We start from the raw sequence: 72,089 nt of genomic DNA, 5'->3' as shown, positions 1-72,089 counted from the left end.
ATCAAAGTGGCGTTCTCTAGACCAGACGGGCTACTCTGGAGGGAAGCAGTCCAGAGTGAAATTGATTCAATCATGCAAAATCACACTTGGGTGTTGGTTGATTTACCTGAAGGTTGCAAACCCTTAGGATGCAAATGGATCCTAAAAAGAAAATATAAACCCTTAGTTGTTAAAGGATTTAAGCAGCGTGAGGGGTACGATTTTTTTGATACCTATTCACCCTATGACGAGGATTACATCTGATTTATGCTTAATTGTTCTAAATTTTGGGGTTTGCATGTGCATATTTTAAGATAAATCTTCTGGAAATTGGTGCGTTTTATGGTTTGTTTCATGCTTTGTAGGAGATTTAGGTTTTATAGATGGAAGAGTGCAATTTTGGAGATTTTGGGTTGACAATGGCGTTTTTAGGCATACTCTGGTGTACAGAGCTGAAAAGCCCGCGCCAGACCCGAAAAGCCCGTGCCAGAGCAGAGCGTGGAAATGCCAGAGCAGAGCGCAGAAATGCAAGAGCCAGAGCTGACTTCCAGAGTCAGAGCTGAACTTCCCTATACAGAGCTAAAATCTCCAGAGCAGAACAAATGTTTCAGAGCAGATCTGAATTCGCCAGAGATGACTTCCAGCTCTGTCATGCCGTTCCAGAGCTGACTTCTAGCTCTGACTATCTTTCCAGAGCTAACGCACCAGAGTTCGCTTAAGTTCCAGAGCAGAGTTATAATTCTCGCCAGAGCTAAATTTCCAGAGCTGACTTCCAGCTCCGTCATGACCGCCAAAGCTGACTTCCAGCTCTGCCATGATCGCCAAAGTAAATTGATAGAGCAGAGTAAAGATTGACAGAGCAGAGCTAAGGAGCTTCAGAGTCAACATGTCAAAGCTGACTTTTCAGCTCTGCACTTTTCAGAGCTAAACATATGCAGAGTCAACTTTACAGAGCTGAACTTTCAACTCTGCACTTCTCGCCAGATCTGCACTTCCCTCTCCAGAGCCGAGTTTCCAGAGTTTGCGTATGCTGCCAGAGCTGCGATTTTCGCCAGAGTTGAGGTGTTTTGCAGAGCACGCCAGCTGGACTTACCTATGTTTACACGATTCTTTTCCTTTTAGAGTCCAACTTTGCATGGCAAGTTTGATGGTAATCAAGATGGAATTGAAGTCTATAAATAGGGCCTTGTTATTCATTGTAAAATATCATCCTTCTGCCTCCAGGCGTGTAGTTAGATATCAATCCTTGCCCGAATCTTTAGTTTCCGCCTAGTTAGCCAAAGCTTAGGTTTATTGCTTTCTTAGTTCTAGTTTCGAATTCATGTTCTTAGTTACTTTAGTATAGTTCTTTTAATTCATGTTTTAGAATAGTTCTTTGTTTAGAGTTGTAATTACGTGACATATTACTTCTCGAGACGATTTACAGTTTTTCTTTAATTAAGTTTATTTATTTGCTTTTACATGTGTTTCTTTAAATTCTGCTATTTAAATTATGCAATTTAGTTTATACGTTTTTATGATGCTTTCCTTTAAATTATGCAATTTCGTTTCTGCCTAGTTAGATTAGATTAGAAGTTTTAATTTAAGTATTTAAATTCTGCCTTTACTTTTATGCGTTTAAATCTTGCCTAGGGTTTAATAATTTAATTTGCCTAGTTAATTCTTTAGTTTAAATTCTAGTTAAGTTTAAATTCACGTTAATTAACTTTCCATGTTTTAGTTAATAATCCATAGTTTACAGTTTTCGTGTGACATAATTAATTGTCCTTAAAGATCTTCCTTGAGAGATGACACTGGGTCAACTTACCATCGCTAGGATGTCCTTGTTCTATTGCAAGTCAAACTAGAGGTGAATACAAACACAAAGGACGAAGCTAGCTCTGACTCTGACCGAGCAGAGCAGAACACAAGCAAGGAAGAGAAGCCGACAGAGCTACCAGCCAGCTCTGACTCTAACCGAACAGAGCAAAATCTAGAAAATGAGAAAAAGGAGATGGCGCAAAACAACGTGGAGTACATGGGAGATTTCACCCGGTCCGTCATAGGAGACACCAATACTTCGGCCATTGTGCTTTCCACCGCCGTCAGAAATTACAATCTAAAGCCGAATGATTCAAGTCTTCTACCTTTGTTCCATGGGATGCCGAGTGAAGATGCCCTACAATTCATCCGTGATTTTTGCACACAAGTTCAAACCATTCCATTGCTGAATCTCACAGTGCTTCCCCTATGCACTTAAAGATCGGGCGAGGACATGGATGCTAACTCTGCCGCCCAACTCCATCACCACTTGGGGAGAAGCTTGTGAGAAGTTCATGCTAAAGTACTATCCCACCCACAAGACTCAGGAGCTCAGAACGCAAATCATGGAATTTACCCAAGGAATGGACGAGACTTTTCATGAGGCTTGGGAAAGATTCCAAGAACTCCTCCGTCAGTTCCCGCAACATCAATTTCCCAACGTGATGTTGATGCAATTTTTCTACGACGGGTTAGTGCAAACTGCCCAATTTATGGTGGACTGTACTGCAGGAGGGAACATAACTCGGAAGACTGTGGAAAACTTTAGCGGAGAGCTCTCAACAAAAGTTGGTTCGTGGAAAGAAAGTTGAGGCCAGCGCTGTGACGAATCAGTTTGAGATGCAGAAACAATTTGCCTCAATTATGCTAGATGTGCAGCAAATGAAGATGGGAAGAATGGAACCGTCCCCTACCCCTATGCAAAATGTACAGCCTTGTGGAATTTGTGGTGATTTCAGCCACAGAGTTGATCAATGCAATAGAATGGGCGAATTCACACCGGAAGGGCAAGCTGAAGTCCACTCTGCGCAAGGATTGCAGAGCAGACCAGATGGACAGAGCAGATTACAGTTCGGGCAGAGCTCTAACCAAGGCCAACAGAATTTCAACAGTGGCTGGAGAGGACAGCAGCCCTATGCACCGCAGCCTAACTACTCCCAACAATACCCACCTAGGTACCAGCATTAAGGGAATGTTCAGCGCAATCAATTCCAGAATGCACAGCAGATGCCATCGCAAAAACAATCTCTGGAAGAGACATTGCAAGCTTTTATGGAGGTTAGCAAACAGAGCATGGAGTCTCAGGCTGCCACTATCAAACGCCTTGAGACCACCGTGGGGCAACTGTCGGGCGCTCTGGACCAGCTACAGCAGCAGCAGATCGGGAAAGCAAAGCAGGTGTTAGCTCTGGCGAGGATGCCAGAGCAGATGAGGATGACAGCTCTGCACTGGCCAGAGCAGAGAGGGCCAGCTCTGTCGTGGCAGCCAAAGCAGAGGAGACAGTCAGAGCAGAGAAGAGGGCCAGCTCTGACTTGGCAGCCAGAGCAGAGGAGAAGGATGACAGAGCAGAGAGGGCCAGCTCTGACTTGGCAGCCAGAGCAGAGGAGAACGACAGAATTGATAAGGCCAGAGCAGAAACTTCACAAATCCACTACGCCATATCAACCACCGAAGTTCAGCCCACCTCTGCCACCATCAAGTTTTGATCCAACCCAACCATTACCGAAGCAAGAAGATCCTGGCAGTTTCATTATTGGTATTGGTTTGGGTCGAGCTGGAGAGTTCACGGGCATGCTAGACTTGGGTGCGGCAGTCAACTTGATGCCGTTTGATATTTTTCAGAAATTGGGCAGGAAGGAATAGGAGTTTAAAAGCACGAATACAAGACTTCAACTAGCTGATGGAGCAATTAGTAGCACTCGTGGTCTTTTAGAAGATGTTGAAGTCATGGTAAGAGGAATCACGGTGCTAGCTGATTTTGTGGTGCTTGAAGCAGGGCAAAGTATTATAGGAGAGAATGGGCAACTTGTTCTACTTGGTCGGCCTTTTATGGCTACTACCCAGACGCGCATTGATGTGGGTTCTAGAACTTTGAGTATGGCCGGGTCAGGTAGATCGGTAATGTTCTCCGTTTTTCATAAAAAGCCTGTTATTTTTAATTCTTCTATGCATATTTGTTCTCTTGTAGAGATTTCTGACCATGTGGAAGAAGTAGAAATTTTCAGAGCTAACAGTAGTTTGCCAGCTCTGCATAGCACTACAGCTCTGACGTTGGAGACTAGAGTAGAAATTCCTCCGCCAGCTTTGCCTAGTCTAGCTCTGACGCTGGATGACAGAGTAGACCATCCGTCAGCTCTACCCGTTCAGCCAGCTCTGACTACTCCAGCTCTGCCACTGGAGGACAAAGCAGAAAGTCTTCCGCCAGCTTTGACTACTCCAGCTCTGCCGTTGGAGAACAGAGCAGAAAGTCTTCCGCCAGCCTTGACGAGCCCAACTCTGAACAGTGCGCCAGCTCTGAACAGCATATGCCAAGATTTTGCTGAGGCCGATTTGATGAGTACCAGCCCGAAAGAGGATGAAATTATACAGGATTTTCTTGACAATCTGCAGGATGAGGAGGCCATTGAAGACGTGTTCTTGGCCAAGCTTCCACTCGACGTAAATGCAGTGAAAGAACTTCTAACCACTTTGAAAGAAGAAGCTGAAGTTGAAGAAGAACGGGCTAATGTGCGGAAAAGCAAAGAGGAAATTGTGCAAGGAGTGCAGAGTGCACCGGCCATGGAGGAGAAAAAAGATGAGAGATCTCGACCTAGCTCTTGGTTCGAGAAAATGATGAATGTGATGAGCACTGCTTGCTCATTAAGAGAACCCGCAGCTGAAATGGAGGAGGATGTGCTTTCAAAAGGATTAATTCAGCTGACTTTTCATAGTAATTTTGGTTCAGGGATCCTCTACGTCGGGCTGGCGACTTTAAAACTAGCGCTTGGTGGGAGGCAACCCACCGTTGGTTTAGTTTTTATGTTTTTTTTTCTTTATTTTTTGTTTTTTTTTGTGTTTTCCTAAGTTTTGGTTGCTTGTGCGGACGCTGTGATTCTTGGGTGTTCATGTTTTGTTTTCAGCGCTGAAAAAAGGCCAGCTCTGCACTGAGCAGAGCTGAATTTTTACTCTGAAGGTTGCCAGCGCTGCACGTCTACGGCAGAGTCAGAGCTGAATTTCCACTCTACACTTGCCAGCGCTGACATTCTACTCTGCATAGACCGCAAATTCCCACTTTTCGCCACCTCTCACGATGCTTCAGCTTTTCAATGCCGATAATCAGGGATGTTTTCTAAACTCTTTGTATTTTGTGCCCTGAGGACATGGCATGCTTTAAGTGTGGGGGGGGTGTCGCTGCCCGTTTCCCGACGCTAGTAATAGCGGGGTACGAGTATCGATACGACTATTTTTTTTAAAGAATAGAAGATAAGATGCATAGGTCAAACATCAAGCGGAAGCTCGCATCAAAGGTGTTAAGAAAATCATCATAAATGAACCCAAGGGTAAAATCGTCAACATCGTTATAACTTTTTAATTATCAGGAATTTCATGAACAAAAACAAAATGGGTACAGCTCATTTTTCATAAGGAAGCCTAAAATCAAGAGTCTCACAGCAAAAGGTGTAACAATTATATGTATGAAGACATATAACCGCGAGTATATTGCTTGATTAGAAAGGAATAAAGTATCCTCTCACTAAGGTTTATCAAAATCCGAAGGAAAGTAAAGTACATCATCCTTAAGACTCTAACATCGAAGGAAAACAGCAAGGAAAACTTCATCAGTGAAACTATCCCCACCAGCACCAATCCAATCTCGCTCCAATGCTTAGCCTGCACATTTAGAAATATATGCAGGGCGTGAGTAATAATACTCAGTGGGCAAACGCCGGAAAAACATCAAAGGCGCTCTTAGAGCTATATGTTTGGAACTTGCCATATCATCAGCAATACACAGAAATAAGTTAGCATCAAAGAATCTGTGCATGCAGTTTTCATAATCATAACATCATAAAGAAACGATAGCGCTATCAAAATTACTCAACATGTATGTACCACGTCTACAACTCATCATTGTTATCGGTACTGAGAAGAAGGCCTCCCTCTCAAGTACCGTGACTGGCCGACCCGAAGACGGCTCACAGTCACCTCTGTGCACAAAATCCCGCTTGTGGCAGGACCGAATTCGTCTCATCAGTAGAGGGTAACATACAAGCTCAACATCAAAATTGGCAAGTCAAACAGTTCTTAAACATCATTTATCTCAAATCATTTGATAAACTCATAAATATCATCATCAATCATTTTAGAAAGCTCATACGATAAATGTATACTCAAAATATTGCCCACCTGTAGTCCTTCGCTTAAGATCGGATAGGAATAGGTGACTTACTTCTTCGTCTCGCTCGGGTCTTCATAAATCCTCAACATCATCACGAAGGTTCATGTGATAAAACAAACCTTAGTTAGTACTCAATACTGAAATCCAACCTTGTCTCAATAATAACTTCTCACTCAACGTCTATTTACCCAGTAAAACTAAATCCCTAGGCATAATCGACTTCTAAGGATTCCCACGTCTTACTCTCGATTTAACTCTCAACTCGGATCATACTCATAGCAGTCAAGCACATAGGTATGTAAAACACATAAGCATACAACTCACTCATAAACATAACACAATCAAGCAAACATAAGCTGACTCGGAGACCAGAGCAGAGAAATGCTCGGTGGTCGGAGTGGAAAAACTCAGCAGAGCGGAGCAGAGCGGAGCAGAGCAGCTCGGCATGACAACGGAGAAAAACTCGCCAGGGCAGAGGAATCATGAACTCTCTGGTATAGCAGCAGAGAAATGCCAGAGGAATGGCGAACTCTCTGTCTCCAGAGGAATCAGACATCAGAGGAATCGATCGTCAGAGGAATCGATCGTCAGAGGAATTGATCGTCAGAGGAATGAACTCGCTGGCAGAGCAGCGGGGAAACGATTTCTCTGGCGTGCCAGTAGGGAAATGATTTCTCTGGCATGCCAGCGGGGAAACGAATTCTCGGCTGAGTAGAGCAAGACTCAAGACAGAACGGTGCAGTCAAGAGCAAACTCAAAAATTCATCAACTTTTTCATTCTCAAAAATCATCAGACACTCTCAAACATCGAAAATACTTATCATGCATCATCACAACTCACTCACGAACTCTTCAACTCTAAAATCATCAAAAACACGTAACTCTTTTCATACGTTCTTACTCAACATCGAAACATCATTCAAGACATAACTTATAGATTTTTTCCAAAATTATAAATCAAACTAAGTTTTTCAAAAACTCATATCTCAAGACTCAGTTTTGTAAGGCGCATCTTAATCACTTCAAATCATTACGTATAACATTTTTCTCACCCCAATTTTAGAAAAGAACCAGAAAGATTTTTAAAGGGCATGAACCCAAATTTTCGAAAATGACGAAAAAGGTGGAGGGGGAGTTTCTCATGCTTCAATCATCCTTCTATACACATATATCACATAATAAAGTCTAGATCCAAAAGATCAGGACACTTACTCAAATAATTTCGAGAAAAAAGGAAATCTTCTCTCTATTCTTCAAGCATCAAACTCCACTAATCTTCTTGAATCAAGAGTAGAAAGTGTTTAAGGACTAGATTTAGTGGAGGATTTCATCATAGTTATGTCTTTGGAAGCTCGAGCTTGGTCTCCAATGGAGGAGAGAAAGAATGGCGTGAGGGGGAGAGAAGAAGGTGAAGGGCCGAAAAAGATGAGAATGACTGAAAGAGAGAGAAACCCTTCAGTTTTAACAAGATTCTTATTCCTTAAGATAAGAAGCATTAAATGCTCAAATAGTACCTTGTCTCCCCCTTAGCAACAAGTCTCATCCGCCAATTATCCACATGGGGGAAAAGAGAATAAAATAAATTGGTGGTGAGTGTAGGAATGTGTGCGGTGGTAATTTAAAATCATGTATGCCAATTTTCGAAAATCACAAGACTCAAATATAAGTGCACATGTATCAAGTAAATCACATAACGTCAAACAAATAACTCACAAAGTTATCACATTAAACGGATCATCACTCGTCATTAATCTAATCGTCACCCTAACTTAATCCTCTTTATAGTGATCCTCAATCACTTCCTCGACTCTATCTCTCATCTTTCATCTCACCTCAAAATTGAATCAACGTCTCCATCTTAACTCTAACATCATTCTCAATTCTATCAACATCTCTATTTAATAGAAAATCTGTCTTCTCTGGTCATCAAAGAAAATAATCTCGCATCTCGATATCGTGTTAAAGCACTATCTCCCAACACAAGGAAAAGTACGGGGTGTTACATCCTACCCCCCTTAAAAGAAATTTTGTCCCGAAATTTTGAGTTGTTCACCTTCGGGAAAAAGCTCTGGGTACTTCTCTTTCATATTCTCTTGAAGCTCTAGGGGAATACACTCCCGCTGATTCCAAGTAGTCCATCAAATGTGACTATCAATTTCTTCTACGCTTCCCAACTTTGCTTTTTAGCCATCTCGAATTTTGTGTCATGCAGCTGTTAGAGTTTATTGGAGATTGGCTACTTTGTAACTGCTGCTTTAAACATCTGTTTACAACCATCCCCTCCTCAAGTTCATGTGTTGACTCTCTTTTCGACCATGATGTCTCCATTGGATTTTCACCAAAGGAAACGATTTGTTCCTCAATTGTTGGATCTTCCGGTCCAGTATAGCCTCAGGTCTCTCTTTTCGTAGGCCAAAACTGGTACTCGGGATACTTCTCCTTGATGGATGACGTGTTTTGAATCAAACACGTACTTTCTCAGTTGAAAAACATAGAAAACGTCTTAGACGTTCGCGAAGTTCGGAGGCAACGATAGTTTATAGGCTACTTGGCCTCTTGTTCTAATACATCATAAGGTTCTATATATCTCGGTTTAAGTCTTTCTTTAACTCGAAATATGAACTATCACTTCTAATCAACTGACTTGGCAAAACCGAGTAATGACTTCTCTATCAGAGCAGAGGAATCAACTCCCTGACAGAGGAATGAATTCTCTGCCATCACCTTGTTACGGACGATGCTTGCATCTTTTCCATCCTCGTTGGGGCCTTCCCAACCTTAGGGTCATCAAAGGCAATATCTGGTTTCGCCGTGTCACGGCTCATCAGGGGAACGACATCAGCTCCCCGAGATAGGGAAAACTTTCATAAACATCGTTTCTATCGTCAAAAGAATCTATCAGTGATTACTCAACTATCGGATTTCTTCTCTCGATTTTGCTAATCGATGACATAACTCTTTGTACTTACGTCATCTTCATTCATAATACTTCAGCAGTCTTCTCTCGAGTTCTGTCCGCAGTGTCAGCGGAGGAATGGTGATTTCCCTGCCAGAGCAGAGGAATCACTAGTCAGAGCAGCGAATTCAAGAAGTCAGAGGAATCGAATGCCAGCACAGTGAAGTGAATCGCCAGAGAAATGGCTTCCGTTCTGGCGCAATTATCTCATCTCGTCATAACTTATGTTCATATCTCAGCGCTCTCGTCTCATCAAAAGTATAACTCTAACGCTCAATATCTCTATTTATCATCATAACTTCATCTCATCTTAACTACAATCTCCTATCTCCGTACCGTAGTACTCTCTGTAGTGTCTCGACACCCGAAATGGCTCCTTCTCATTTTAGCACGTCAAACATCTTTCTACGAAAGATGCCATCTCTCGCTTCTAAATCTCTGATCAAACATCGTTTCAGTCTTGGCACGTATCCATACTTTCCGTATTTGCGATGCTAGGGTATCATAAGCTTCGCTCGTGATTTCATTCTTCGGCTCTTCTTATTAGGCACACTCAATCTCTTTTCTTAAACAAAACGGCATTATCTGCCGCCTCTTGATAATTCTCCACTCTCTCGGCTCAAATATTTATTCGCAATCTTTCCGTCTTTTTTCCCTTCTCTGCCAGAGCAGAGAAATCGTGATTTCTCTGTCAGAGCAGCGGAATCGGCGCTAGTGCAGAGGAATCAGCTCCAGTGCAGAAGAATGCTTTCAGCTCTGTCGTCAGAGCAGAGCAGAGCTCGACTTCAGCTTTGCTTCCAGAGCAGAGCTCGGTTGCAAATCATCGGAAGATAAGATATCTTTTCCCTCTTGCTTCAGCACACAACCTAGACCATTCCCCGATGCATCAATGTAAATTGCGTACTAAGTCTCTTCTTTAATTCTTGAAAACTTCGTTCATAAATGTTCGACCAAACGAACTTGACTTCTTCAAGCCAAAACTCGCATAATGCTTCTCAACTCGCAAACTCTCTTACGCGATCTTGTCTAGGTATTTGCGAAAAATGCGGTTCATGAGATCCATGAACACGGTCGGGGCATCCATCCATCTAAAAGGCATTATTATAAACTCGTAGTGTCTATATCTCGTTCGAAATGCCGTCTTCGGAATTATCTTCCGATCATATCTTCAGCTGGTGGTATCTCGTTCTCAATTCGAATTTTGAAAAAGTGCTCACTCTTTGTAGTTGATCGAATAGGTTATCGATCCAGGTAACGGATACTTATTCTTTATCATCACTTTATTCAACTCTCGATTATCGATACACAACCTCAAGCTTCCATCCTTCTCTTTAACAAAAGAGCTGGTGCTTCCCACAGGGAAACACTGGGTCAAAAGAAACTCATATAAAGAAGTTCTTGGAGCTGCAGCTTTAACTCTTGCAACTCTGTGGGGCCATTCTGTATGGCGCTTTTGACGTCGGTGACGCGCCAGGCTCTACATCAATCGTAACCCAAACTGTCGGTTTGGGGAAAATCCTGGTAAAGTCTTAGGGAAAACATCTTTATACTCTTGCACGACTGGCATCATCAACATTTGCAATGGATTTATCTCTCTGGCTCGGATATACAACGTACGCGGTTGTATCATTTCTCCGCAAGAACTTTCTTGCTTGCAGTGCCGAGATGATCGGTATCTTCTTCCATTTTCTCTCAATACCAATGAAGGAAGTGGGTTCTTGGCCAGGTAGCCGAAAAGATATTCTTCTCTCCTTGCATTGTATCTTCACATGGTTTTCCTTTAACCAGTCCATTCCAAGAATTATATGCAAGTGCCATATAGGCATCAATCTCAGATTTCTCGCCTCGAGCTTAATCGATCTCAACTCAAATTCTAAGTTAGGGCACACGGATGAAATCGTAGTGGCTCAGCCTATGGGTGTGATTACTCTTTAGAGGTTGTGGAACAGGCCCTTCGTTCGGCGACGAACAAAATACTATGGGCACACCCTTTAACTCGTCCATATCTAACAATTTTCCTCGGTTCTTGTCCGGTGCTTTCTGCTCAAGCGCGAACAGTCTCTGTTGATGTGGTTGATTCGCCTACGGGGATGGCGATTGCCTTCTTGACTGACGTGGTCGAAAAGCTGGCTATTGTCGCGGTGGTGGAGGTAGCGGTAGAATTCCCTTTTTTGCCTTGAGTGGCAGCCGAAACTGGCTCGGTCGTTCTCCGCTTCCACTTTGTTGCCGATTCAGACGCTGGTTCGAGTAGTGCCCAACTCTTCCGTAAGTGTAACAGCTATTCTGTCTCATCTTACATTATCTCAAATGTAATTCATTGCTCTTCGACAAGGCGACATCCCTCGCGGTTCTTGAAGGTTTACTGCTGCTGGGGCAATTGGGCCAACATAAGGCCGTTTGTCTCAGTTCTGATAATGCGGTGGCGCATTCTGACTCTGCCACGGCTTCTTAAGGCCTTGACTTCGGTCAGTCTCATTTTCTCTATCTTTCATGCCCTCGCCCATAAAAGATGGATTGCACGTTCAAGTGCTCTTAACCATTTTGGGGTGCTGAAGCTTAATTCGCTTTCTCTGGCTACATTGCCTAGTTCTATCAAATGCTCTATTTAGTGCTTCAGTGCACATAACCGCACTCTGACTCATTAAATCGTCTTGTACTTCTTATCTCAAACTTGATCGAAACAATTCTGACATCTTCTCGTTCATCTCTTCTCGATATGTGGCATACCGAACCAAGTCGTGAAACTGACGTTCGTATACAACTATGGTTTTATTGCCTTGTCACATATCATCAACTTTATTTCTTTCTTCCATCGGTTTCTCTTTCTCGATAAAAGTCTAAGGGGACATGTATCAACCTTAGGACTAATTTCTCATAACTCACAAATCATCAGACTCTTACTCAATCATCATACTATTTCTTAATTCTCATAACTCAACGTCAAAGACATCTTTCATGTCTATCATCATAACATCAGCTCAAAACTCTATTCAAGCATAGAGACTCTCTGGTCATCATCGTATAGACATATAAGAAAAATTTTCTCTTTCGAGAACTCTTACCAAAAGCAGGGCATAACGGAAATAAAATATCCCGTTATATTACTACGTTGCTACTTCTATACTAATCGTCATCTCAGTCTGCTATCGTGGAAAAACGTCATCTGTTCTAATCTGTCATCTCGATCTCCTTGAGTCTGCTATTGCCTATTCTGGCTTAGCATCACTTCTTCTCATACTCGAAATGGTTAGCTTTCTACGTACTTGGCTGATATAAGAAAATCCATAATCGAATTGTTGTGCTCGTCCCGTAATAATATATTCTACGTCTGCTCCCGTAACTCGTGTTTTCTTCCAAATTCTCTTCTTACTATGCCATCCTAGTTACCTAGACATTCCTAACTCTCGTCGGATGTGGTAGGGACTAGGAGGTAATGAATAAAAATGTCTGATCTTAAACAAGACGAGCTCAAGTAATGGAATAATTCCATAATAGCCAGTGCTATCTCAAGGATAATGAAGAAGTTACAATCAAAGGAAGATCAAAAGTTAGAACAGAAACTAAGATAAAAACTGAGATATGATATGATGGGAGTAAATCAATACTGGAAGTAGAAGCAATCCATTAAGTGGAAAATGAATAAATTGTCCACTGTTAAACAAGGGGCAAGGATTTCCAATCCAAACAATTTAGGCTCAAATACAGTGGATCTAGAAAAATTTCTCCATAGCATATAGTTCATCTCATATAGGAGTTCAAATAGATGCAGAAAAATTTAAAAACGACCAAACGGAATAGGGACTCCATGAGTCTACTCTCATGATTACTCTAGCGTTGATAAACGCGGTCCTAGTGAAAGTACCTCTATTACAAAGTACCGTTGGTCAAAAGTATCTATGCATCTCATGAGATCTCCATACTACGTTCGCCCTATTAGGGTCGTGTCTCTAAATCGCGATAAACTCTCTATCTCTTATCGTATTATCTCAACTATTGGTCTCTCCGCTTCTCTTCTTCATCTTCTTCTCGGTTTATGTTCCTTCCGTTCCCTCTTCTTCTCGGAGGTATACTACAAAGGAAACGAATTATATAACTATCGATTTCGAAACTAGCCATTCGTCAAACAAAAATACTAATTCTCTTTTTCTCACTTCGCTTCTATATCTCATAAGTGATCTCAAGATTCTTGTCCACTCTATTTCTCGCTAATCATCGTTCGAAATTCTTGTCAATCTCTATTCCTCATTTATCATCAAACATCTACATCATCATCATTCTCAAAGCTCTGATAAAGGAAAGTGAAACTCACTAATCATCAATACCTCTGCATATATATATATATATATATATATATATATATATATATATATATATATAAGGAAAACTGCCTCTCTCTCGAGGTCTTCTACAAAAGCGAAGGTTCTCTGTACAAAACGCCCTATACTATAATGATGCTCTCGCTATGCAAGCACCATAGGGACTAAGCGTCATATAGGTTCTATACTATGCTTCCAGCTATGTACATCGGCTATGCAATACTTATATATACATATACATCTCTAGATAGTTTTGGTCGTCATCTATCAATCTCCCCTCTCGTCATCGTCATCATCAACCTCCATATCCTCACTCGGCTCTGTCTCCTTGCTCGGCTCTGTCTCCTGACTATTGTACTAGTCGGTCAGTCGGTAGTTGCTATCGTCGTTCGGCTCATCCTCGACGTTAGTGTCCACCATCAGACCATAAACCGGCACCTCAGGAACAGGTACCCATATCTCGACTCCGTCAGCAGTAGTATGATACTGCAATGGCTGGGTCCGACCGTCATCTCTAGAGTCTCCTCATCAGGATCCTCCTCATCGCTGTCAAGGTGTGCGGGCCGAGAACTTCCCTCTTGGGCGTCTCGGGACGGTGGGCATAAAATCGAGTGCATATATGTCTGAAAAGCTAAAGTGCTAGGCTTAGGCAACGGGGCGACCCTCGGATAAGGATCGAAGGGAACATACTGTATCTCAGGCTCCGTAGAAACAATCGGTTGCGCCGACTCAACAGGAGGCAGTGGCGAAGGTGTCGTCGCCGGTGCCCAATCCCAAAGCGGTAACTCAGCACTGGGAGAAAGATTTAGTGGTAGATACCCAAACGAGTCATGCTCTATCACAGGAGAGTGCGCCTCGAAGACCATCGACTCTGAAACATCAGGCTCAAGAGAGGCCGGAATCGGATCAGCTGGGGGTAGAGGTGCCATCGGAAACGGCTCCTCAGGAAGTGGAGGCACAACAACCAGCTCCCCTCCTTGGGCTGGTCCCTCATACTCTCCATCAAGCGGTGCAGAAGGCTCACGATCCGCGAAATAGTGGTAACTCAACATTACTAAAAATCCTCGAAAATCGGTGCCCATATAACGACCAGACTCGGTCCTAAAAATGTACCGCGACACCAGTGAAGCTGCCCACTCCTGCCACTTGGGTGGCAGCTGCGGGACCAAGTGTGTAATGGCCTCAGCCTCGTCAATCCCGTGGATACTAGCCTCCCACCAACAACGATGGTAAAGCGCTAGAAACTTTCTTAATGTATCGCCTTCTCTCGGTTCAGTAGTCCTGAACCAATGGCGCATCGCCTCGCTATATCGTCTCTGTATCGCTGCCTCTTCTCGACTCTGCATCCTATAATATAAAATACCATGTCCATTAGAAAATGGATACGAAACTCGCTTGGTACATCTCAATCCACAACATACTCGTCCTCGTTTGGTACGGCGGGGCATCGGCTAAACTAGCCTCAACATCTCTCCTCATATTAGAATTCATCCTCTCAAACAATTCCATCATCAAAACAATACATATCTCATTAGTGCATCAAACTCAGCTCTCATCAGAAAAGCAATATGAAACAACATCAGTCTCTTACCTCGTTAAGCCGGAGGAGATGGGGTGCTGGGGTTTCGTTTCACAAAGACTCTCTCTCAAACTAGTCTAAGAACTTAAATTAGACTAGTACTTACTCTTAAAAGAGTAGAAGCAATCAAAGGTTCAACTCAATCAAGCAATTAACTCAGAGCAGACGACCTGCTCTGATACCACTCTGTCGCAGCCCGTTTCCCGACGCTAGTAATAGCGGGGTACGAGTATCGATACGACTATTTTTTTTAAAGAATAGAAGATAAGATGCATAGGTCAAACATCAAGCGGAAGCTCGCATCAAAGGTGTTAAGAAAATCATCATAAATGAACCCAAGGGTAAAATCGTCAACATCGTTATAACTTTTTAATTATTAGGAATTTCATGAACAAAAACAAAATGGGTACAGCTCATTTTTCATAAGGAAGCCTAAAATCAAGAGTCTCACAGCAAAAGGCGTAACAATTATATGTATGAAGACATATAACCGCGAGTATATTGCTTGATTAGAAAGGAATAAAGTATCATCTCACTAAGGTTTATCAACATCCGAAGGAAAGTAAAGTACATCATCCTTAAGACTCTAACATCGAAGGAAAACAGCAAGGAAAACTTCATCAGTGAAACCATCCCCACCAGCACCAGTCCAATCTCGCTCCAATGCTTAGCCTGCACATTTAGAAATATATGCAAGGCGTGAGTAATAATACTCAGTGGGCAAACGCCGGAAAAACATCAAAGGCGCTCTTAGAGCTATATGTTTGGAACTTGCCATATCATCAGCAATACACAGAAATAAGTTAGCATCAAAGAATCAGTGCATGCAGTTTTCATAATCATAATATCATAAAGAAACGATAGCGCTATCAAAATTACTCAATATGTATGTACCACGTCTACAACTCATCATTGTTATCGGTACTGAGAAGTAGGCCTCCCTCTCAAGTACCGTGACTGGCCGACCCGAAGACGGCTCACAGTCACCTCTGTGCACAAAATCCCGCTTGTGGCAGGACCGAATTCATCTTATCAGTAGAGGGTAACATACAAGCTCAACATCAAAATTGGCAAGTCAAACAGTTCTTAAACATCATTTATCTCAAATCATTTGATAAACTCATAAATATCATCATCAATCATTTTAGAAAGCTCATACGATAAATGTATACTCAAAATATTGCCCACCTGTAGTCCTTCGCTTAAGCTCGGATAGGAATAGGTGACTTACTTCTTCATCTCGCTCGGGTCTTCATAAATCGTCAACATCATCACGAAGGTTCATGTGATAAAACAAACCTTAGTTAGTACTCAATACTGAAATCCAACCTCGTCTCAATAATAACTTCTCACTCAACGTCTATTTACCCAGTAAAACTAAATCCCTAGGCATACTCGACTTCTAAGGATTCCCACGTCTTACTCTTGATTTAACTCTCAACTCGGATCATACTCATAGCAGTCAAGCACATAGGTATGTAAAACACATAAGCATACAACTCACTCATAAACATAACACAATCAAGCAAACATAAGCTGACTCGGAGACCAGAGCAGAGAAATGCTCGGTGGTCAGAGTGGAAAAACTCAGCAGAGCGGAGCAGAGCAGCTCGGCATGACAGCGGAGAAATACTCGCCAGGGCAGAGGAATCATGAACTCTCTGGTATAAGCAGCAGAGAAATGCCAGAGGAATGGCGAACTCTCTGTCTCCAGAGGAATCAGACATCAGAGAAATCAAACATCAGAGGAATAGATCGTCAGAGGAATGAACTCGTTGGCAGAGCAGCGGGGAAATGATTTCTCTGGCGTGCCAGTAGGGAAACGATTTCTCTGGCATGCCAGCGGGGAAACGAATTCTCGGCTGAGTAGAGCAAGACTCAAGACAGAACGGTGCAGTCAAGAGCAAACTCGAAAATTCATCAACTTTTTCATTCTAAAAAATCATCAGACACTCTCAAACATCGAAAATACTTATCATGCATCATCACAACTCACTCACGAACTCTTCAACTCTAAAATCATCAAAAACACGTAACTCTTTTCATACGTTCTTACTCAACATCGAAACATCATTCAAGACATAACTTACAGATTTTTCCCAAAATCATAAATCAAACTAAGTTTTTCAAAAACTCATATCTCAAGACTCAGTTTTGTAAGGCGCATCTTAATCACTTCGAATCATTACGTATAACATTTTTCTCACCCCAATTTTAGAAAAGAACCACAAAGATTTTTAAAGGGCATGAACCCAAATTTTCGAAAATGACGAAAAAGGTGGAGGGGGAGTTTCTCATGCTTCAATCATCCTTCTATACACATATATCACATAATAAAGTCTAGATCCAAAAGATCAGGACACTTACTCAAATAATTTCGAGAAAAAGGAAATCTTCTCTCTATTCTTCAAGCATCAAACTCCACTAATCTTCTTGAATCAAGAGTAGAAAGTGTTTAAGGACTAGATTTAGTGGAGGATTTCATCATAGTTATGTCTTTAGAAGCTCGAGCTTGGTCTCCAATGGAGGAGAGAAAGAATAGCGTGAGGGGGAGAGAAGAAGGTGAAGGGCCAAAAAAGATGAGAATGACTGAAAGAGAGAGAAACCCTTCGGTTTTAACAAGATTCTTATTCCTTAAGATAAGAAGCATTAAATGCTCAAATAGTACCTTGTCTTCCCCTTAGCAACAAGTCTCATCCGCCAATTATCCACATGGGGGAAAAGAGAATAAAATAAATTGGTGGTGAGTGTAGGAATGTGTGCGGTGGTAATTTAAAATCATGTATGCCAATTTTCGAAAATCACACGACTCAAATATAAGTGCACATGTATCAAGTAAATCACATAACGTCAAACAAATAACTCACAAAGTTATCACATTAAATGGATCATCACTCGTCATTAATCTAATCGTCACCCTAGCTTAATCCTCTTTATAGTGATCCTCAATCACATTCCTCGACTCTATCTCTCGTCTTTCATCTCACCTCAAAATTTAATCAACGTCTCCATCTTAACTCTAACATCATTCTCAATTCTATCAACATCTCTATTTAATAGAAAATATGTCTTCTCTGGTCATCAAAGAAAATAATCTCGCATCTCGACATCGTGTTAAAGCACTATCTCCCAACATAAGCAAAAGTATGGGGTGTTACAGGGGGGAGGTGTTTTGTTGCTTATGCTTTAAATTGGGCAAGATTGGTCTTTCTATGCTTAGTTTTTTCTTTGATACTTGCTAATTTTTATGAATTTGTGGAAGAGAACATGGTTTTCGATGTGAATTTTGGGTTTGTGATTGAATGGTGGTTATTCTTGTTTTATTTTTGATATATGTTTCTTGTTTATGCAAAGAATTATGAGTTTTGTTGCAACACGATTGTAAGTAAGTAAAACGTGATTTGTCCGGTAGATGCTAGAAGGAGTGTTGTCATTGACTCAACCTAAACACTACTCTAGATTGACTCGCAAAAGTACGAGATCTATTGTAACGTGTAAGCTAACCCAAGTCGATCTCACAAGGAAAGTCTTTAAGGGCTTTTAGTAGTATCGTAGGAAAAAGCAATAAAAGAAAGCAGTAAAGAGTTTGATTATTAAACTAAAACTTGGAATTAAAAACTTAAGTAAAAACCGAACTTAAAATTAAACTAGGCGAATTAAACTATTAAACCCTAGGCAAGATTTTAAAGAACTTAAATTAAACCTACTTAAGAAATTAAATACTTGTAAATTTAAAGACTTCTAATCTAGGCATAAACTAAAGTGCATAATTTAAATTGCACAATTAAAAAGAAAGTATAAATATGAACGAAAAACATGAACATGATTAAACGAAAGAAATTGAATTTAAATACGAAATACCGTAATTATCTTGAACGTGTAATTGTGTCACGCAATCACAATCCAAGAATAAACTAAAAACTGAATTGAAATCTAACTTAAAGCAATGAATTTGAAAACTATGAAAAACTATGAAAGCAAGTAAATTCCTAAGCTTCGGAGCAGTGCAGCGCTGGATGCTTCTTCACGGCAGAACTCCAAAATTAGGGCAAGGGATTGATGATTTTACAATGAAAAGTATGGCCCTATTTATAGACTTCAAATCCTTCTGGATCACCAAGAAAGTTGCCATGCAAAGTAGAACTCTAAAGGCAATAGAATCGTGCAAAATAAGGCAACTCTCCAGCTATGACGCACGCCCCGGAAATAATCTCCTCCCTGGCCGAATTCGGGGTTCTCGCCAGCGGAATGGCTTCCGCTCTGGCTATCGCCAGCGGAATGGGTCGCCAGCGGGATGGTTTTCGCTCCGGCTTTCGCCAGCGGAATGGTTTCCGCTCCGGCTTTCGCCAGAGGGATGGTGATTTCTCTGGCTTCTCGATTCCGCTGTAATGGACTTCTATCTCCTCTGCTCTGACTCTTGACTCCTCTGGTGATGACTTGGCTACACTGGCTTCTTGATTTCGCTGACTCCAGAGAAATGGTGATTTCTCTGGCTCTAGATAAATGGTGATTTCTCTGGCGTTTGATTCCTCTAGCATAGCGATTCCTCTGACACTTATGTTTCCAGTAGCGAAGTGATTTCTCTGGCGATTCCTCGCTCGCTTCGATTCCTCTGGCATTTCCTCGCTCTCTTCGATTCCTCTGGCATTTCCGCGCTCGCCTCGATTCCTCTGGCGATTCCTCACTCGCCTCGATTCCTCTGACAATTCCGCGCTCGCCTCGATTCCTCTGGCATTTCCGCGCTCGCCTCGATTCCTCTAGCATTTCTCATTTCTCTGGCTTGAGCGGATTTCGCTGGCGACTTCTGGAGCGCACTCCTCTGCTCTGAAGCGGGCTTCTCTACTCTGGCACGGGCCTTCATAGAGAAGTTCAGCTCTGCATAACAAAGTGTGCCTAAAAACACCATTCTTACCCCCAAAATCTCCAAAATCGCACTCTTCCATCTATAAGACCTAAATCTCCTGAAAAGCATAAAACAAACCATAAAACGCACCGATTTCCAGAAGATTTAACTTAAAATATGCGCATGTAAACCCCCAAAATTAGAACAATTAGGCATAAATCAACCCCCCCACACTTAGCCTTTTGCTTGTCCTCAAGCAAAATCCATATGAATCCTAGGAAGAGATTGATTTCAACAATGCTAATTTCCATCCAACATTCTCAAAGTCAATTCAAAATTTTACAATCAATACACATCTCTCGATCATGCAAGTAACTCAAAGTTTAAGAAGCAACAAAACAGTAATGTAGGCAATTCGATCAGACCCAATTCTCCGCTAGAAGTTAATTCCCTAATGTGATCACCTTTATAATCAATATCACCATTTTTTCACACTTTGTGTGATTGAGATTTTCGACAGTTGAGCCATAATTCGTGAAATAAAAACCATTTGGATGTAATCCAAAGTCTTTTCACGTGGTTTCCCATGCTCATAGTTAGACTAGAGGAGCAGAGACTCAGAGCTATCACATTTTTCAGAACAGGCCAGATGTTTCAGAGCTGGCAATTTTGAAGTTGGCAATTCGTCCAATATTTTCACAAATAAGATACGATCGTAGGTAATCACAATGACAACACTCCTTTCTAGCATCTACCGGACAAATCACATTTTACTAACTTACAATCATGTTGCAACAAAACTCAAATTCTCTGCACAAACAAGAAACACTTATCAAGAGTAAAACAATAATAACCACCATTCATTCACAAACCCGAAATTCGCATCGAAAACCATCTACTCTTCCACAAATTCATAAAAATTAGCAAGATTTGAGACCAAAAACTAAGCATAGACAGACTAATCTCGCCCAATTGAAAGCATAAATACAATAAAACACCCCCCCACACCTTAAAGCATGCCATGTCCTCAGGGCACAAAAAGAAATAAGAAGAGTTAAGAAAAATGTCCCTGATTATCGGCATTGAGAAACTGAAGCATCGTGCGAGGTGGTGAAGAGGGGAATTCACGGTCTATGGCAGAGTGGAGAGTGCCACGCTGAATCGGTCAGTGCTGACAGAGCAGCGCGGAGAAGGGCAGCGCAGAGAAGTGCAGCACGGAGAAGTGCAGCGGGGAAAAATGCAGCGAGGAAAAGTGCAGCGGGGAAAAGTGCAGCACGGAGAAGTGCGGCGGGGAAAAATGCAGCGCGGAGAAGTGCAGCGGGGAAAAGTGCAGCGCGGACGGCTGAATGAGAATTCCAGCGCTGAAAACAAGACATGCTCACCAAGCATCAAAGTATCCGCAAAGCAACCGAAACTTAGGAAAGACACAAAACAACAACAGAAAACAAAGAAAACACACGAAAAACAAAAACTAAAAACAAACCAACGGTGGGTTGCCTCCCACCAAGCGCTAGAGTTAGAGTCTCCAGCCCGACTTCAGATCTGACCCTTAGTGAGGATCGTGCAGAGTGTGAGACTCCGCCACCATGGACGAGCTCTGGTGCTCGTAATATGGCTTCACTCGGTGGCCGTTCACTCTGAAGCTCTCATTCGTGTTTTCATTGAATAGTTCAACGGCACCATGCTCGAACACCTCCTTGAGTAAAAATGGACCGCTCCACCTAGATTTCAGCTTACCCGGGAATAACTTCAGTCGAGAATTGAACAAAAGCACCTTCATTCCAGGGCAAAGCTTCTTGTGACAAATGCGGCGGTCATGTAGTCGCTTCATTTTATCCTTGTAGATCCTTGCATTCTCGTACGCCTCGTTGCGTAGCTCATCTAACTCCTCCATTTGCAGCGTGCGCTGCTTCACTGCAAAGTCCAAATCATAGCTGGCAGCCTTGATCGCCCAATAAGCCTTGTGCTCAATCTCCACCGGCAGATGGCAGGCCTTGCCATAGACGAGACGGTATGGAATCATCCCAAGCACGCCTTTGAAGGCAGTTCTGTACGCCCAGAGAGCATCATTCAACTTTGCGGACCAATCCTTGCGCGAGGGCTGGACCGTTTTCTCCTAAATTCCCTTGATCTGCCGATTGCTCGTCTCGGCTTGTCCAGAGGTCTGTGGGTGGTATGGTGTTGCAACCTTGTGCGTGATCCCATTCTTCTTCATGAGCTTTGCAAACAACTTGTTGCAGAAGTGCTTGCCTCCATCGCTAATAATAGCTCTAGGAAATCCGAATCTAGAAAGAATGTTCTCTTGCACAAACTTAAGCACCACATTAGCATCACATGTCCGCGTGGGGATAGCCTCAACCCATTTGGACACGTAATCTACAGCAAGTAAAATATATTGAAACCCATGCGAAGTAGGAAATGGCCCCATGAAATCAATGCCCCATACATCAAAAATTTCGACAATTAAAATGCTTTGGAGAGGCATCTCATTCCTGCGGCCGATATTCCCTACTCTCTGGCACCGATCACATGCAAGAGTGAAAGTGTGTGCATCTTTGAAAATGGAAGGCCAAAACAAACCTGATTGAAGAATTTTATGAGCTGTTTTCTGCCCCCCAAAGTGTCCACCACAATGATCTTCATGGCACATTTTTAACACTTGTTGTTGATCCTCTGCCGGCACACACCGTCGGATGACATCATCATTTCCAAGCTTGAAGAGGTAAGGAATCTCCCAATAATAATGCCTGCACTGAGCTAAAAATCTCTTTCTCTCCTACGACGTCAGCTCCGGCCGTAGAATACCACAAGCTAAGTAATTGATAATATCTGCATACCAGGGCTCGGCGCTCGCAAGGCTGCACTGGGCAGCGCTGAGTTCGGCAAGGCTGGCAGAGGTGATCTCGATGGAACTGGCCAGAGGGAAGCTGGCTGCTCTGGAGTCGGCAAAGCAGAGCTCGGCAGAGCTGGCCAGAGGGAAGCTGGCTGCTCTAGAGTCGGCAGAGCAGAGCACGACAGAGCTGCACTTGTCAAGGGTGAATGCATATGCATGCTCAAAAGGAAAAGATTCAGGGATGCAATTAAGACTCGAGTCTATCAAATTATTATCCAAACGGGAAAGGTGGTCAGCTACGTGATTCTCACTCCCTTTCCTATCCCTGATCTCTACATCAAACTCTTGTAACAGTAAGACCCAACGGATTAGACGAGCTTTAGCTTGAGGTTTGGTCATCAAATATCGAAGCGCGGCATGGTCACTATGGACAATGACCTTAGACCCAATGATGTATGCTCGAAATTTATCTAAGGCAATGACCACAACAAGCATCTCTTTTTCAGTAGTGGTGTAATTTACTTGTGCACTATTCAGAGTTAAACTAGCATAGTAAATCACACGTAACATCTTATCCACACGCTGACCTAGCACCGCTCCTACAGCAGAGTTAGACGCATCACACATGATCTCAAAGGGCAATGACCAATCAGGCGCAATCACAACCGGGGCAGAGCTCAACTTAAGTTTCAATGTTTCAAAGGCATGCATGCAAGAGTCATCGAAATTAAAAGGAACATCCTGAGCTAGCAGTTTGCATAGAGGTTGGCTGATTTTAGAGAAATCTTTAATGAAACGCCGGTAAAAACCGGCGTGACCTAAGAAACTCCTAATCCCTTTGACATCAATAGGGGGTGGCAACTTTTGGATTACCTCCACCTTGGCTCTGTCGACCTCTAGTCCATGCTTAGACACCACATGACCCAAGACAATCCCGCTAGTAACCATGAAATGACTCTTTTCCCAACTCAAGGTTAGGCCACTTTCAATACACCTTTGCAATACTACATCAATCTTAGTCAAACAATCATGAAAAGACTGCCCAAAAACCGAAAAATCATCCATAAAAACCTCCACGAATTTACCAATCATATTGGAGAATATGGACATCATGCATCGTTGAAACGTCCTGGGTGGTGCATTGCACAATCCGAACGGCATCCTCTTCCATGCAAATATCCCAAAAGGCGTGGTGAAGGCAGTCTTGACTTGATCTTTCGGTGTGATTGCGATTTGGTAGTATCCTGACAAACCATCTAGAAAACAATAAAAATCATGCCCTGCCAAACGATCTAACATTTGATCAACAAAAGGAAGAGGAAAATGATCCTTTTTGGTGACGGCATTCAGTTTCCTGTAGTCAACGCACATCCTTCATCCCGTGGTAGGACGTGTCGGCACCAACTCCATCTTGTCATTGCGCACAACCGTCATTCCTCCTTTCTTTGGCACGACATGCACGGGGCTCACCCACTCACTATCGGCGACAGAATAGATAATCCCTTCGGTAAGTAGCTTAAGGATTTCCTTGCGCACAACCTTCCATCAGCGTAGGGTTCAAGCGTCGCTGGGCATCTCGCTTGGGTGCAGCTCCTTCCTTTAGGTTGATCCTGTGCATGCATGTAGCTGGGCTAATGCCACGTATGTCACCTAGGCTCCATCCCAGCGCTGCTTTGTTTCTCTTCAACACATCGAGCAGCGCCGCTTCTTGCTCTAGAGTCAGAGTAGACGAGATGATGACTGGCTTCTCCTCGCCTTCTTCCAGAAAAACATACTTGAGATTGGCGGGAAGTTCCTTCAGTTCCAGCGCTGAGCTCGGCAGAGCTGGTTGGGCATCACTGAAGGGCAGAGCTGGCTGGGCATTGCTGGAGGGCAGAGCTGGCTGGGCAGCGCTGAACTCTTCAACTTCCCTAGCCAATTCCTCCATGTCGGCTGATCCAGCGTAAACTTCCACGCATTCCTGCTCCTGTAAAAATACCTTCTCAACCAAGCCATTAATAGCATCTATATATGAGCATTCATTCATAAAGTTGGCAGAAGGCATAGCCCGATTTTCATGCACCGAGAAAGACACTGATTCCCCTAACACTGTCATTTTAATAGTTCCATTTTTGACATCAATCAAAGTGTTAGTGGTCGCCATAAAGGGTCTTCCTAATAGCAGAGTGTGATCTCTACCATTCTCATGCACATCCCCAATCTCAAGCACTACGAAATCAACGGGCACAATCAAATCCCCGACTCTAACCAGAATATCTTCTACTATCCCACGGGGGTACCTAACGGACCTATCAGCAAGTTGTAGACACATGCGAGTGGATTTCAGATTACCTAACTCTAATTGTTGAAAAATATAGTAAGGCATCAAATTAATTCCCGCTCCCAGATCTAACATACCCGTGGCTTCCTTACCATTTCCCAAAGCAATATTAATTACAAAGCTACCTGGATCGCGCTGCTTTGGTGGTAGGGATTGTTGCATGATTGAGGTTGCTACTTCTGAGACTACAATCTTCTCATTGTCTCCGAACTTCCGCTTGTTGGAGACCAATTCCTTGAAAAACTTCACATATGCCGGGACCTTTCTGATCACATCAAGGAGAGCAAGATTCACGTTCACCTTGGCAAGCATGTTGTAGAAGTCGGGGAACTGTTGGTCCTGCTTCTCGTTGCTCAATCTGCCCGGGAAGAGAATCGGTGGTCGATAAGGTGTAGAAGCTTTGTGGAGCTTGACCTCCTTCTCCTTCTCTCCTTCCTTTTGCTGGTCTGCCTTTTCTCCATCAGTCGAGCTGGGTAGAGCTGAGCTCGGCAGCTCTGGTCTGGATTGAGTAGAGTTCGGCAGCTCTATTCTGGTAAAGCCAGAGGAATCGGCTTTACTCTGGCGGGACGGTTCCTCTGCTCTGGTTTGTGTTGGAACATCCACTTTGTTATCCAACATCTTACCACTGCGGAGAACAGTTACAGCTAGAGCTTGATGTGGGTGAGCAGGTTGGCCATGAAACTTACCGGGCTGCTGTCGTTGTTGAATTTGATTCAAGGCACCGGAAAGTTGTCCAACCGTTGTTTCAAGCCTTTTGATTGTAGATGCTTGGGACTCCATACTTTGTTTGCTGATCTCCATAAAGGCTTGCAGCGTTTCTTCGAGCGTGGATTTTTGTGGTGGAATGGGCTGTGCACTCTGCTGCGGAGCTGGTTGTTGGTGTTGGTATAGCGGTCTATATGGTTGAGAGGAGCCTTGCTGCGGTGGGAAGTAAGGTGGTTGTTGTTGGTAGCCCACTTGGGGTGGTCGACGGTATTGATTCCCCCCAAAGTTTTGATTTCCCCATCCAGCATTCGGCTGATTTCTCCATCCTCCAATGACATTTTGTTAACCTTGATTCATGTTCTGCCCATAAGGTCTGCTTGGCCCTTGATTATAGCCTTGAAATCCTTGTGTCGCATAGACTTCAGCTTGTCCTTCCGGAGTAAATTCTCCCATTCGATGACACTCATTGGCTCCATGGCTGAAATCTCCACAAATACCACAAGGCTCAACGTACTGCAGGGCTGGATTTGGCTGAGCTGGCATCGGCGGCGTTGTCATCGGCAAAGCTGAATTCTGCACCGGAGCTGAATTTTCCATCTTGACCATCTTCAGCTGTTGTACTTCTCGCATGATCGAGGCCAACTGCTGTTGCATCTCGAATTTATTTGTCACCACGCTGGCTTCAACTCTTCTTCCACAGACGGACTTCTGTTGGGAGCTCTCGGCCAAGGTCTTGAAAATCTCTTTCAGATCTGCAGCGGTCTTCCGAGCTATGTTACCTCCTGCCGTGCTATCCACCATAAATTGGGCAGTTTGCACTAACCCATCGTAGAAGAGCTGCATCAACATAACATTAGTGAATTGATGTTGAGGGCATTGTCGGATGAGTTCTTCATATCTCTCCCAAGCTTCGTGCAAAGGCTCGTCCGCTCCTTGGGTGAAATCCATTATTTTCGTTCTCAGCTCCTGTGTCTTGTGACTTGGGTAGTATTTCAGCATGAATTTTTCACAAGCATCCCCCCACGTAGTGATAGAGTTTGGCGGCAGAGAAAGCATCCACGTCCTTGCCCGGTCTTTAAGTGCATAGGGGAAGCACTTGAGCTTGAGTTGGTCCTCCGTGAGGCTAAGCAGAGGAATCGTTTGCACTTGTGTGCAAAAGTCTCGGATGAATTGCAGAGCATCCTCGCTTGGCATCCTGAGGAACACCGGCAGCAAATTCGAGTCGTTGGGTTTGAGATTGTAGTTTCTCACAGCAGTGGGGAGCACGATTGCCGACGTGTTGGTATCTCCGATTACCGGCCTGGTGAAGTCTCCCATATATTCCGTGTTCTGGGCCATCTCCTTCTTTTCCTCGTTTAAATTCTGCTTAGGGTTGAAATTGGCGGAGCTGACCTCTTCCTCCTTAGCTTGGTTTGCCGTTTCTATCGTGTGCTCTGTATCGGCAGAGCTGGCGTCCTCTTTCGTTGGCTGCTCTGAAGGCTCAGAGTCAGAGCTGGCTGGCGAATCTAGTTCCTCCTCTCCTGCGCTCTGCTCTGGTAGTTCAGAATCAGAGTAGGACTTGGCAGAGCTGGCTTCCTCCTCTTCTACGGTCTGCTCTGGAGCTTCAGGTTCAGAGTCAGAGCTAGAATTGGCGGAGCTGGCTCCCTCCTCTTCTTTGCAGCTATACTTCCTGAAAATCCCTTCGCTCGTACTATGCAACGGGGACACAAGTTTGCCTTTAAGACTACGGCGTCCCTGCATGCACAACACTAAACAAACGGATTAAACGCACCGAGTGGAAGAAACGTAAAAACAAAAATTAAATAAAGCAAGTAAAAACGACACAACTAAAATGCCTAAAACTTTTCCCGGCAACGGCGCCAAAATTTGACTCAACCTAAACACTACTCTAGATTGACTCGCAAAAGTACGAGATCTATTGTAACGTGTAAGCTAACCCAAGTCGATCTCACAAGGAAAGTCTTTAAGGGCTTTTAGTAGTATCGTAGGAAAAAGCAATAAAAGAAAGCAGTAAAGAGTTTGATTATTAAACTAAAACTTGGAATTAAAAACTTAAGTAAAAACCGAACTTAAAATTAAACTAGGCGAATTAAACTATTAAACCCTAGGCAAGATTTTAAAGAACTTAAATTAAACCTACTTAAGAAATTAAATACTTGTAAATTTAAAGACTTCTAATCTAGGCATAAACTAAAGTGCATAATTTAAATTGCATAATTAAAAAGAAAGTATAAATATGAACGAAAAACATGAACATGATTAAACGAAAGAAATTGAATTTAAATACGAAATACCGTAATTGTCTTGAACGTGTAATTGTGTCACGCAATCACAATCCAAGAATAAACTAAAAACTGAATTGAAATCTAACTTAAAGCAATGAATTTGAAAACTATGAAAAACTATGAAAGCAAGTAAATTCCTAAGCTTCGGAGCAGTGCAGCGTTGGATGCTTCTTCACGGCAGAACTCCAAAATTAGGGCAAGGGATTGATGATTTTACAATGAAAAGTATGGCCCTATTTATAGACTTCAAATCCTTCTGGATCACCAAGAAAGTTGCCACGCAAAGTAGAACTCTAAAGGCAATAGAATCGTGCAAAATAAGGCAACTCTCCAGCTATGACGCGCGCCCCGGAAATAATATCCTCCCTGGCCGAATTCGGGGTTCTCGCCAGTGGAATGGCTTCCGCTCTGGCTATCGCCAGCGGAATGGGTCGCCAGCAGGATGGTTTCCGCTCCGGCTTTCGCCAGCGGAATGATTTCCGCTCCGGCTTTCGCCAGAGGGATGGTGATTTCTCTGGCTTCTCGATTCCGCTGTAATGGACTTCTATCTCTTCTGCTCTGACTCTTGACTCCTCTGGTGATGACTTGGCTACACTGGCTTCTTGATTTCGCTGACTCCAGAGAAATGGTGATTTCTCTGACTCCAGAGAAATGGTGATTTCTCTGGCGTTTGATTCCTCTAGCATAGCGATTCCTCTGACACTTATGTTTCCAGTAGCGAAGTGATTTCTCTGGCGATTCCTCGCTCGCTTCGATTCCTCTGGCATTTCCTCGCTCTCTTCGATTCCTCTGGCATTTCCGCGCTCGCCTCGATTCCTCTGGCGATTCCTCACTCGCCTCGATTCCTCTGACAATTCCGCGCTCGCCTCGATTCCTCTGGCATTTCCGCGCTCGCCTCGATTCCTCTGGCATTTCTCATTTCTCTGGCTTGAGCGGATTTCGCTGGCGACTTCTGGAGCGCACTCCTCTGCTCTGAAGCGGGCTTCTCTACTCTAGCACGGGCCTTCATAGAGAAGTTCAGCTCTGCATAACAAAGTGTGCCTAAAAACACCATTCTTACCCCCAAAATCTCCAAAATCGCACTCTTCCATCTATAAGACCTAAATCTCCTGAAAAGCATAAAACAAACCATAAAACGCACCAATTTCCAGAAGATTTAACTTAAAATATGCGCATGTAAACCCCCAAAATTAGAACAATTAGGCATAAATCAGTCATTGTGATTGCCTACGATCGTATCCTTATCTGTGTAAAATCACGTTACCAGTTCTGAAAATGCCAGCTCTGAAACATCTGGCCTGTTCTGAAAACGTGACAGCTCTGAGTCTCTGCTCCTCTAGTCTAACTATGAGCATGGGAAACCACGTGAAAAGACTTTGGATTACATCCAAATAGTTTTTATTTCATGAATTATGGCTCAATTGTCGAAAACTTTAAGCACACAAAGTGTGAAAAATGGTGATATTGATTATAAAGGCGATCACATTAGGGAATTCACTTCTAGCGGAGAATTGGGTCTGATCGAATTACTTACATTACTATTTTGTTGCTTCATAAACTTTGAGTTACTTGCATGATCGAGAGATGTGTGTTGATTGTAAAATTTTGAATTGACTTTGTGAATGTTTGGATGGAAATTAGCATTGTTGAAACCAATCTCTTCCTAGGATTCATACGGATTTTGCTTGAGGACAAGCAAAAGGCTAAGTGTGGGGGGGTTGATTTATGCTTAATTGTTCTAAATTTTGGGGTCTGCATGTGCATATTTTAAGATAAATCTTCTAGAAATTGGTGCGTTTTATGGTTTGTTTCATGCTTTGCAGGAGATTTAGGTTTTATAGATGGAAGAGTGCAATTTTGGAGATTTTGGGTTGAGAATGGCGTTTTTAGGCATACTCTGATGTACAGAGCTGAAAAGCCCGCACCAGAGCTGAAAAGCCCGCGCCAGAGCCGAAAAGCCCGTGCCAGAGCAGAGCGTGGAAATGCCAGTGCAGAGCGCGGAAATACCAGAGCCAGAGCTGACTTCCAGAGTCAGAGCTGACCATCTCTAGAGCTGAACTTCCCTATACAAAGCTAAAATCTCCAGAGCAGAACAAACGTTTCAGAGCATAACTGAATTCGCCAGAGCTGACTTCCAGCTCTGTCATGCCGTTCCAGAGCTGACTTCCAGCTCTGACTATCTTTCCAGAGCTGACGCACCAAAGTTCGCTTAAGTTCCAGAGAGTTATAATTCTCGCCAGAGCTAAATTTCCAGAGCTGACTTCCAGCTCTATCATGACCGCCAGAGCTGACTTCCAGCTCTGCCATGATCGCCAAAGTAAATTGACAGAGCAGAGTAAAGATTAACAGAGCAGAGCTAAGGAGCTTCAGAGTCAACATGTCAGAGCTGACTTTTCAGCTCTGCACTTTTCAGAGCTAAACATATGCAGAGTCAACTTTACATAGCTGACTTTTCAGCTCGGCACTTCTCGCCAGATCTGCACTTCCCTCTCCAGAGCTGAATTTCCAGAGTTTGCGTATGCTGCAAGAGCTGCGATTTTCGCCAGAGTTGAGGTGTTTTGCAGAGCACGCCAGCTGGACTTACCTATGTTTACACGATTCTTTTCCTTTTAGAGTCCAACTTTGTATGGCAAGTTTGATGGTAATCAAGATGGAATTGAAGTCTATAAATAGGGCCTTGTTATTCATTGTAAAATATCATCCTTCTGCCTCCAGGCGTGTAGTTAGATATCAATCCTTGCCCTAATCTTTAGTTTCCGCCTAATTAACCAAAGCTTAGGTTTATTGCTTTCTTAGTTCTAGTTTCGAATTCATGTTCTTAGTTAGTTTAGTATAGTTCTTTTAATTCATGTTTTAGATTAGTTCTTCGTTTAGAGTTTTAATTACGTGACATATTACTTCTCAAGACGCATTACAGTATTTCTTTAATTAAGTTTATTTATTTGCTTTTACATGCGTTTCTTTAAATTCTGCTATTTCAATTCTGCTATTTAAATTATGCAATTTAGTTTATACGTTTTTATGATGCTTTCCTTTAAATTATGCAATTTCGTTTCTGCCTAGTTAGATTAGATTAGAAGTTTTAATTTAAGTATTTAAATTCTGCCTTTACTTTTATGCATTTAAATCTTTCCAAGGGTTTAATAATTTAATTTTCCTAGTTAATTCTTTAGTTTAAATTCTAGTTAAGTTTAAATTCACGTTAATTTACTTTCCATGTTTTAGTTAATAATCCATAGTTTACAGTTTTCGTGTGACATAATTAATTGCCCTTAAAGATCTTCCTTGACAGATGACACTGGGTCAACTTACCATCGCTAGGATGTCCTTGTTCTATTGCAAGTCAAACTAGAGGTGTTTCTAGCTGAGTCAACATCCATTCGAGTGCTTCTCGCGATTGCTTCTTAGCACAATATTGAGATTCACCAAATGGGTGTTAAAACTGCGTTCTTAAACGGTGATCTGGAAGAAAAAGTCTATATGGAGCAACCTGAAGGGTTTGTAGTACCTGGACAAGAGAAAAAGGTATGCAAATTAGTAAAGTCTCTTTATGGATTAAAACAAGCGCCACTGCAATGGCACTTGAAATTTGACAATGTCATGTTGTCAAATGGCTTCAAAATCAACGAATGTGACAAATGTGTCAACATCAAAAGTACCAATAACGGGTACGTTATGGTCTACCTCTATGTAGACGACATGTTGATTATGGGAAGTAACAGTCGTATTATTAATGATACGAAGAACATGTTAAAAATGAATTTTGACATGAAAGACATGGGGTTAGCTGACGTGATCCTTGGAATGAAAATTCTCAGGACCGCTGATGGAATAATTTTGACACAATCTTATTACATTGAGAAAGTGCTCAAAAGGTTTAATGCGTTTGATAAACCGCCTGTTAAAACTCCATTGGAACTCAATGTTCACATGAAGAAGAACATGGGTGAACCTGTTGCACAGGAAGAATATGCAAGGATCATTGGGTGCCTTATGTATATTACAAATTGCACTCGACCAGATCTTGCATGCTCGGTGAACAAATTGAGTCGCTATACAAGTAATCCAAGTAGAGAACATTGGAAAGCACTTGAGAGAGTTTTGAGATACTTAAAGTATACTCTAAACTTTGGAATATACTACACGAGATACCCCCTGGTACTTGAAGGGTACTGTGATGCTAACTGGATATTCGACGCTAAAGACTCGTTATCAACGAGTGGTTACATGTTCACTATAGGGGGAGGAGCAATCTCGTGGAGATCTACAAAACAGACATGTATTGCTAGATCCACCATGGAATCAGAATTCATCGCTTTAGACAAAGCAGGGCTACGAAACTTTCTGGAAGATATTCCATGTTGGTCAAAACTTGTGCTGCTTGTTATGATAAACTACGATAACCAAGCAGCTATTGGGAGGGTGAAAAGTGGGTTGTACAACAGTAAGTCTCGACACATACGTCGACGACATAATACTGTAAGACATTTGATCGAAAGTGGAGTTATCTCAATTGACTATATAAAGTCAATGGATAATCTGGCCGATCCGCTCACTAAAGCTTTGAATCGAGATCAAATGTATAAATTGTTTGAGGGAATGAGTGTAAAATCCACAAAATAAGGACTATTATAGTGGTAACCCAACCATGATGATTGGAGATCCCAAGAACTTGGTTCAATGGGAAAACTAAGCTATAAGATTCCAAGTAGAACACTCATCTACTTGCATTCCCTAGAGAGCAACTGAGTGTTGAAACCTGCTTAGTGGTAAGGTTAAGTCTTTGACTTTTAATGATTCCTAAACACCTCAAGGAGGTTGAGTATAGCAGGATACTCGGGAAAGAATCACCTATATAAGTGAGATGTGTGTTAATACTGTTGTCTGGGTATACACGAAGGAGAAATGGTTCAAAGACATCAAGTTCTACCAATTCACCAATATATCCGATAGTAATAACTAAGGATGGTTCAAGGCCGCAAACCACCTATTATAATGCACTAAGGTCTCTTGAGAACAGAGCTTGTGTCTGCATATGCATTTGGCTATTTCCACTCATGTGGGGGATTGCTGAAAATTGGTTGTGAGTAACCAATATTTGATAATTTTTCGAGTACCGAAAACATTTAATTTAGCAAAATTAAATGGCATAGGATCAATCTACGTTCCGAGTAGATGATCGTAGTATATTTATTTACTCAAAACCGATTTTCGGTGAGTGAGAAATAATTATTTAAAGTTGGGTACTTGAGACATGGAGTTGTGGGAAAAGATAAGCATTAAAGAAGAATTAATGCTTATCCCACATTGATTTGTGGATAACATTTATTACAATATAAATGCTACTACATCAGAGCATGTAATAAAACTGTGTGCACAAGTGACGGGTTGCAAAGCCCACACGTGCGCGCCGCCGCTGCCGCCCGTCAGGCCCTGACCCCCGGCTCCCAGCACCTGGTCCCGGTTTCGACGCCCGTCACCCGTCGCGTGGCCGTGGCCGTGGACTTGGATCTTGGCAATTGATCCTTGGGTGGTCTTTGGGCTGGCCTTTGGGCCTACCCTACCTCTCAAGAGTCCTTATCTTTTTGGACCAACAAAAGTCCAAAGGAAAGAGGCCCACCCAACGCGGTTGGGCCTATGCGCACGCACATGAAGCTCAGTCTAGGCTCGACTGGCTTGGCCCAACGGGAGGACCCTTGGTCTCCCAGGAAGCTTCCCCAACGTAACTGCTATCGGAGGAGTCGTGGCAGATTCAAACAGCCATCAATGGAATTAATCTCTGCAGGCTCCCCCTATTGATGTGGTCTGTGCCTATAAATAGGACAGCCTCCATGCATCCTGTACACACAACAAGCAAACATATCACTGAAACTCTGCTGCACTCTGCATCCGTAGTTGAAGTTCTGTTCTCGCCTCATTCCAGTTCGCCGGAGCTCGTTGGTTTGCAGTGCTGCTACCCACGAGACAAAGCCGTTTCATCTTTGGAGACGACACGCCAAACCGAGAGCACTACCGGGGCATATCTCGTCTTGCGGAAAGAGGATCCTCCTCGACTCGGCTGTCTTTTCTTGGTTTCATTTTCTCCTTTAATTTCAATACAGTTTTCCTTTGTAATCTAATCTCCTACTTTTCTATTTCATTGTAACCATGCCCGCAAGCTTGTAATCCAACAGAAACTTCTCACCACAATCAGAGAAACCTCTCCCAAATGGAACCACCGCATGGATTTCATCGTCGATGAGACTAAGCCCGACCTTTCCCACCTTTTTCAGGTTCTGACTCAAGACACCTTCACCCCGACAAAGACATCGGCGGAGTCACCATCCCCGTCCACGACCTCTTCACCCCGATTCCTAGATTATCAGGTCGTCACCCTCTCCGACAAGCCCAAGGGCACCTTAAAGTTATATTACAAATGTGGAGAAAATTTCACACACCAACCAGAGATATAACGCGCCGTAGGAAATTGCAGATACACCACGCTCGCCATTGTCCCCACCGCGGCGACGAAGGCACACCAGGTCCATCGCCCACAAAGCTTGAAGCTAACTTGCCTCCACCACCTCTGATATATCACCCACAGAGACGACAACAGTCGCGTCCAGCTTCAGGCTAGCGGCACTAGAGACTAAGAGGGTGTTTGGATGAGCTTATAAGCTCCTCAAAACAGCTTATAAGCTGTTTAGGAGCTTATAAGCTCCTTCAAAGTGTTTGGCAAAATAAGCTCCAAAAATAAGCTCCAAGAGCTTATAAGCTCCCCAGAAAATAAGTTCCTCTACCCCAACTTATTTTTTTATAATCTCATATGCCACAATCTTTTTACAAATATTTTTCAACTATAATTTATTATTTTCATCATATATCATTCAAGTTTATTTTTCTTCGATTTTCTCTCTCTAGCAAAAAAATTCTCTCTCTAGCTTATAAGCTTAATTATCCAAACATTTTGACAACTTATAAGCTCTTAAAAATTACATCTTATAAGCTCTTGAAACATCTTATAAGCTCCAAGAACTTATAAGCTCTTTAAAATAAGCTTAGCCAAACACCCTCTAACTCTGCCGTTGCGCGGAGGTGCATAGATTTAAATTAGGGGGAGGGGACGAGAGAGAGAGGTGCATGGTGAAATGTATTTTTTACAGTGAAATAGGTTAGGGTTAAATCAGATTTAACTCTAATAACCAAAATGATGTAGTTTATCATGTTTGGCACCCAAAACAACGTATTTTCATTTAAGGGTCAAAACGACGTAGTTTTGTTTAGTGCCACGTAGGCGACAGGTTAGCTCGAAGCTTCACCGGAGCAAAAAATTATAGAAAAATTGTTCAATCCCTTAAATTCAGAAATTACTGATAAAAAAAAATCATGAAAATTTAAAAATTAGTCCAAAGTTCATGAGTTTTGCCGTTAATTAACTTTTATATTAAAAGATAAATTATGCTTCCACTTTATTGTGTTTCTTTTACACATCACAAATATTTCCGAATACTCCCTCATTTTCTTAACCATTTAGTCAAGTTTATTTGGTCCTATTACGTATACAACTATGTTGCTAATTCGTCAATTTTATAATAAATCGAATTAATTAAAGTGTATAGAGAAATATAGAATAAGACAAATGCCAAGACAAATTTTTATATATATATAAAAAGCAAAGTAAATGTAATTTAATTCAATTTGAAGGACATAATTGGAATTAGAGTGAAAAATTATAAACAACCGTTTTTTTTAGGAAATTATAAAGCAAACGTGTCTTGATTCCATTCTCCAAAAAATTCGCTGATTCCGTTTTCCAAAAATTTCGTATCAATATTTTATTTTTTCTTTCTTAATGGTATAACTTATTGTTTTTCTTTCTTATTGTTCTTAATGATATAACTTAATTAAAATATATAAGTTTTTTTAATTAAATTTTGTCTTCAAGGCCGCCATTTTTTTTATGTTTTAATTACAAAATTGATTATTATATCTCTAAACATACTCAACAAATTTAATATTAACAATATTAATATAACTGACTCTTTTAAAAAATAATGTTAAATAATTGAACTTTTATTTATGTATAAAAATTTAATTGACTCTTTTATTTCTGCAAAAAAATAAATATTGATAGAATAAAATAATATTACTATCACAATACATCAAATTATTATAATTTATTCTATGAAAGAAAAAATATTACATTCTAAAGGATGATGATGATGTAGCTATCTTTTTGAATTCATTGATCATTTATTTTAGTTAAATAATATTAACATAATTATAAATTAAAAATCTAGCTACAAATAAATTATGAGGAGTTAATTAAATAACTAAAATAGAGAAAAACAATGATTAGTTATTATGTCGTAAAATGTTCTAAATATGGTGTAGTTTAATGAAATTAATAGTCGAATAGAGAATATTAAGCATAAGTTACAAAATAAAGTATAAAAAATTCAAATTAGAATCATTTTTTTTCCGAAAAAGACATGGAGTGTGTAATTTTTTAAATTTTATTTTTATTTTAATTTTTATTTAGCGTGGTTTCATCTTGAATTACATATGCATCTTAAATGAAAAATTGTGGATAATCATTTAATTTAATATGTACTGACTCTGAAATAATTAAATAAATAAATTTTATTATGATATTTTGATTATTATATTATGCATTTAGATTTATTTAATGTATGAAATTTACTAATAGAACAAATTACAAAATATAGTTTAATTTTTTATAATTTTGTATCTATATATGGTTCTTATTTTAAATATATAATCTGCGTGCATCACACAAGTGGTATACTAATATATATAAAAAAGAAAGATTGCGTAAATAAATTCAATTAAAAGAATATGATTGAAAGTTTATAATTAAATTATCAACGATTTTATATCATCAAACATGTAATATAAATGCTCCAATTATCCAATGCTCAAACTAAATTCATGTTTATTTCAAAATTGAAAAAGAACAAATGAATTCACTTGTCAAATCAAATGTTATATCATTAGCAACTTATAATATAAGTGATACTATATCTATATATAAACAAATGTTATATATTTGCATAAGTTACATTGGTTATATTAAAATATTAAATCAATTTGCAAATAATAAATTTGATATTAAAATTAATTTTTTTAGGTTATACTAATAATTACTCTCTACGCCCACAAAACAGTCTATTTTTGCCATTTAAGGACGTTCACAAATATTAGTCTAGTTTTGGAAAGTTTGCATCACATGATGGATCTGACGGATCTTTTTTTTCACTCACAATATAATTAATTATCATTATTACACTATTTTCTAAGTGTGATCCTTTATTCATTCACAATACACTAACTATTTTCATTAAAATTTATATCATCTTATTTTAGGATCACAATCACCGCGCATAGCGCGGGAGATACACTAGTTATAATTAATGCATTAGATACGGTTAACACAAAATAACTTCGTCAAGAATTTTCGAGTGAAATACAATTATGTTACTAATTCGTCAATTTATAATAAATCAAATCAAAGTGTATAGAGCAATATAGAATAAGACAAATGCCAAGACTCATAATTACTGCATTTGACGCGGTTTAACACAAAATATTGAGTGAACGGTTGGATTATGTGGTTTGGCACTTTTTAGTGGTTTGTAAAATTAACATTCCAAATTCTTTTGGTTCATTATTCTGTACATATCACTATAAGAAAAATACTAATACAAATCGATTTTAAACCGATTTCTACTTGCATAATTACTGATTTCGTAGCTAGTGGTTTCATAAGGATCCAATAAAAAAATGCTAATAGAAACCGATTAAAAACTGATGTCATAAATATGTAAGACACCGGTTATTAACCGGTTTCTATCAGCGCCATTTTTAGCTGTTTGTTTTGCGCTAATAGACACCACTAAAAAGGCACTAATAGAAACCGGTTTAGTAAATTATTTGGGGAAGAAAAAAAAAATTATGATCTACATTTTTAATCTTGTGCTTGTGCATAAAAACAAAAATTAAATTACAAAAAAAGTTAAAACTATAAAATCGTTCTTTAACCTGTGTTGTAGGGTCTCAACTAAAACCGATGTAATAATATAGCTACAACACCACTGAAAAGAAATCGGTTTCTATCAGCGCAATTTTTATTGAAAGAAACCGGTTATATTTATGAAATCGGTTAAAAAAACTACGAAACCGGTTTTAAGCAAAAATCGGTTTCTTTTCAGTGATTTCTATTGAAGTTTTTGTTGTAGTGTGTCGTTGAAGCATAATAGCCGCTATTACAACCCCTGAAAGAAAATTTCCTAAAATATATCTATATACTATTTTACCCCTATTATTTTAAAGTTATTTTGCGTATTATATATTTATATGAATATATTAATTCATTAGATATTAATTACACTAAAGCTATGTGAAATATATCTATAGCTATTGATAGTGTTAATATATATTAGTAGCCTAAAATATAAAAATAATTTTAAAAAAAGCCACAACTATAAAACTATAGTAAAAGTAGTCATTTTGTAGTGAAAAGACAAGTATATCCTCTCAGTGGGGCCCACAAATCCCTCTCTCTCTCCTCTCCTCTCTCTCTCTCGATTTTTACTTGCTTTCAACTTTATTTTGTTCCTCAACTGACATCACAATTAATATGCTTATTTTGCAGAAAATAAGAAAATAGAAGACGTTTCTCTTCTCTCTCCGCTCCTCTCTCTCTCCGGCGCCACTCTGGCGCTTCTCTCTCCGGCGCGGCCAGGACCCTTCTCTCGCTCATGGGTTGGGAGACGACGGCCGCCTGAAGCCCCGCAGACAGTCTGCATGAATCGGTGGAGACCCTCGGCTTACCCACTCCATCTCGCACTCACCCCATGCAGCACACCCCCCTCCCTCACGGCTCCATCCCCCTCAAGTTTCACTCCCACACTCCTCATATACATATATATATATAGGTATATAAGCTCTCTCTCTCATCTACTCTATCTCTCACTCTCGCTCAGCTCTCTCTCGCCCAAACTCTCTCAATCGCCAAGCTCCAGCCGCCGCCGCCAACTTCCACCGCTGCTGTCGAACTCGCCGATCACCATCAGCCGCCTCTTGCCGGCACAACAGCAGCTCCTTCAAGACAGCAGCAGCCGAGCAGCAGCAGGAGCTGGGAGTCGTAGCAGCTGCTGTCAGCAGAACACGAGAGCAGTAGCCGCGCGCAGCTTGGCCGCGCCGCCCCCGTCGCGCCGCCGCCTCGCCTATTCGCGCCATCACCGTGGAACACCACCACCCCTCCCTCCTTTTCCAGCTCCAAGCTCCCTCTCCGATCATATCTTAACAGCAACCGTTAAAGCAGGATAGCAGATGTTCTGCTTAATCACGTCGCCACTCCAAACTCGCCAATAGAGCTCCGCCGGCCACCGTCGTCGCCGCCATCCTCGCACAATCAGCCGAGAAATCCGTGGAACAGAAAGGGAAACGCTGAGAAAAGCCCTCTGTTCTCTCGCTGAAATTAGAACAGAAGCACGAGTGGGCCCTCTTTGCCGGTTTATTTCGTCGCCGACCGGCCACGAGGCTGCAAACCGAGAACGCGTAGCCCTTCACCTATCTACAGGCTACCACCACCAACAATCGAAATGCTCAAACACTCTCTACATCTCCCAAACCAATAGCCGCAAATCCTCCGGCGAAACGACGTTAGTGAACGATCTCAAGAACGTTTCATCTCGTTCTTGCTCTCTTTCACGATCGCCTCGTCTCCTGCAACGGCTAGAGAGCAGGCCTTTTGCCGCTGGACACCGTTCACCCTTTCTCTTCGGCCCTCACAATCGAGAATTCAAGGAAACAACCCTCTTTTCCTTCGTTTATTCACTTTAAAGTGAATAAAGGCTCTTGCGAACTCTCGTCGTTCGCTAAGTTAAACGCCGGGTAGCCTTCTATTCTTTCTAAAATTTTCTTTTCCCAACTCTTCTCTTAAACACACACACACACACACACACACACACACATATATATATATATATATATATATAAGTATAGGCTATAAGAATTGAAGTGTTATGAAGACAAACGTGACGGGATATTTGATGATTTATAATTATAGATATTCGGCGATTAAGCGAAACTCGTGGAATCATACGAGTTGGAGACGATCGGAATTCGTCGTTTGCTTAAGAGGCTAGGTAAGCATGGAAATGAAATATATTTTTTATTTTATTTTATTTTGCAAAGTTATTTGAATGGTAAACTTTGCATGGGAGTAAAGAAATGATTATTATATATTTATATGCTATTTATATGCATATAATTATTATTGAAGTTTGTAAAATGGTGGTGAGACGATTTTCAAATTATAATTGTTAAGTCATTTAAGAATTATTGATTTCTAAGTTTCCAATAACGATTTCTTAAACAAAATTTGGTTAAAACGGTTTAATTGAGTAAACATTTAATTCATTGATTTTATTACGTGGATTGATGGATTGTTGGAGCTTTTGTTGGTTCTAGGATGATGTCAGGTTTCGTGTACGTCTTTGTGTTCTAATTTATAGATTTCGTGTAGTATTCGTGTACTGAAGAAATAGGTTTTGTGTATGACTTCGTGTACTTGATATTAATAAATAATACTCCCTCCGTCCACCAATTCAAGGCCTAGGGCAAGTGTAATTTACACTTTCCCTAGGCCTTGAATTGGTGGACGGAGGGAGTAACAGCTTTCGTGTACTGTTTCGTGTTATGTTTATAGGTTTCGTGTAGTGTTTCGTGTATATATTTACAGGTATTGTGTACTATTTTGTGCACTTGGGATAACCAGGTTTCGTGTACTATGTCGTGTATTGAAGAACATGTTCAAGTGTGCACGAGATATTGTACACGGCTATGATCTTTTAGACACGACACTAGACACGAAATCAAATAACATACTTTTAAATGATTTGGCATCGATATGGATGTTAACATTTTCATTTTCATTGAGAATTATGCTTCAAATCTCAAAATAAACTTACTTAACACGATTTTATTGAATTCTCTATTGAATTAGTGAAACTTAAAACTTATTATTTTGTAAGAGAATGCACATAAATATTAATGAAGTAACTTAAGATTTATACGAATAATAAGTCATATTGTTGTTTTAAAGACATTCTTAGTAAAGATTATAAAAACTACTCAATTGGCTCAATGCACCAATTTATAATGATCGATCAATTCAAAATTCGATCTAAAATCAGTCATCCTATACGGTGCACGAGATTAGGGTACACGATTCATTCGTGCAGTGCAGTGGTCTCGTGCACACTTGAACATGTTCTTCGATACACGACACAGTACACGAAACAGTACACGAAAGCTGTTATTATTTATTGATATCAAGTGCACGAAGTCATACACGAAACCTATTTCTTCAGTACACGAAATCTATAAATTAGAACACAAAGTCGTACACGAAACCTAGCATCATCCATAGTTATCAAGTACACAAAACCTGGTTCTTCAATACACAAATAGTACACGATTACATAATTTAATCACAATTTCATCCAACATCCAACAATTATGTGACATTATTCTCAGAATTATAATGAATCCTTACAATTTTTCTAATTTGTTCAAATTTCAATTTTACTAATGTCTGATACTCACTACATCTTGATAAAAGTGACCTGTTTTTTATTCTGATCCGTCCTGCAGCTCCTGCTAAAAGTGACCCTTTTCTATTTTGATATGTCCTGCTAAAACTTTTCTATTTTGGACAACGTTAACATTATTCAAACAATCACAATCATTCCTTAAAAGTTTTAATTAATTTTACTAATATCTTATAACTTTTTTTGTACTATCTAATATTTTTTGTGAAATAATCAACAATGTTGTCTATGTGTGCCACTATTATCACAATTATATTAATTTCTTTTGATTTTTTATTTTTTAATTTCAATTTTTTACTAATAAGTTATTATAGTTTTTATTATACAATAGTAATATAATATAATTTCATTTTATTATGAGTGATTTATGATTTTTAGCAAATGATATTATTAAGTACTATTACCTTTTATCATCATCGATCAAGGCTATTAGATCTACTTAGAACAAAATTCGTGTAAATTAATTGTAACTAATCATTTATGAATGTATGCCAAATTCTATTTATTTAATTCATAAAAAACACTATTTTCACTATTTAATAAGTAACTAATTTTTACCTTAGAGCATCCACAATGGTGAGCCAAGATGGGTGCACAATTGTGGCCCCCACTACTATTGCACCCACTCTCCACAATGGGAGAGCCCACTCTTAGCTCTCTAAATTTACTTTTCATTTTCTATTTACTTTTATTCTTGTTTTTAATTAAATTTCACATTAAATTGGAAAACTAAAATTTCATTAAATTTAAAAATTAATTCTACATTGATTGAAAATTAAAATTGTAATACAATTAAATAAAATCCTAAATTACTTAAAATTTTTAAAAAAACATAAAAAAAAAAACACCCTAAAATCTATGGAATATTGTTGCGTTGCTTGATTTCCGCCACCTTGGCCAAGTGAAACGCCAACTCGTCGGGATTCATTTGAGAGGTGTCCCTACTCATCAACATGCTATCGGCGAGGTCGCGTTGAGTTTGGGAGAATACTCCCATAGCCTTCACCATCTTTGTCAGTTTTTGTTCGATTTTTGATTTATTTATTTTTTTAATGTAAAACACCGAAAATAGGGTGGTGGCGACACGCGCTCCCCTTTGCACCCGGCGCACTGGAGTGCATCGGTGCTCTGCACCGTAGGGTGCAACAACGGGAGACGATGCAAAGTAAGGGGACTCGAGCCGAGTATTGAGCCCCATTGTTGATACTCTTACTACACATACAGTAAAAAAAATTAAGAAAAAGTTGAATAAAATTTCAAAAAAATATTTAATTGGTTATTTAATTTCCCTATTTTGTACTCATATTGGTTAATCGATGAAATTACAAATATTATGGACGACAAGAATGTATAATGCTGAATGTTTAATGCACCATTTCTATCTTATCTCCAAAAAAAATATGCACGGTCAGATCTGCTGCAATTTTGATGAATATCATGTTATGATGGTAGCTATTTTAAAAGAATCAAATAATTGTTTTGCTTTCTAAAATATTTGAGTAGAAAAAGGAAAACACAACAAATAAGCATATCTAACTACACAGCCGTCAAATTAGTCTAGGGTTAAATTAGTCAAGCTCTTAAATATTAATTATCGGACTAAATATAAAAAATTAACTTTAAAATTTAAGGGTATTATGTATATACATAATATGTATACATAGATTAATTGAAAAAAAAAAACGAGAGAGGGACAGGAGAGATGAGAGAGAGAGTGATTTGCTGAATTTAGAGATACTAAGGGGGTGTATTCGTTGTGGATTTCCACAGACTTTAAAAAGTCCATGGAATTTAAATTCCATGGAATTCACATAGATTCCAGACGACTTTCAAAGAATTCGTGGTTGAATTTCACCCCGATTTTCACTGATTTTCGAAGAATTTATGGGATAATTCTGGAATTGAAATCCATGATGCCAACGCCCGCTGAGTCCCAGCACCGCTGGAAACCCAGCGACCGCTGGGAATCCAGCGAGCGCTGGAAACCCAGCAAGATTAGTATTTTGTCAACAAACATGCTTCGAATCTTGGAAGGACGAATGAGTAGATAAAACATTATGAATCAGAATCACAAAACCAGATGAGCTACAAACAATAAAGGAAAATATATAATAAAATAAAACAATGAACTACCAGCAACAAAAATCGGTTTCACTGAAGTGTTGAGCAATGCATTGGGCACAAAAAAGGCAAAAACCATTCATTTAAATGAATTGCAGAATGTCAGCACGGGAAACTCAAAATTGATAATAGATTTCAATCTCAGCATTGGGCAATGCGGCAATAGATAAGTCAAAATCAGAAAAAATAAAAATTCGACGACGAATACAGAAAAATTCGAACCTAGAAGGTTGAAGGAGCGGCGCGCCGGGGGCGACGGGACGGCACAGCAGCTGAGAGGTGAGGGGTGCGCCGGGGCGGTCCCGGAGGAGTCGGGGAGAGGAGAGATGGTGCGGCGCTCGCACTGCGCTGGGGGACTGTGGGCCTGCGGCGGCGGCGGCGGCAACGGCGTGGCGAGAGACACGGAGCGCGTCGAGAGAGAGAGAGAGGCAGAGAATTCAGACTCGCTCGAATCCAGTGTATGTTGGACTCTCTCAACGGTGGCTGAGTTCCAGCGCTCGCTGGCTTCTTGGCCGCGGGCGCTGGAACTCAGCTCTCGCTTAAAATTTCATGGATTTCAATTCTCGTGGTTCTTGGCCGGATTTCGTGGTGTGTATTTTTTGGATGAAATCCATGAAAGTCATTCCGGATTTTAAGTCAATGGAATAACGAATACACCTAGATTTGTATGGATTTTAAAAAGTCTGAAACGAATACACCCAGATTTATATGGACTTTTAAAAGTCTTAAACGAATACACCCAGATTTCTGCAGACTTTTAAAAGTCTGGAACGAATACACCCAGACTTTTAAAATCCATAGAAATCTATTAAAATCCACAACGAATACACCCCCATAAATTGAGAGAGAGTAAGCTTTAAACAAAAAAATCGAGAGACAGGAGAGAGAGAAGAGAGAGAGAGAGGGATTTTTGTTGATTTTATTTAATATATTATAGTTATACTCCCTCCGTCCACAAATTAATGCCCTACTTGGGTCCTGGCACGGAGACTAAGAAAGCTGAAAAAGGTGATGTGGATGAAATATAAGGGTAGTTGACTAAAGTGATAAAGTAGTTGACTAAAGTGATAAAGTGATAAAGTGTAGTAAATATAGAATATAAAAGTGAAAAAGGTGTTTGAAGGTGGGTCCATTAGTGGCAAAGGGTAGTAAATATAGAAAAAGTAGGAGAGTAAAAGGGTACAAAAAGCAAAACAGGGCATTAATTTGTGGACAGTTTTTTAAAGCCAAACAGGGCATTAAATTGTGGACGGAGGGAGTATTATTTGTGGTCCCATTGAGGGTATGTTTGTCTTTTTACTACAAAATGGCTACTTTTACTATAGTTTTATACTTGTGGCTCTATTGAATATATTATTTATTTTATAGGTTAAATATAAATTTCCCCCCTATTGATAAGGCTTATAAATAAATATATCTATCCAATAAATTATACTCACTTCGTCCTTGAAATAACTTCCTCTTTTTTCTTTTTGGGACGTCCCCAAAATAACTTTATATTTCTTTCTTTATATTTTTGGACAACTACCCCACCACTAATGATATTTTATTTATTCTTACTTTTCACTTTTCACCACTCTCAATACTAATTATAACACATTTTCACATCTTCCAATAATAATCATAACATTTTTTCTCCATTATCAATACACTTTACAACTTTTTTTTAAAACCCGTGCCGTCCCTAAAGAGGAAGTCATTTCAGGGACGGAGGGTGCTGTACTTTAGTAGAAGCAATGAACTCACAAATTTTCTAAAAAAATGTTGTATGAGATAATAGAATTAAAGAGACCAAATTATTCATTGAAAAGTTAAATATAAATAAATATTATTTTTTATTTTATCAAATAAAATAATATTAATTATGCGTACAACATACGCTCTTTCTGCTAGTGTATTTATAAACATGTAAAGAGTGGTAGTCATGAATGAGCAGCAAACTCTAGAGTAATTATTTGAAGTCCTATACTGCCATGTTACATAGTTATTAACCAATTCAAATAAATAACATATCACACATTGCATGCATCTCTTTCCACAGCCCTAAACTCATCTTCATTCCCAGCAGCAGTGGTAGTGGTGGTCTTGTCGACGAGCTCTTTAAACAAGGAGGAGCGGAGGAGTAGACTGAGCGCTGACGGGGCCGTGGCCGTGGCCTTGTTCCAAGGGCTGAGAGGCATTTTCCTTTCAATGATCTCACGCTTCTCAGATATTGCTGGATTCTTGATACTGAAGGAATTTCCACTCAAGCACTTAGGCTCAGCCTCGCCTTGTAGCCATCTAATGCAAGTGACTGCATTGTATTCGACAGCTGCAACGTCTTCTTCTTGAGTGCCTAAATGCAGAAAAGGTTTGAGTTGAGTTGAGTTGAGAGCGATAGAGAATGGGATTACGCAACTCGATCACCATACGTTACGTACCAAGGTAGAGATATTTGTTCCCTATTCTTGCTTCCCATCTCCCATTCTGGTGGTGCCTTCAAATCATTCATCACCACAAACAAAATTAAAATTCATCAACTAAATGTGTGTGTTAGCTCAAAATGCAATGACTAAATGTTTTTCAGCAGCACCTTGCAACACCTCTGTACTTGGACACGCCTCTGGTGAACCCACTGCTTCTCCTGTACAAAGATTAAATTAATGTATAATCTAAACTTCTATTATCAATAAAATTAATTTACCTTCTTAGAGAGGCCAAGTATTCCTCCTTGCTCATGTTTTGCATTATTTCTATATCTTTTCTGTAATCACTTATCTGCAAGGAAAAAAGTTCATGTGCAGGATTTTTATCATTATGGAATACAAAAGCAGAGCTTCTAATATTGAATGAATCATGAACGGGATACTTGTGATACAAATCACCAACTTTGAATTAATTTGTAGGGAAATTGTCAGATTTTAAATCCTGAGAATATTATAAACTTTCAATAATATCTATAGAAGACCTACACTATTGATATTGTTTAAAAAAAATGTCCTCATACATAGATATTCTTGCATAACTTAGTTGCTACTACTCCCTCCGCCCCACTGTATGTGAGACCTTTTTTTTGGACACGTAAATTAAGAAAAATATATTTTGTTTGTAGGTAAAAAAGTGAAAATGTGTTTAAAGGGTAAAATCTTTACCAAAAAAGGAAAGAGTCTCACTTACAGTGGGATGCCTTAAATAGAAAGAGTCTCAGATACAGTGGGACGGAGGGAGTATAAGTTAGCATTCCGGCAACCAAAAATGTTACAACGGCAATAGTTCGAACATTTTATTGACAGTATTGAAAGTTTAGAATATCTTTGGAACTAGGCAATTAAAATTCAGATTTTTTTTAACGGCCTAAAATTTTCAGTTTTCTATTGTTATACTTAAAGAAATGTGAATATTTCAATATTGAGATTGATACCGGGAAATTAGTGTAAGTTGAGGCTCCCCAATACTTGATTGCAGCCAAATCATATACTCTTGCTGCAGCTTCTTCTTCATCATATGCTCCTGCAACCAAACATCGATGATCGTGAGCTCGTGTTTTGGAGGAAAAGTTGAAATACTTGTAATTTGAGCAACTCACCAAGATACACTGCTCCACATCAACAAAAATCCAGCCAGCACATGATCGAACGACATTAATTGTTAGAAGTAATAGCATATCAATGAATAGGAAACAAAACAAATGAATGAACCTTGTTTTCCTTTCTTCTTTTGAGTTTCATTCCAAGACCCTTTATCCCATAGATGAGCTTCAAATCGCCCTGTCCACCGATGTCTGAAAATAAAGACATAGGATTATATCTGTAGCCATAATTAGTTTCATAAAGCAAACAAGAAAAGTACGTGAATATATATTTACCTGCTAACTCCGCGAAATCTTGAACTCCTTTTCGTAATGGTAGTGGTTGTTGGTTGATCGAGGTGGAACGTCTGTGGAGGCCGTTGTTCACTGCAGAGTGCTACTAGTGACGGAGACCTGCGCCGCCTCTTCACACACTTGGTTTCTTGAGCATCAGCTTCAGCCATGGAGAAATACGAGTTTTTGATGTGCACAATGCTTGCAGCTTCTTATAAGATGTCGTTTGCTTAATTGTTTTCTTCTTGTTACTAGAGCTTGTCTTGATGGGAAGAAGACAGGAAAATCGATTATCACAGTAGCATCTTTGCTGTCTTTTGGATCCAGTTAGTGATGATGTAAATGAATTTTTCCATTACTCACCAATCGATATTGCAAAGAGATTGTGGATATGGTCAAGGACCTTAACATCATAACCAATGGGCTGGATTTAACTTATGCAAAACCATACAAAATTTGTATTGCATGACATGAGAAGCCTAGCTCTTTACGCGACAAATTGGTGAATCAAACTCCTTGGATTCTTCGTCTACCTCAAATTGGCTTAACTTCCTGTTTTTTCTAATTTTGGACTTATTTACTTCACTTATCACTATATTAATATTTTGAGTTCAAATTTCACCAACATTTTTATAAATCATAAATCTCAGCCAATTAAATTTATTTTTTCAAATGTGATTTATATATCGTGCTATTCAAAATTTTAATGTGAATTGCTAGCTATTATACAAAACGTATTGATTTTCCATGAACAACAAAAAAAAGTCAATGTAATTGGACTTTCAAGTTCATCGCTCTTCACAACCTCTCATCACTACTTTTAAGCAGCAAAGAACTTGGTTCTAGCTTCTAACGTTGCAAATGAAACAAACAATAGGTGGTGATAATACGCGATAAGAGCATTAAATAATGTGGAAACACAGAATGAAACAAGGAATTTCTCAGATTTTATTGATATAGTCTAATATCAATAGCTACAAGAAAGAATAACAGAACCCTACAAGAGATGCAGCAGAAATAAGCCAACATCAATGGAATTGCCTACAAGAACAAATAAATGTATAAGGTAAAAAGAACTTACCTAAAAACCTACATGTTGTATGTGCCTAAGAGAGAGAGAGAGAGAGAGAGAGAGAGAGAGAGGTGAGTTCTCCTGCCAAAGACTTTTTATAACCCCAGCCGAGAACTGCAAAAGAATCACTGTGCAATATGGCCCCATTTTGGAGCTTGGGCAAAGAATGACTTTACTTCTAATATTTGGTTATCTTCATGCCCCACTATTTCTAACTTTTCCCTGTTGTTAGATTCCCCGAAAAAGAATGTCATTAGCCAAGTTAGCTAGGTTGAAGATTCTTCAGCTGCAGACCAGTCAAATTCAGCCACTATCACCTAATTCTGTTTGATTTTCTATCACCACCTAAAACTGTCACTACTCTTGGCTTTGTGTCGCCTGTGCTTTAAGTTTTCTCTCGACTCGTGGCGATGCCTCTGATCTCTTTTCACTTCTCCGTGTTTACCCGTAATTTCATTAGGCATTTTCTTGAACTTAATCTTAGGAAAAATGCTTCCTGTGGCTAATTTGGAACTAACCGTAGCTTCTTTAGATTCAGTAGAGCTCATAACAGAATGATGACTTTGATCATCAGGGATAGGACAGTCTGATGATGTTAAGCTCCCACCGCGCACTTCTAGTTGCTGCCTTTTTAGTCGCTTGAAACCCTAACAAAAATAAAATTCCAATTTTTAGTTTTAAGGACAATTTTACTCTAGCATTTTGACAAGAAAACGCAATATCAAAGGAAAAGTATCACACTACTGCAATAAATAAACCATAGAGTGAAAATCAACCAAGAGGCTGCAGAAAAGAAAAGTATTCAATGATAGAGACTACCTACACACCATTCATTTTAAAGCAAAGCAGACATGTGGCAAACAAGTGCACTACTTCTTAGCAGAAAGTCAGAGATGAAATAGACATTAGAATTAGTAAATCATTTCGCTAAGGAATCACCAACTACCCATTTTCAAAGTGGGACTTGAGCAATCAAAAGTACCCACAATTCTTTTTCTGTTAAAGAACCTATTTATCACAAGTAGGACATTACTAGCTTTGTTTAATGCAAAAGTTATAAAGGAAATTAGATCAGCCAAACCATGGTTCCATTAGATCAAAGCTCAATTTGAACAGTACATGAGAAACCAGTGCGGATGGACAGAAAAACAGAACTAGGTCAGAACTCAGAAGACAAGTTGAAACGACTTACTAATGTTATTTCATTATCTTAGCTTATTTCTAGAGTTACAGGGTAATATTAGCTCCAAAACAAGTGCTATTAATAAGAATAAAAAATGTCAATGACTCTATTCTACAAAATCTTTAGCTCAACACTGTTTAGTATAGAGAAATTTTTCTCATGAAAATTGTCATTGTCTTCTTCTCCTGTTTGTTTCCCCTTTCTTTCGTGCTTAGGTGGGCACCGGGAGGGGGGGGGGGGGGGGGTGAAGCATGAGCTTGAGTGTAGGGGTGGGGATGAATTTAATGTTGCTAAAGTTGGATAAGTCTTCCATACTATAGTGAATTCCCCATTTGAGGTTTATATATATACAGCCGAACAACTCAGATATGAAATGCTAACAACACACCTAACAGCTCAGACATGAAATATAGTACCTGCTGGTCAGTATTTACAGATGTAAAATCACGTGCAGTTTTCCTTTCCAATTTGTTAGAAGATCTTCGCTTAACCCTGAATATTTCTGAATCCGACTCATCTTCATAGATTGTGTTTCTAATGTTCACCTCCTGAACAACTTTCCTTTCTGATCTAGGTTTTCTGTTCAAGGGTTGGGAACATTCGAAAGGCATTGCATATATATTATTCTCCAACTTGGAGTTGCCATAATCCAGCCCAGCCTGAAAAAGTAAACATGTAATTTCAATGATTCTTCAGTAAAAGAAAAACATTAAAGGAAAACTCAAAAGGATATTGAATCTTTACTTTGGCAATCATGTTAAGCCTTTCAGTTGATTTCAACGATAACATATGAGAAACAGATGCATCTGTAAATTCAGTCCTAGTAGTTTCGCTGCAACTGGTTAAAACAGATCGGCATCCAGATGTTTCTTCGTTTGATCCAAGAGAAATCTTTCCATAAGGAATGTAGCTATCATTTTCAGCTCCGGAGAACATGCGACATAGTAAACCAAAGTCATCGCTGTTCCCATACTTCTGTTTGAACTCCTGCCATACATCCTTCTCCTCCTCGAACTGTCTGGCAGCTGCTTCCATTTCTGAGATGTTGTCCCTGACAGCAAGTGTCGGAGTCCCTCCACAAGGCCAATCTAGTGATTTGAAATCTGTTATGGAACAGAAAGATTCATTAATATTCTAGAAAAAGATATTATGAGAAAATCAAAGCTATAGGAACTCTGTAATACCATGGTGGAGGCATACAGGATGCAAGTAACACTGGCAGTTTAGATATGCTACATAACAATCACGTTTGCACTGGCTGCAGAGAATTGTTCCATGGGAAAAAGAAGAAACGATTGTGCATGCTCTTGATTTCATCAGACACCATCTGGCATGATGCTGAAACCGGATCAAATTAACAAAAGAAACCTTTATGCTTCTCTGTGATATCAAATCTCCAAGTGTGTACTCTGGCTCATCAAGTTCAGGTCTTGCATAAAGGAGTAGAATTGCTTCTTTGCACAGAAGCTCCTCGTGCGGAAGGAGAGGCATCCTGTTGAGCAAAGCATAGCGCTGACTCGCAAATGATCCCAAGTGAAACCAATCAGCCATTGCAAAGTTAACGGCTTCACCACAATTAAAACCTGAAAGATACAACAAATTATAAAGACAGCTTGAGAAATACATATCTCAACCTGCAGCAGCATATTTATCACGTACCGTGACTAAATCCTGAGTGATAAGCTCTAGGGAAAGTTATTACAAATTCCCCAGGGTTCTGTACAGCTCTGTAAACAGGAACATCATGTTCTAACAATATATTTGGCGGGAAAAGGGTTGTCTTCCCTAGAAGGACATCAAAAGCTCCATCCTCCCGATCACCGGGTAAGATATCATTTGCATAGACATGGTCCTTCACCACATTTTCAAAATCAATAGCTGCATGACCAGGAATGCCGTACCAAGTTTTTGCAGCCCCACAATGATGATAATTGATGCTGTACATACATAAAACTATGATCAGCCAAAGTAAAGAATCATACCAGACATCATAACCCTTAAGTTGAAACATACATACCTATACAGGTAATGATCTTCCACATGCCAAGCAAAAATGCTAAACAGCATCCCTATGTAAAGCATAGGTTCAGTGACACCCTAATATGAACCACATATTAGTCTGGAAAGTGACAAAACAAGGTTAAAGTAATTTTGAACAAATAATTAGCACATACTGGAATTTCTGTCTCCAGAAGACGCAAAGTAGATATTGGCAGCCGAGGGATTTTCTGAAAACAAGTACAATATGTTAGATATAATTGTTCAAGTCCCCATAAAAAATCAAGTCTATATGTACAAAAAAGACATAATGAAAGAGGAAATAGTGTTTACAAATAAGCAAGGCATAAAATTGAAATGTCTAGATGAATGAGGGAGGAGAGAACAGAAATTATAGCTAAACGCACTCCAAGGATTTTCTTAAAAACAGAAATGGAACAATGAGAGGTTTCTGATTCGATAAGGGGGGAAAATATGGAAAAGATTGCATATTGTTCAACTACCAAATAACTTCAGAATCTATTTTCTTATAAACATCTAGTTCCCCCTGTCAGACAAATTCCATTTGAGCAGAAAAAAAAAAAGACTAAAACCTTTATTATGAGAAGAACACCTTCAAATTCCATCTGCTTTTTCCAAGTGGATCATTTGGAGAAGATGAAAATGCACTACCATCAACGTCACATGCATATTCGACACTTTCAGTCTTTCCACAAGCTATCTCATTCCAAAATTCTTTTTCCATGAAAGCGGCAGGAAGGCCTCCAACACTACCATATCTACGAGCAAAAATCTTGTTTGCCATCCTCTCAAAATCACGAAAAGAATAGTTTCTGAAAAACAACATTAAAGGTTAAAGCCTGAAAGGACAATAAAATTAGAGTACAGCAATGCGGACAATAGAGGAAAAACTCACATCCCACTCATGAAAAAGGTGACCTTGTCATCACTATCCCATTCAGCGAAACGAAGTGGTTGTACCCTAGTTGTAAAACTGAAACCAGCCTTTTCTTTTGTAAGAACTACACCAGCAGGAACTGAAGCATGTACAGGGGATATGATCTTGCAAATACCTGAAGATTGAAGCATAACTTTAGCTGTGTTCTCTTTCCAAATGAAGGATAGGCATGTTAAGGAGGACAAAAGTACGGATTTTAAAAAAAGAAGTCATTGTAAAGCAAACAGTCAAAAGTTTACCATTTTTTATGTAGCCAACTACTGAAATACAAAATTAAGTCACTGAACAAGAACTTTATCAGCAAAAAAGCCACATCATCACTGAGTAATGCCACAAACCAAGTATAGAATCAAAGGAATGTTCAAATATTCAAGCCAATTTAATAACTCATAAAAATTCACATGCCATAAGTAGGAATTGAGCATACCATATTTAGAGGCTTCTGGAGCTATTTTTTGGATATAAACTAAGGGATTCTGGAATTCCTCTTTGGTTGGACAATAAACCGGGCACTCTGGAACTTTCTCTGTCCATTCAAGGTTTGAAGTGTCAAACTTAGCCACTTTTCTCTTTGAGAAAACATCTTTCTCAGTGGAACTGTTGCCAAATCTTGAATATAGGCCAGCATGATTGTGCAAACTAACACCACAAGGAGCAGAAGTTCGTAAAGCATCACCACCACTCCTATTCAGGGTCTTGCTAACAACATAAGATTCATTCTCTGTTTCTGTTTTCCTCCTTTTTAGCATTTTATGCTTTAAAAATTCCAGTTTAGCTTCTCTAGAAGAACAAACTCTTCCCTCCACCTGCAAAATATAAGCATAAGCATTAATGTTCAAACATGCATAAAGCAAATTTGAATTAAAGCATTTGATCAATAGAATAAAGCATGAAATAAAGTAAACTGCTTCAGGAATAGGAAACGAGGACTTAAAAATCCATTACAATTAATACCACCATGTTTCAGATTATGAAATATAAAAAAATAAAAATAAAGGTCTACAACATGACAACATCTATAATTCAATTCAAAATTTCAAAATAGAACATGCTATACCAAGACCCATGACAGGTAAAACATTCAATTGGTAAAATGTATAAGAAATAACATTTCCTTTTCGTCATTTTTTTATGTCAGATTCACTTTTCTCTAAACATTTCTAACTAAACATCCATACGCTATCATCAATTGGGTAAGTGTTGTTTCATTGTTGCAAGCATCTATCTGTAATCATTGTAGATACAAAATATTCATGTGAAACATAAAAGAGTTTCATGGGATGATCAACTAAAACATATGCTGATGACTCCACTAAAATTGTAGCAAACGTCTATTAATCCTGATCTTCCCTCCTGTTTTTATCTAATAATAAGTACATTAAATGTGTCCACACCAATTAGCATCGCCACCATTTGTTATAGAATAGGAAAAAAGTCAAACATGAGAACATGGAATAGAAAAATAAAATTTCCAGTAATCATTTTCCATAAATGCAACATCCTAAAAGTTAATCAATTAAGTCAAAAAGGTAGGCTGGTAAGATCTCTATTTGGCGCAGAAACCAGACAAATTCAAATGCAAAAAATCCTTCGTATGTACTTCGAGTTTCAAATAGAAAAAGAGAGAAAAGAAAAAGATAAAAAAAAGGGACAGAAAAATGAAAATCCCCCCAACAAAATATACTAGAAGAAAGATTAAATATTTTACAAATAAAAAGAACGCTCATCCCAAAATCGATACAATAACAAATTAACAATATAAGCAATCTATATATCTATATATATAAACATTACAGTGAGAAAAAATTACTGATCCAAATGAGAAAATCAAAAGAAGATATAACTTCTTAATATCACTCTATAAAAGAAAAAGTTGCATAGGTCATAGTAGAGGCGCGAAACAGAGAACAATTGTGACATAACTTATTAAATATAAAAGCAGAAATCAAATGATTGGTTTTTTCGGCCACAACAGCCACTCCAGCCAACGTGAAATTGCAGAAAACACAATAGTTTATAAGCTCTAAACAAGAGGTCGGAAATTTCAAAAGAAGCTGCTTTCATTCTTTGGCACATAAGAAATTGTTCTTCAATGAGTCCAGAAATCAACCAGAAACGCACATTAACCACAGAAATTCGAAATACAAAGCACAAACAATTAAACAGAAAAATCACCATCTCATCCGCAAATGTTTTTCTCACGCCTCGGTCTTCTCCGAAGAATAAAAAACAACCAACCAAACAAATAAACTCAATTATACTATCCGCATTCTCACAATAACTCCAGGACCGAGTCAAACTCCTGGATCGAAGCGATGTGATGCGAGTCACGTTCAAAAAAACAGAAAATAAGGAGTTTGTTACAATACAGAAAATGCAATTGAAGGCGAATCGACTCGCCGGCAGTCTGCGAACACGACGAGAAATTCGCTACGTGGAGAGATGTAAAGAGAGAGACGCGGAGAGAGAGAGCTGTAGAGAGAGAAACTTGAAGTTGCAAGGGGTTAGGAAAACTGAAAATTGTAAAAGGAGGGATGATTTATCGATTATAGTTTCAATAAGTACTGTCCCAACAAATTCGTTAATAATTACCAATTTTCATTAAATAAAGCAATTACAGCGAAGAGTGCCAATTTGGAAACGAATAAAAGAGTTTAATAATTACGTAAAATACAATATTTTAGCGAAAAGGATAAAAGGGGGGGAAAGAAGTGTGAACTACGAAGGAAAGTGGTAGTTGTTAGGTTGGTTCAACCAAACGCCTGCCGGCATTTAACGCGCCGTTTCTGACCACCCAACTGAAATACCGAATCTACCCCGGAACGGGACGGGGAAACTGCAGAATTCGCACAGGGAAAGCGGTGGTTCCGAGGGTTAAAAGTAGATACTGATGTGACGGCGTTAAAGACGAATTGTTCCTTGTTTGGGGGAGGAGCGAGAGATGATCACGTGCAGCAGGTGTCTGTGGGCCGGCGTTGACTGGGGTTATTTTCATTTCTATGGACGGTCAAGAAACGAGCCCACAGCTTCCAATTTGGGGGAATAACGGCTCACATGTGCTCTAATTAAGTTTGCGCATTTGACACGTATCCACACCTCTTTGACCTAATCTTTTTGTTGATTAAGTCCGCCGCTCCACAGACCTTTCTGCCCCCACACTTTCCTTTTAAATTCCCGCATTTATGTGAATGCCGCTGCTGCGATCAAATCATCCCCGTACTATAGAGCATCCACAATGGAGCAGAGTCGATCACCTATTTATCGTGGACAATAATAATTTGTATATCACTGATGTGACAATGTTAATTAAGAGCTCTTAAATATGGTCTTCATCATTTAAGAGCCCACTCTCTATAATGGGAGAGTCCATCCATTGGCTCTCTAATTTGTATTTTTATTTTCCATTTAATTTTATTGATGTTTATAATTAAAATTAACTTTACTTTAACAATTCAAATTTCATTAAATTAAAAATCAAACGTTACATTAAATAATAATAAAAACCAACAATAATGAAAAATTACATTAATTTCGATAAAATTAAATTCACGAGCTATGGCTCTACGGGATTAAAGCGTGCCCATATATGCTCGATTAAATCATCGCGGAGGCGAGCGTGCATTTGACTGTCCTTCAAGTTTGCGTTTCAGGCCAGAAAGGCGGCGAATTCCGGTGGTGCTCCGGTATTGAACTGTGTTTGAGGAACGCTGCTTGATCCCTCACCAGTGTCTCCTTCATCCTGAATTATCATGTTGTGCAATATGATGCACGTAAACATAATGCTGCTCATATGCTCCTGCTTCCATAGACGAGACGAGCCTTTAATTATACCCCAACGAGCTTGAAGAGCACCAAAAGCTCGTTCAACATCCTTCCTTGCAGCTTCTTGCATCACTTTAAACCTTCACTTCTTCTGGTCGCTCGAAAATGCGAAGCTTTTGATGAATGCCGACCAGTCCGGATAAATGCCGTCAGTTAAGTAGTAGCCTTTGGTATGGTGGGAATTGTTGGCGAGGAAATGCACCGCTGCTTTATTGCCCGACAGGACATCATTGGATAACGTGGACTGGTTGAGAACGTTGATGTCATTATTTGACCCAGCGATTCTGAAGAAGGTGTGTCACATCCACAAATCTTGTGAAGCAACAGCCTCTAATATAATCGTGGGCTCGCCCTGATCCCCTCGAGTGTAAACGCCATGCCAAGCCACTGGACAATTCTTCCAAGACCAATGCATGCAGTCTAGGCTCCCCAACATTCCTGGGAAATCATGTTTGGCCTCATGCATTGCAATGAGTCGTTGAACGTCGGCAGTGGTTGGCCTCCTCAAATATACGCCGCTAAAAATCCGAACAACGGTTTTACAGAATTTCTTCAAGCATGCCAACGTCGTCGTTTCGCCTATACGAAAATATTTGTCACAACAATCAACTGCAGTACTGTACGCCAATTGTCGAATCGCCGTTGTGCACTTCTAGATTGGTAAGAAGCCAAAACGCCTATAAGCATCGGGACGTTGTTGGAAGTAAGGATCGACTTCTAGCACATTCACAATGCGTAGAAATAATGCCCAGCTCATGCGAAAACGACGGCGAAATAATTGTGGCCCATAAACTGCATCGTCAGCAGAATAATCCCGATGAAGGCACTCGCCACCACCTTCACGATCACGGAGAACAACTTTACGCTTCTTCTTCGGTAGACGAGGAGGATCGAATCGATATGAACTCGCCACTTGCATGAAATTTGCAGCAAGACTCATAAAAAATCCTTCTGGATTTTGCATAGGATCGAGAATAGGAGGAAATTGGGGGTTTGGAACTTCTTCGTCAGATGAAGAATTGGTGGAAGAATGATTTGAAGAATCGTTGGTTAATGACATTTTTTTTTTAGATTTGAGAGAAGTGAATGGGAAATATGAATGAAGAAATGAGTGTGGGATATATATAGAGGAAAATTGAAGTAATTAAAAAAAATAGCCGTTAAGCAACGGATGCTTCTCCAACGATACAATTCTCAACGGAAAAAATTTGAATTTTTTTAAGGAAAAAGGTGCAGATTGGCCCCCGAAGTGGTAGCCCCTATAGCGTATAACCCCCCTCACTCACTGTGTGTGCAACTAAACCCCCGAACTCAAAAAAACGGCTCAATTAAGCCCCTCTGACCAAACGGTGTTATCCCACCATTAGTCAAACTTTTTTTTTAATTGAAAAGTGGGGCCCACCATCACTATTCTTTCACCCCATTCTTCCCATCTGATCCCTCTTCCCCACCGCCCCCCTCCCGCGCCTCCTTCCCCGCCAACATCACTTCCCTCAACCTCCCCCACTCCAAATCCAAATCCAAATCTGCATTCTCCAAGCTCATCACTGCTGCTGTTGCCGCCGCCATCGTCATCCTCGCTCTCGCCGTTTTCATCCACTTTCGCAACCGCAGGATAACCGAGAGATCGTCCGCTCACGACCTCGCTAAATCACAGAGATCCGACAGCACCACCACCCAGTGGCGGAGCCAGGATTTTTTTGGGCGGGGGGGGCTGAACTATTACGGGGGTTCGGGGGCGGTAGCCCCCGGGAATTTTTTTTTGGGGGCATTCAATACATTTTAGACATTTTTTACTAAAATACAAATATAATAATAATAATAATAACAACATTTTCATAGATAATATAGTTCAAAACATTTACTAAAATTTTTTTTGGGGGCATTCAATACATTTTAGACATTTTTTTACTAAAATACAAATATAATAATAATAATAACAACATTTTCATAGATAATATTCAAAACATTTACTAAAAATTTTTTTGGGGGCATTCAATACATTTTAGACATTTTTTACTAAAATACAAATATAATAATAATAATAATAATAATAATAATAATAATAATAATAATAATAATAATAATAATAATAATAATAATAATAATAATAATAATAATAATAATAATAATAATAATAATAATAATAATAATGATAATAATAATAATAACAACATTTTCATAGATAATATAGTTCAAAACATTTACTAAAATTTTTTTTGGGGGCATTCAATACATTTAGGCATTTTTTACTAAAATACAAATAGAATAATAAGAATAACATTTTCATAGATAATATAGTTCAACATTTACTAAATTTTTTTTTGGGGGCATTCAATACATTTTAGACATTTTTTACTAAAATACAAATATAATAACAATAATAACAACATTCTAGCCCCCCCTGGCTACGCCCCTGCCACCACCACATTCTGTGCCCCTCCTAATAACCACCACATTCCCAAGCTTCAGAGACCTTCGCAGACCAGCTCAGAGTTCATGTACCTCTGCACTTTGGTCAATTCACACACTGCCGCTACGAGCGGCAACATTATCTACAATGGTAGCAGTAGCGCCCCTGGCGACAACCGCACTTCAAATCCGAGGTAAATGGACTCCCCGGAGCTCTACTCGTTACCGTCGTTGAACACGTAGCAAAGTTCCAGGCGGAGTTATCGGAACAATGCTGACGTGGCGTCTAGCAGAGATGATGAAGACGAAGAGTTCTCCTCAACTTACTCTTCTTCTGCTTCCGGATCGGCTACGGGCTCTCCGGCGAGGTCCATTTCACTGAGTCTTTCGCCAACAAACTGTTTGAGCCCTAGAAATTCGATTCCTAAATCTCCCGACCCATTTCCTGCCGTCCTTGCAGCATCTGAACGACGCAACCGCAATAGCTCCTCCACGACGCAACTGCAGCAACTGTGCGTGATAAAAAGCTCTCGTGGCGGCAGCTAATCGTGATGGTGATGGAAGGTGGCGGCGGCGGTGGAGTGGCCGAGAGGGAGAGCTGAGCGGGAGAGATGAGATAAAATGTGGGCCCCATAATTTAATTACAAAAAATATAAAAAATATGGTTGACTAACAGTGGGATAAAACCGTTTGGTCAGAGGGGCTTAATTGAGAAATCCTTGATCTTGTCAAGAACTTGCCAAACATCTGGTACCACATTCTTCTCATCACTATTTATAAGGATAACAATAGTCAGAGACATGCCACCAAAAGATACTAAATGGTTTCTGTGCATGCATGCTTTTTGCATAAATATAAAACAAGGTAACTTCTTTTTGATTGAGTAATGTCATCTGGTAATGGCATATTATCATCATCAATAAAGAACTGAACTTTTTCCACATTAAGTACCTCAATATATTGTAGAGATTTCCTACAAGACTCTTCATCCTTAATTAGATACAAACCATCTTTGAAATTTTTGTCAGGGTCATTAACATATATAGCTTTAAGATTTGGATACCCCAAGTCAGAAAAATGTTTCTTGATACGATCGAAAGTCATTTTGCTCACTTTATCACTCACAATATCTGCATCTTAACATTCATAAACCCAACTTCTAATTTTTTTTCCCAATAGCAATCAAAATTAAACCAAAAATCTATATTCTCGGACAAGCTGTAACAAGTATACAACCATATTTTCTTTTAAAGTTCATGCAACATAATGCTTGGTCAGCGCTAAAATAAAAATCATGTGTAAGGAACAATCACATTACTAACCTTTTGTTGACGGAACAATCTTGAGTCATTGAATTAGGGATAGAAATGAAAGATACACTGCAACAAAAAATACTAGAAGAAAGGTCTGATAAGACATGAGATACCAGAAGAAATAAAAGAACTCTAACCTGCCCGCTAGGATGTTGAGATTTTGGGTTGTACCCGACATGAGTTTTGGAATTGGGTTTTAGTAGATAACCAATTTTGAGAACATTAAGGAAACTGATATTTTGTTCTCCATAATTAATGGCACACAAGTTTGGCTATTTTCTCACATATTTTATGTTTAAAATTTAATAGGATCAGTAAGAATAAATCCTAATTAAACACGAAAACATAGGTAAACAAGGATATAGAGAGCTAGATAACCAATTTTGAGATATTGCTAGTTTTGGTGAATAGCACTGTGACGTTCTTGGAGTGTAGGATTATGGTGGCTTAGAGAGAGAGAGAGAGAGAGATGTTTTGGAGGGAGAACAGATAAGAAAACGGTGGTCCTCATAGCGAGCAAGTTAGAGTTCTCTAACCTGGCCTTGCGATTCAAGGCATTCTCAAGCCTACTTTTATTGAATAAGAAAGGTATCTGAAACTATAATGAAAAATCAGATGAGAAAGATAAAATTTGTGACTTACCTCGGATAGGCCAGAGAACGCTGGTGATCGGCGGAGGATGAGAAGACATCGGAGTTGGCAGGAGATTGACGGCGCAGAGAAGGCGGAGGTTGTTATACTCAGTTGTGGGCTGAAGATGGAGTAGATGAGAGAACAATGGTGGAGAGTGATTGAGAATTTTGGAGAAAAAACCCTTTGTTTGATAAGTTTGTTAGAAGAACTTTTAAGTCTCTCTAACTTCTTCTAAGCCCGCGTAGAATGATATGGCTCTCCAAAAAATTATAAAAATTAAATTCAGTAACAGTAGCTTAACAGAAGTTAGACTGAGAGATCTATTTGCTCAAATTTATGAACAATAGGGATTTAGTTGCACAAAACATAACGTTAAGGACCTATTTTCTTTTTGGGATAAACGTTAAGGGTGTATTTGCTACTTAACCCTAAATATTAATTAATTCATAACAAAAAAAAATTATATGAATATTGCATCTGAATTTTATAAATTCTGAAAGACTTCTTTGTATACAACATTGGTAGTAGTCGATCGTACTGTCGCCACTATCCTTATCAGAAATGAAGATTTTCAAACCACTACGACTACGAATTCTCGAAATACCAACGTACAACTGACCATGTGTAAAAACAAGTTTTGGTAAAAATAAACCACTAGGACATTTTAAAGTGTTTGTACGATGACGTACCAACTACTACAAGCGACTCAAGTGGAAATGACGAATAAAGAATTTCCTTTAACCTCATGTATTTACATTTTTTATTTTTTTAGTGCAATTTTAAGTATGATATTTAGATGTATCATATACCAATACTCATTTTCCTTTGTTATGGTACTTGATTTTAAATAGGGAAAAGGTGCAGATTGGCCCCCGAAGCAGTAGCCCCTATAGCGTATAACCCCTCTTACTCACTGACTCACTGTGTGTGTAACTAAACCCCTGAACTCCGAGAAAATGGTGCAAACCCTCTGACCTAACGCCGTTAAGTGTCCATTAACGTTTGGGTTTAATTGCACCCTCTACTTCAGGGGTGGATCTGCACCTTAATTTTTTTTTTTTTTAATTTCTGCAACCCACCTCCGGCATCAACTTAACCGCCCCCGTACTCATCGATTCTGACTTGCACCTTGTCAGCTCGCACGCGTCCAATCTCTTGGTTGTCGACTGCCCACCACTTACATGCAGCAACGCCACCAGCTTCTTCACCGGCCTGCACAACAGCATCTCCTCCAACACCTTAACCTTTTAGGCTTATCTTATGATATTAATTGTGTATATATTTATCTATATAATATATATTTAAATTTTATTTATTTATTTTTGAATAATTATTAAAATTCTAGATAATAATTATGATTTTATTTTTGGTTAATTTAATATTTGTAAATTTATTTTAGAAGAGAAAAAAGAATGGATCCGGTCAGGACTCGAGACCTTGTGAATTTAATGGATTTGGACATGAATCTCGTTTTTTTGGACCTAATGGATTTGGACCGAATCCTGAGCTAAGTAAAAAAATACGGATATGGATTTGGACCAAGTAAGATTCGATCCAGGTCCACATCTGGAGTTGGTAATGTTGCTGCATGTCAGCGGTAAGCAGTCGACGATCAAGAGATTGAGCGCGTGCGAGCTGACAAAGTGTAAGTTGGAGCCGATGAGTACGGGGGGAGGTTAAGTTGATGCCGGAGGTGGGTTGCTGAAATTATAAAAATAAAATAAAAATTAAGGTGCAGATCCACCCCTGAAGTAGAGGGTGCAATTAAACCCAAACGTTAACGGACACTTAACGGCGTTAGGTCAGAGGGGAGAATTTGCACCCTTTCCTCGAAGTTCAGGGGTTTAGTTGCACACACAGTGAGTAAGAGGGATTATACGCTATAGGGACTACTACTTCGGGGGTCAATCTGCACCTTTTCCCTTTTAAATATAAGGGTATATATTAGTTTTTGGTCCATCGTTTGAGCTTTTCTAAAAAATATCCCACTCTAAACATAATTACAAAACAATGCCCATCGTTTCATTTTTTTCTTATTTATGGCTCGCAAATATTTTCCGACGACCGGTATTTGACGTGTTCCGGCCAAGTACCATGTCATTAGTACACGTCAGCATTAAAAAAATAAAAGAAAAAAAAAACTTATCATCAGTTTTTGGCCCATCGTTTGGGCGTTTTCTCAAATATATCCCACACTAATCATATTTACAAAACAATACCCATCGTTTTATTTTTTTATTTTTTGTGACCCGTAAAAATAATCCGGCGATCGGTATTTGACATATTCCACCATTTGACGTTTCATTAGTATTACATGCACTAATATAAATAAGAATCATCAATATTGTTGTTATTGTGGTTGTATCACTCTGTGGATAATAATCTGTGTGTTTGTGATATTTTTCTAGAGTTTAAGCGACCTGCCATCATCATTTCATGACTTCCAAAAGCTTAAGCTATATGTTCTACCCGGTCTAGAGCCCCCAGTCTTACATGCTACTTTGACAAATTTGTCCTGGGGTGAGAGATTCATGTATTGTTCTCTCATTCATTTTTCTTAATTGTTATAAATTTTGTTTGTTGTTGAGATGTGGAGTGCAATTTCTATAAATGATCTAGGTCAAATACCGTCAAATGATGGAACACGTCAAATACCGGTCGTCGGATTATTTTTGCGGGTCATAAATAAGAAAAAAAATGAAACGATGGGTATTGTTTTGTAAATATGATTAGGGTGAGATATATTTGAGAAAATGCTCAAACGATGGACCAAAAACTGATGTTAAACTTTTTTTTATTAGTTTTTTAATGCTGACGTGTACTAATGACATGGCACTTGGCCGGAACACGTCAAATACCGATCGTCGGAAAAATTCTGCAGGCCATAAATAAGAAAAAAAAATGAAACGATGGGTATTGTTTTGTAATTATTCTTAGGGTGAGATATTTTTGAGAAAAAGCTCAAACGATGGACCAAAAACTGATATTTACCCTAAATATTCCAATTTTGATGTATTTGGATTTTTCATAATATTAAACTATAGAGTAAAATCTAGAATTAACCAATTTGTTATGAAAAAATTAAACAAAATACATTGTTCGTGTGAAAAATAAATCTTTGACACATGTACATATATAGCTTGCCGCCCATAGATCGATCATGCCGACTGGCATGCTGAGTTTGCCACCGGGTGGCAGGCTCCCATTTTCCCAAATTCAAGGTAATTACTCCCTCCGTCCCAATAAAAGTGGCCACTTTTTTTTGGGCACGGAGATTGTAATGGACAGAATCCGTGCAACCCGAAATCATGCGGCCCAACGGGTCGGCCCAATGAAGCAAGTCCATATGCAAGTCAATAGTAGTTGGATACCTAGGAAAAATAGGAAGATATAAAAGGACGTTTCCAGGGGGAATCGGAACCAGAAGGGTTTCAGAGAATATTCTAGAAACCCTAGTCACCACCCTACGGGCCCGTGACCTATATATGCTCCAGCCCATTGACATAATGAAGACACGGTCAATCATTCATTCCGACTCTGAGACTCACACACGATCTCTCACTCCCGCTATCCCCGCTCTTCCGTTCCGCCTCCACGCTCACAACTTTCTAGGGTTCCGATCGTCCGGCTAACCCCGCTAGCCCCGACGTCCGTCGCCCCTTGATCCATACCGCTCATTAGCTCTACCTCTGACTACTGGATCAACCGGATCAGTCGGAGAACTCCCTCATTACTATCCTTTTTCTATACTCTCTCTATCGTTTAATTATTGTCATTACGTTACTTACGTTATTATTCATATCAATTCACTGACTTGAGCGTCGGAGGCCCTTCCATCGACACCCCCACCGGTGCTCTTCGGAGGGCTCTAACGTTGCTTGTGGTTTCAGGTTGCAAGTGCCCATCGATCCAGACGTTACTGACGTCACTTCCGTAATTGTTGGATTCACCCCCTACAATTTGGCGCCCACCGTGGGGCCCTAGCAATCAAAAGCTACACCATGAGTGCTCCGAACGACGCTCACGACCCGAACAACGCCTCAGACCCATTGGGTTCAACCCAATCGGAGTTGCTTGCCCAAGTGGAGGTGAATGCCCGGATCTCCGCTTTGGCCGACCAAATTACGCGAGAACGGGAGAGTAGGCTCTTATTGGAAAAACAGAATGCGGAACTACTCGCTCGGTTGAATGCTTTCGCCCAGACCCAGACGCCTCCTCAAATCCAAACACCCCGTGATAACCGGTTTCGAGTTCCCATCAACTCCATGATAGACATAGAGGATGTCCCGCTCACACCCCATGGAACTGAGATCAACCCAGATGACCCGTCCTCATCGGTAAGGAACAATAGATCGGAGACTACCCATGCTAACCCGGATACCCTTCTTGTGAATACAGGTGAAACACGCACCCTAGATCGGACGCCCGGAACAATAGGGACAAACGCAACAGGGGCCCTCACCCAGGCCAACCTGACGACCGGGGGAATAGGTCAGTCAACCTTGACGGGTCGGACCGGCATCGCCCCTGAAGATGACTTCCTGCGTGACGCCCCAACGGGCCAACCAGATGGGCCAAGGCGAGCAGGCCCAGTGAGCCAGAATGGCAGAACTCACGATCAACCACCTCTGGTCGAACAGGGCCGACACGGCATGCGGGGCATCCAACAGAGTATGGACCCCGTCCTGGCCAGAAGACTGGCAGATATGGAAGCCATCATCCAACGAATCCCAGGAGTCCCGGCCCCGATCAAGAAGAGTGCAGAGAATTGCTTCGCTGACTCTCCGTTCGTGGATGAGATAGCCTTGGTGGAAATGCCCAGAAAGTTTAACTTTCCACATATGAAGATGTTTGACGGTGCATCCGATCCAGACGACCATATAGCTCAATACCGCCAGAGAATGTTTACCGTGGCTATCCCTCGTGACATGAGGGAGGCATGCATGTGTAAGGGGTTCGGTTCTAGCCTAATAGGACCGGCCCTCCAGTGGTATACGAACCTTCCTAATAATTCAATTAGATCTTTTGCTCAACTAACGGATGGTTTTGTTCAACAGTATGCAAGCAGCAGGAAACTAGAGAAAATCTCAGAAGACCTGTACGTTATTGTCCAAAGGCATGGTGAGCCTCTTCGGGACTACATCGGACGCTTCAACAAAGAGAAAGTGTCAATCACCAACTGCAGCGAACAAACCGCTGTCACGGCCTTCCGTAAGGGCCTTCTACCAGGGTCAGACTTGTACAAGACACTTACCAAGTATCCGTGCAAGACAATGGAAGACGTGTTGATCCAGGCTTGGGCTCAAATCAAATGGGAAGAGGACCAGTACAACATGCAAAGAGTCTTTCCGCCAGAGAGACCCGAAAGAGATTACAGGGTTGACAGGAGATCCGGTCGTGACAATCGTGACAGACGAAGTGAGCCTTACACGCCATCTCACAGAGGAAACAAAGGGAGAGGAGACTATGATCGAGCACCAAGTACGCGCCCGCGTGAAAGAGCAAAACTCCCAGAATACCTCCTATCTATTTCACCCGTAGAGGCGGTAATAGCTCTGATGAACCTTGGCGATAAAGTTAGTTGGCCGGAGAAAATGAGAGCCCCACCCGACCAAAGAGATAGATCAAAATGGTGTGACTTCCACAGTGACCACGGTCACCGCACGGACGAATGCATCGTGCTCAGACTGGAAGTGGCGAACTTATTGAAAAAAGGGCACCTCACCAATTACTTGACTGACAAAGGCAAGCAGACCCTGCAACAGGCGAGGGATAGACAAGAGAAACACAGAGACGACAGCCCGCCAGACCCGCCGCATCATGAGAGAACTGTAAACGTGATATCCGGAGGTTCCGAGGTCAGCGGAGTCACTCACTTAGCCGCAAAGAGGCATACCAGACAGGCTAGATCAAGCAAATCCGGGGTTCCACCTTCAGGAAAAGCGGGAACAACAGACCCTACTCAACTGATCAGCTTTGCAACATCCGAATCAGACAAGCTTCTACACCCTCATCATGATGCTTTAGTTATTTCTATTTATATTGCTAACTGCTTGACAAAGCGTGTACTGATAGACAATGGTAGCTTTGCCAATATTCTGTTTTACAGTGCATACAGGGAGATGGGTTTGGATGAGTCCAAGCTAATCTAGAAGGCTGCCGTACTCGTCGGTTTCAGTGGCGAGAGTACGACCACTGTAGGGGAGATCGATCTTCCCGTCTACGCAGAAGGAGTCAACCTGTCCACTAGGTTTCTCGTGGTAGACGCCCCGTCTGCATACAACGTCATCCTGGGCCATCCATGGATCCACGGAATGGAAGCAGTACCATCCACCTATCATCAAGTCATACGATTCCCAACCAAATGGGGAATTAAGGAGATCAAGGAAGAGCAAAAGGACTCCAGGGCGTGCTACCAGACCACTATGAAAGCAAAAAGTCCGTCCTTATAGCAACTACAGCAGGAAGCTCCGTCTCGTTCGAAGATGAATAAAGAATGCACGTCGAATCAATCAATTACACCAGGAGGGATACCTGAGTCGCTCAACCGTATCCATCAATCGAAGTACATGGGAGTACAGGAACACCCGAATGATACTCTACAGTGCACTCAATACGTGAATCAACAGACGGAGCACTATAATCGAGCTGCACAAACGAAGAGACCACGCAGCCTGATCGAGGAGGAGACGGTGGAGATAGAGGAAGTTCAAATTAATGTCAACTTTCCAGATCACAAAGTTCGGATTGGAGCGCAACTCGAACCGGAGCTCAGAGAGAAGCTTATCAATTTCCTATCTGATTTTTACGATTGTTTCGCTTGGTCCCATGAGGACATGACAGGGATTGACCCTAGTATCATTGTTCACAGGTTACAGGTCACCCCGGGCTACCCACCGAGGAAGCAAAAACGTAGAAAGTTCGCACCGGAGAGGAACCAAGTAGTGAATGATGAAGTCACGAAGCTCCTCAAGAATGGATTGATTCGGGAGGTCCACTATCCCGAATGGCTCGCAAACGTGGTGGTAGTCAAGAAAAAGAATGACAAATGGCGGGTGTGCATCGACTTCACGGACCTCAATAAGGCATGCCCGAAAGATTCGTTCCCACTACCACACATCGACATGCTAGTAGACGCGACAGCAGGCCATGAATTAATGAGTTTCATGGACGCATATTCGGGATACCATCAGATCCGGATGCACCCCGATGATGAGGAAAAGACGGCCTTCATGACCAGCGTAGCATTATTCTGCTACAAGTATATGCCATTCGGATTGAAGAATGCAGGAGCAACATATCAACGCTTGGTCAATCGGATGTTTGCAAGCCTGCTGGGCCAAACAATGGAAGTCTACATCGACGACATGTTGGTCAAGTCCATCCACGCAAAGGACCACATTGATCACTTGAGGGAGACGTTTAAAATTCTTAGAAAATATAATATGAAGCTAAATCCTACTAAATGTTCCTTTGGTGTCAATGCAGGGAAGTTCCTAGGTTACATGGTGACCCAGCGGGGAATAGAAGCAAACCCGGCTCAAATCGAGTCAATTCAAAGAATCCCTTCACCCACATGCGTGAAAGACGTTCAGAAACTGACGGGGAGAATAGCCGCTTTAAGCCGCTTCATTTCAAGGTCGTCCGAAAAATGCCACCTCTTCTTCAACACTTTGAGGAAGTCGAAAACGTTCGAGTGGACTGAGGAGTGCGAGGAAGCCCTAAAGCAGCTCAAGCAGTACTTGACCAGCCCGCCATTACTCGCAAAACCAAAGAACCATGAGACGTTGTTGGTGTATCTGGCCGTCTCTGATACAGCCGTCAGTGCCGTGTTGGTCAGAGAGGAAGATGGAAAGCAGTCACCAATCTACTATGTGAGCAAGTCACTACTTGATGCAGAGACCCGATACAGCCAGCTAGAGAAGCTGGCCCTGGCACTGGTCCATGCAGCAAGAAAGTTACGTCCGTACTTCCAATGTCATCCGATCGTAGTCGCCACCACGTACCCCTTAAAGGCCATACTCCATAAGCCGGAACTATCCGGTCGACTGACAAAGTGGGCAGTAGAGTTGAGTGAATACGACATCACATTCAAGCCATGGACCGCACTTAAATCTCAGGTATTGGCCGATTTCGTTGTTGACTTTGCGCCTAACCTTACTATACAGGCCGACAAAGAGTTATGCTGTCTGACGGAAGAACCCGATCAAACTGGAATTTGGAAACTATATGTTGATGGATCCAGCAATGTACGAGGAAGTGGGCTTGGAGTCGTCCTTTCATCACCACGAGGAGACAACATCGAGCGATCAATCCGATGTGATTTCAAAACAACCAATAATGAGGCTGAGTATGAAGCCATGATAGCCGGACTCGGACTAGCTAAGGAAATTGGGGTAAAACGCATTAACGTATTTAGTGACTCTCAACTTGTAGTTAACCAGATGCAGGGTACATTTCAAGCCAAAGATACAAAAATGACGGCTTACCTGGGCAAGACGAAAGAGCTCCAATCGTGCTTTGAAGAATTCACCATCAACCAAGTGCCGAGGGGGGAGAATGGTCATGCTGATGCTTTGGCCAACCTTGGGTCAGCAATTCAGACCGTACAACCTAAAACCATAACGATCACTTGTCTTCAATATCCAGCAATCCAAAAAGGTGAGGCCGAAGAACAGGTGACCGAAGTATCAGTCGAACGAACATGGATTACCCCCATAAGGGAATATCTCGAGAGAGATATACTCCCGGATGATCGAAACGAAGCACGTCGGCTCAAAGCTCAAGCAGCACGGTTCTGCATCATTCGAGGTAAACTGTACAAACGTTCATTTACTGGTCCCTATTTGAAGTGCATTAACCCTGCAGAAGCAAGATACGTCTTGTCCGAATTACACGAAGGTGAATGTGGCAACCACTCGGGAGGCAGAAGCCTCGCACACCGCGCATTAACCAACGGTTACTACTGGCCCACAATGAAAGCAGATGCAGCTGATTACGCCAAAAAATGCGATAAGTGCCAACGGTTCGCCCAAGTATCACATCTGCCCCCGGAACCCCTGACCGTTATCACTTCACCATGGCCATTCATGAAATGGGGGATGGACATTGTAGGCAAATTGCCCGTTGCACCCGGACTGAAGGTATACATGTTGGCAGTAACTGATTATTTTAGCAAATGGATAGAAGCAGAGTCTTTCAACCAAGTGCGTGACAAAGAAGTCAAGGGGTTCATATGGAAGAACGTGATCTGCCGATACGGGGTACCCAAAGAGATTGTTATGGATAATGGATCATAATTCATCAGCGCGGACTTCCAGGGCTTTTGTAAGTTCTGGAATATAAAGCTGAGCTTCTCAACACCAAGGTATCCTCAGGCAAACGGACAAGCGGAGTCTTCCAACAAAACCATCATGAACACCCTGAAGAAACGGCTAGAAAAGGCCAAAGGCAAATGGGCAGATGAGTTACCAGGCGTGCTATGGTCCTACCGAACAACTACAAGAACGTCAACAGGGGAAACACCATTCTCCCTCGCCTATGGGATGGAGGCAGTAATCCCAACGGAAAGCGAAGTACCCACCACCAGACATGAGCTCACGACAGACGATGGGAATCAAGAGGCCATGTGCCACGAGTTAGATCTCCTTGATGAGAAACGGAACAAAGCAAGTATCCGACTAGCTTCCTACCAACAAAGCATCGCCAGACATTACAACAAACATATCCGCACCCGCACATTTAAGCCGGGCGACTGGGTATTACGAAAAGTATTCCAGAACACCAAGGAAACAGGTGCGGGTAAATTAGCCCCAAATTGGGAAGGGCCGTTTTTGATCACCAAAGTGGTTGGACACGGAGCATACAAATTGCAAACAACGGACGGACGTGACATCAACAACAGTTGGAACGCCATCCATCTCAAACAGTATCACGCTTGATCTCTACGCTTCTACTTTATTTCATAAGGTCTTCCGAGACCAACTCAATCTACTACACGTTTACTGACCTTTGCATGCAGGTCAGAACTACATTCGGGCTTGATCCCTTAATTGGGTATGTAGGCAGCTCTAAGGAGCGCAGCCCCCCTCCCCCTCCACACCCGTGGGGGAAAAAAATTTATGTCTAAGGCGCACGCCCGTCTTACCCCGCACATCATGAATTTAGCCTTAAGTTTAAACAACTAAGTCTAAATGGGGGAGAAAATTTTCATGACAAAGGCTCACGCCCATCTCACCCTGAATGTCCTGAATTTAGCCTTAAGTTTAAACAACTAAGTCTAAATGGGGGAGAAAATTTTCATGACAAAGGCTCACGCCCATCTCACCCTGAATGTCCTGAATTTAGCCTTAAGTTTAAACAACTAAGTCTAAATGGGGGGAAAAATTTTCACATACAAGGCACAAGCCCGTCTCACCCCAAACACCCTGAATTTAGCCTTAAGTTTATCTACTAAGTCTAAATTGGGGGGAAAATTTTTTCACAAAAAAGGCGCAAGCCCCATCTCACCCCAAACACCCTGAATTTAGCCTTAAGTTTATCTACTAAGTCTAAATGGGGGGAAAATTTTCCACAAAAAAGGCGCAAGCCCCGTCTCACCCCAAACACCCTGAATTTAGCCTTAAGTTTATCTACTAAGTCTAAATGGGGGGAAAATTTTTCACAAAAAAGGCGCAAGCCCCGTCTCGCACCGAACATCCTGAATTTAGTCTTAGTTTAAACAACTAAGTCTAAATGGGGGGGAAAATGTTCATATAAAAGGCGCAAGCCCGTCTCAACCCGAATAACGTAAATTCAGCCTTAGTTCAAATAAACTAAGTCTAAATGGGGGGAAAAATATACATATACAAGGCGCACGCCCATTTCAACCCGAACAGCATCAATTAGATCTTCAAAATAACATCCGAATCAAAATAGATGGAAAATAATTCAAACACTTGAACATCAAAGTCATATATAGCCGATCCAGGGGTGAACCCCCCGGCGATCCGGACCTGCCTGATCAATAATAAGTACCATAAAAGTCTACATCTGGTCCAATGACGTAGAAACAAGTTTGAAGGCACGAAGGCCTAATAAAGCATAAAATACTAAGGGCACACTCGCCCTGCCAAAAACTAGAA

At 40.6% G+C, this 72,089-nt stretch overlaps 2 protein-coding genes across 2 annotated transcripts; both read right to left on the bottom strand.

Moving 5' to 3' along the window:
- Nucleotides 1-45,552: 45,552 nt before the first annotated feature.
- Nucleotides 45,553-48,782, bottom strand: LOC130993115 (ethylene-responsive transcription factor WRI1-like). The gene is made up of 9 exons (XM_057917866.1): nucleotides 48,657-48,782; nucleotides 47,579-47,837; nucleotides 47,412-47,494; nucleotides 47,300-47,308; nucleotides 47,135-47,223; nucleotides 46,418-46,491; nucleotides 46,307-46,357; nucleotides 46,155-46,210; nucleotides 45,553-46,069 (listed from the first exon to the last, which is right to left on the bottom strand). The coding sequence occupies exons 2-9, from the start codon at nucleotides 47,743-47,745 to the stop codon at nucleotides 45,747-45,749; spliced, it is 852 nt and encodes a 283-aa protein (XP_057773849.1). The 5' UTR covers nucleotides 47,746-47,837; nucleotides 48,657-48,782; the 3' UTR covers nucleotides 45,553-45,746.
- LOC130993113 (lysine-specific demethylase JMJ13-like) lies at nucleotides 48,501-55,493 on the bottom strand. Its single transcript, XM_057917865.1, has 11 exons — nucleotides 54,962-55,493; nucleotides 53,214-53,592; nucleotides 52,745-52,901; nucleotides 52,442-52,661; nucleotides 52,005-52,058; nucleotides 51,848-51,927; nucleotides 51,490-51,767; nucleotides 51,015-51,413; nucleotides 50,575-50,933; nucleotides 50,247-50,489; nucleotides 48,501-49,294 (listed from the first exon to the last, which is right to left on the bottom strand). The coding sequence occupies exons 1-11, from the start codon at nucleotides 54,962-54,964 to the stop codon at nucleotides 48,986-48,988; spliced, it is 2,481 nt and encodes an 826-aa protein (XP_057773848.1). The 5' UTR covers nucleotides 54,965-55,493; the 3' UTR covers nucleotides 48,501-48,985.
- Between the last annotated feature and the right edge of the window lie 16,596 nt (nucleotides 55,494-72,089).

The sequence above is a fragment of the Salvia miltiorrhiza genome, chromosome 7 (assembly GCF_028751815.1).
Source record: "Salvia miltiorrhiza cultivar Shanhuang (shh) chromosome 7, IMPLAD_Smil_shh, whole genome shotgun sequence".
In the NCBI taxonomy this organism is placed as follows: Eukaryota; Viridiplantae; Streptophyta; class Magnoliopsida; order Lamiales; family Lamiaceae; genus Salvia; species Salvia miltiorrhiza.
This window is presented reverse-complemented; position numbering and strand designations above follow the sequence as displayed.

Excerpts from the sequence above, each read along its gene's own strand:
- LOC130993115 (XM_057917866.1), bottom strand. The coding sequence starts at position 47,745 with ATGGCTGAAGCTGATGCTCAAGAAACCAAGTGTGTGAAGAGGCGGCGC. Across the intron at positions 47,495-47,578 it reads AGATTTCGCGGAGTTAGCAG|ACATCGGTGGACAGGGCGAT; the intron begins GTAAATATATAT and ends CTTTATTTTCAG. Across the intron at positions 46,070-46,154 it reads GAACAAATATCTCTACCTTG|GCACTCAAGAAGAAGACGTT; the intron begins GTACGTAACGTA and ends TTCTGCATTTAG.
- LOC130993113 (XM_057917865.1), bottom strand. Across the intron at positions 51,928-52,004 it reads TTCTGGAGACAGAAATTCCA|GGTGTCACTGAACCTATGCT; the intron begins GTATGTGCTAAT and ends GGTTCATATTAG. Across the intron at positions 51,414-51,489 it reads TCACTCAGGATTTAGTCACG|GTTTTAATTGTGGTGAAGCC; the intron begins GTACGTGATAAA and ends TGTATCTTTCAG.